The following is a 60948-nucleotide window of genomic DNA, read 5'->3' as shown; positions in this document are numbered from 1 at the left end:
AATTAAAACACCGATTATGGAAGCGGCCTTGGCAATAATGTACAGCTGGCAACACATGAACCTGGGGCAGCATCATTACGTAGCAGAGGCCTAGCACCTGGTACACCTGACAACCCTGACATAAATCACACGTCTGTTGGTGGCACTGGCATGAATGAACGAAGGTGTCAAACATTACTCGAACTGACCAAGTAACTGTGATTCATGAACGTCAGAAATTACAACTAGGTCTCCACACACTGTCCAAGGCTGATAAGTGGCCATCTGTACAATCTGAACACATGTAGGATAAAGTTAATCATGAAAGACTATGCAAGGGAGAGGTGATTCTGACGTGCCATGATCTCGTGGCATTAGGAAAGTTTCTGGCATCTCTTCCTTTGACATTCATTTTACGTGTTACGGCTTAATATTCTGTGTTGTTTATGCCTTCCTGGTATCAACATTTACTGCAAAAATATCACAAGAGAATATTAACACCCTGGCCCTTATGACTTATTCTCGGCTCAACATTAGCGTCCAACGTTACCTGGAATTAAATACTGTAATGTAGTTGTCCTTATCAGATCTACCTTCATAAAGACATTTCACTGCCCCAAATAATTTTCTTGAATATGTTGCGCACCAAATGTTTAAGGATGGACCTGATGAGATTTGGTAGGATTATGATATGGCTATGAAGTATACTTGATTTAAGATAACATTTCCAAGGTAGTATAACTGACTGTGTAAATGAAAGGTATATACTGGTGACTATCGTACCTCTCACTCTCTTATACCTCACTCAGGTTAAAAAGTCTAACGTTAGCCGAAAGAAAACCAGCATACATAGAAATTAACTGACAGGAAAGAGGTGCCATAGAAACGCATTTGAAGCTGGTCCTATTAAGGAAAGAAACCACATGTAAAAAATAAACTAATAAACTGCTAAAAAAAAAAAAAAATCGTGCAATTCAATAAAGTACTACAGTTGTCCCTCATGCGCACTGACGTATCATTTTTGTAGATAAGATCTGATAAGGAGGATGCGCTAACCAGCCTTTCACGCCAACAAGAATACGTCCCAAGGTCACACATGGACCAAAAAGTCGTATTCACAGTGCCATGGAAGGCTTCGTTGCACCTCCTCCTTGTGATTTACTCTTCACAGTACACCTTAACACTCTCTTGTACGCTATTTATATCGTTTTAATATCTACATATTTTGCACTAATAACATACACGAGGACATAAGGTGCAATGTGCTGTATAAATATTACGGTGTACTATGCAAAAAAAAAAAAAAATCACTACGGAAGAGAGGTATAACAAATCTCCAAAGGCACTTAGAATATGACCTAAGTTCACTCCACTTGAGGCAGAACAGGGTCAGGTGCCTTGAGTGCCAGCCCATGACGCCTGAGGGCAGCCAGTATATCAGCGTAGACGCCAGGGTTCTCGATGGTGGGGGGTACTATGACAGATTTGTCCTTGGCCAGGTCTGCGATGGTTTTCCTGGCGGTCTTGCCGGAGCGGGTGCGAGGTAGGCCCGAGATCATCACGGTGAGGCGAAAGGCTGCCACCGGCCCCACCTGTCGCCGCACCAGGACTGTTAACTCTTTGCTTATTTGCTCCTCAGTAACGTTACTGCCTTCCTGCACCTTGTACAGTCCCAGTGGCACCTCGCCCTTCAGTGAGTCCGGCACCCCCACCACGGCAGCATCCACCACCAGCGGGTGCTCCAGCATGGCCTCCTCCAGCGCCAGGGTGCTCAGCCGGTGTCCCGCCACGTTGATCACGTCGTCATCTCGTGCCCTCACACCGATGTATCCCTGCGCGTCCACCACACCGGCGTCCATGGTGTCGTAGTGTCCTGGGTACTTGCTAAAGTATATCTCCGTGAAGCGGTCGAAGGTACGGTATAGAGTGTTCATACAGCCTGGTGGCAGTGGCAGGCGACACACGATGCGTCCCAGCTCACCAGGCAGTGCATCTTGACCATCCTCTCTTAGCACCCGTATATCGAATCCCATGAAAGGTTTACCAGTGGCACCACGAGGTGGGTGCAACGGCATGCCCAGTCCGGCACAGTGGGCAGTGATGGCAAACCCAGTCTCTGTCTGCCACCAGTTGTCCAGAACAGGTACACCAAAAACATCCTCGGACCACTCCCTGGTCTCGTGGTCCAGGGGTTCGCCGGCCACGAAGAGGTACTTGAGACGGTCCATTTTGTACTGACGGCCTTGTGTGACATCTGGGTCCTGGTGCATGATGGATCGCAGTGCCGTGGGTGCTGTGAACATGCCTGACACGCCGTGCTGTGCCGCCACACGGAAAAACTGTCCAGAGTCCGGGGTGCCCACTGGCTTGCCCTCGTACACTATGGTGGTGGTACCAGACAGCAGAGGGGCGTAACAAATATACGAATGGCCAACAATCCACCCCAGGTCTGAGGCCGCCCACCATACATCCCCCGGCGCCATACCATAGATGGCACCCATGGTCCATGTTAGAACTGCTGCATGGCCACCTGTGGGCCGCACCACACCTTTGGGCTGGCCCGTGGTGCCAGAGGTATACAGCACGTAGCAAGGGTGATCTGAGGGCACTGGCACAGGATCATGGCGGGGGGCCCTGGCCACCTCTTCCTCCCAATCGAGGTCACGGCCAGGCTGGAGTTGAGCAGTGGGCAGGCTGGGTCGTTGCAGCACCACACAGTGGCGGGGTTTGTGTGTGGACAGGTGGATGGCCTGGTCTAGGATGGGTTTGTACTCCACCACGCGGGTGGGTTCCACGCCACACGAGGCCGTCAGTACAACACTCGGGGTGAGGTGGGACATGCGTGTGGCCAGCTCGGGTGCCGCAAACCCACCGAACACCAGGGAGTGGAAGGCCCCCAGCCGCACCGTGGCCAACATAGCCACCACTGCCTCGGCCATCATGGGCATGTAGATGAGCACACTGTCGCCACGGCCCACACCCAGTCGTGCCAGAGCCCCTGCCAGCCGCGACACGGCCTCCTGCAGCTGGTGATAGGTGAGGCTGTTCAGGCTCTGGGTGACGGGGGAGTCATGGATGATCGCCACCTGGTCGCCACGTCCTGCCGCCACGTGCCGATCCACCGCGTTATGGCACGTGTTCATCTCCCCGCCCACGTACCAGCGAGGGGCGTGCAGCGTGGATGCATCCAGTACCTGCGTGTACGGCTTACTCCACTCCACTCCGCCACCCACCTCGTCCCAGAAGGCCTCCCTGTCGTTAATGGAGCGCCGGTAGAGATGATCGTAGTTACCAGTGGGTCCTGAGGCAGCTCTGGTATGCTGCCACGCTGCCCTCACGCCCACCTTGCCACATGGCCCTGCCCTCCCGCCCACCAGCTTCGCCAAGCCAGCCCGACAACACAACATAATTATCACCACCTAGACTACAACTCTGGGACTGGGAGCCTAGCCTAGTCAGTGACAGACACCCGCCTTGTCGACAGTGGAGTTGTCACATGCTACCAAAGACATGTGCTATCACTGTTCATTCATACACTGACTGTCTCACCCTCACCGCCATCTTCCTATACATTACACTTCACAAATACGTGCTTCAGTACTTGTAATAACACGGACACCATGTCTTACAGTCTTACGTGTTCATCTTGCGTCTGGCAAGTACACGCCAAATAATTCGTTCAAGGCCGCCCAGAGGAACTTTTTCAGAAGCAGCTCTGCAAAGGCTCCCACAAAGGATAAAACCTGGCATTTTCCATATACAGTTCAAAAGGCTCGCTTCTCAAATTAAAATTATAATGGTTTGTTTCTAAAAGCAACACCCTGCAAAACAAGAAGAAAAACAATCTCAGGTCTACCTAGCATCACGATTAGCCTACATATGCTCTAAAGATGAACAAGACTGTCTAACTGTGGCAGAAAAAAAAAAAAAAAGTAAATACGACGACGACTTTTAATTCCTTCTCGTTACCTCCATATGATTTCATAAACCACTTCAGCCCGAGCACGTAGTCTTTGAGAGCACCATAGTAATGATGTGGCGAAGGAAGACTTGCAGACTCCTCCAGAGAAAAAAAAAAATCTTTAAAAACTGTCTCCAAACGAGAATGAAACAAGAACACATCACAGGACTGAAGGGGTTAATCGAGATTGTGTCTAGCCGCCCGTCTCAACGAAAAGTCTTCACCCACCATCCACCCCACCCCAAAAAAACTTGGTTGCAAGAATGCATTTTAAATACATGGCACAACTGGAATTTTACAGGAGAATGCTTCTAGGTTTTCTCCCCCACAGCGGGTGATATTTGTCTCGCATTGTTCCCCACATCATTTACGCCCACAAATACGGCTGTTGGTGCTTGCTTAGTCTGCTTTACTTAAACCTCTTCACAACAAGAACGTCGTTTCTACGTTACCTCTGCCAAGGAAGTTGGACAAAAATTATGTATTCGCCCGTGTCTGTACCGTATATCTACTTCTGTACAAGATATCTCAGAAAGCTGTTGCCGAATTTCAATTTTAATTTTGTGGACAGGTAGGCAGTAGGTCAAGGAAGAGGAGTTATATTTACTGGCGTTACGGACGTACGCGTATACAATATATGCGTATATTTGCGTAACAGTAGAATTTAATGACTAGCTACCACCAGACGATTTTGTTCGACTTAGGGAAGGAGATCTTGAATAGTGAAGGCATTAATGAAGGCTAAGTTTAATCCCTCCAGCTCGAAAACTCTCCTACTCGTTACAGAGAAAAAAAAATGTGAAGCGGTAGTTACAAAAGACCTGCTTAATTTTTCACTTTCATACGGCTGTCATATAACTTCAACATGATTTCAGTCAACTCGTACACGACTTCTCTTACCACAAGTACAAAAATTGCTCGCACACATTTTTTTTTTTTTTTTTTTTTTTTTACTTTTTTCTTGATAACTTTTATTCAGTTTCGCACTTATCATTCTTGCTCAAAAACTGATCAAACAGTCGTTTCATAAAAACTTCCGTTCCATTTTTCTTTTCTTTTTTTTTTGCCTATTTTTAGTTCCTGAGGTTACAAAAATTCTCACTGCAATATAATCAATAAATTCATATACCAATAACATAAAAGTCATCGCCGTACTGAAAGGGTTCATTACATCCTGCTTGATATCTGTATTCTTGCCTGGTGACACACATAATGGTACTTGAATTTGTACACATTGTTCACTTTCCCTGTTTCTACGCCAGACTACTAGAGGCTAGCAACGCCCACCACATCGCACTCTTCCTGGCACTTGGCCGTCTCGCTCGCTCGCTGGCGCGCGCACACACACACACACACACACACACACAAAACGTGCAAATATATAAAAGAATAATTGTAAATAGGAATATTCATTCATTCATTCATCTAATCTGTGTTCCCATGACAAGCGTAGGAGCTCGGGGCTATGCAAGTTGGTCCTGACATTTATGAAGAGAGTGACCAGCTTCAGTCATCCCCGTGAAGCATTACGTGAGTAATAAACCCCAACCACCCCTTGAATATAAACCTGCACTGGCTCAATCCAACTGGAGGTCCCTAATTATATGCCCACTAAACCACCTGGCACCATAATTTGGTTATATGGTTACCACCCAATGTAGTATATGGTTTCCTGGTGTACAGGAAACCATTTGGTTTGTCATTCAGTGCAGAGTCACCCGTAGACAGAAGGAAGAGGAAAGAGTGAAGGAAAGAAAGCCAGATGAGGAAGGATGGAAAGAAGGAAGAAAGGAAAGGGCAGGAACTCAAGTGCAGCACTACATCAAGTGAGTGGATGGCGAGTGACCTCACCTACCGCAAAGTAAACAGAACAGTGCCCTCACCTCTATATATATTATATATATATATATATATATATATATATATATATATACACAGTATAATCACGCACATTCTCTCTCTCTCTCTCTCCAACACAATTCTGTGCAAAGTTAATACTGCTTTGATGTCAACCAGTATGGCTAAGCCAAATACAGTACTCAATTATGAGAACAGTTATAGTACAACTCACCGACTTATTTTACAACTGGACTCAATCTGTTCATGGATTGCCGAATGCCAATGTATAGTACAGTAAGTCCCTATAACGGTAACCTTTCCTGACATTTTTAGTATTAAATCCCCAGGAAATAACATGAAACTGCCTATTAAATTACATTACTTCTTATATATCTAATGTGCTCCTTCTTCCAATCTACAGTAATTTCATGGAAAAAGTTACGTCATTTTGGCACTTAAGATGGTCCTATTATGTGCATACAGTCTGCCATACATAAGCTATGATGTGTGGTGGGGTGGAAGGGTGACCTAGATTCTTGAATATCAATTAAATATGCCTTTACCTACTACGTGTGTGAAGCTCAATGCCCAAAGGTAGCTGGATCACTGAGAACTGTGGGGTGTAGATGATTGCAACTCCTAAAATTAAAAGGAATTCCCTTTACACCTACCCATATTGTGTGTATATAGATGCAGAACCAGAGGTGGCCTGGTTACTGCAATACATAATCCACAAACCATGGTACAGCAAGAGGGTGGTGAGAGAGGGTTGGAAAAATGCTAATACAGTTTTGATGTGCAGATATGATAAATACTGGCACAGGGTGGTAATAAAAAGGGGTTGACTTTCATGTTTCCCCCTCCCTCCTTAACACACCATTTTCATGACATACCCATCTGTTATCCTTTTACCACAGGCTTATTGTGTGTGCAGGGTTACACAACAAAAGGTAGTCTGAGGTACAGTATGCAGCCACCCACTAACTGTGATATGCTGTGGGGGAGGGGGGGTTGGAAACAGAACCTTGAAAATTAATAAGCTACACCTCATCCACTGTCCTACTATCTGCAGAAATTAACGCAACCAAAGGGAGCCTGTCTACTGATACGGCATCAGCAACCTACTACGTGCTAGAGAACTCAGTGGTACTCTTAGAACTTTGAAAATCAACAGGTTTTACCGTAATCATTGAACTTCTTTGGAAACAATAGTGGTTTTATGATAAAGATATGGCATCTACAAACTGTGATGCATGATAATGGTGTGGGGGAAGGAGGATAGACTTTGCTTTTTACCATAAGCCTACTGTGTGTGTGTTGTTGGTGGTGCTTTTTTTTTGGTGATCAACAAACCTGCAAAACAAAAGGTACCCCAGTTACTAAAGCACAGCATCCACAAACAGTGACACACTATGGGAATATGTAGCACAGGATTCTTCCCTGTCCTCTTTGGGAAGTAGTAGGCCACAGTATTTATGAATGCCTAGTATATTACGTACAGTACTTGAAAACTTTTACTCTGCACCAAAGTAACTCTCACTGATAAGCCACAATCTACACCAAAAAGCTATTGTACTCTCCCATCCATTAATTCTGGTATTTGTAAATGGAAGGTTAAGAGAGTGGAATACTGAGAGCTTGAGAAGTAGGTTAAGAATTTGTTGGAGGGATGAGGAGTGTAAGTAATAGGAAAGGTGGTGTATTGAAGCAGAGGGATTGTTACTGAGTTGTAACAGAAGTGCAGTGCCCGGAGGTCTTGCTGTTCAGACCAAACTTGCATGATGCAGAGTCAGTGTGTGGACAGTTATCAATGAAACCTTGAAAGATTCCTTCTTTTTGCCATCATCAATGTATAAGAAAATAATTAAAAAAAAAAAAAAATGCCATACACTTACCTTTGAAAACCTATCTGTTTTTACTATAAAAGGATACGCTATGAGATATCTCTGCAATGTTCTGGCAGGGTCCAAACTTTCTGGGAGATATACACTTACCCCAACAAAGATGTCTGGTAAGGGCTGAGGAAAGAAAAGAAGGAAAACTATTAATCTTTAATGGCAATGAGCAGAGAATAACATACATATACTAAAAAATATATACCATGCTACAGCTGTTGTTGTTGCTGTGGCCCCAGGTTCATCAGGAAACAAGCCCAATACTCTACAGGCTAAGGCTGCCCTATTCCTGCAGTCCTCTGTTCTCCTTTAGGGAATACAAATGGAGCTGAGAAACATTTGTAACTCCCACCCCACTCTCCAGTACCTTCCAATTCCATAAGCGCTTTCTCTTACAGTCCTCAGAACATGACCACATTTGATCAATATGTGACTGACATGATGAAATGAAGCAAATGAGTTTGTTCTATTGTGCTATCAAAGTCTGAACCCTGAAGAACCCTGAGTCTCATTTTTTCCTCATAACAATCACGTTTCAGACAAAACTGTCCATGCCCTTACATGTTTCTCCACAATCTGCCACACTGTTAATACTTGATCCACATTTCTCCCACATACAAAAAGGATGCACTGCACAGTATGGATACATACTTAGTATACTAACTCCTTCAGTAACATGATGTACTGTTCCCTTTTTTTTTTTTTCTTTTTTTTTTTTTATAATACCTCCAGATTATCTTATTTTTAGGAGAGGTTTTTCAAAGCAGAGGGGTTAGATACAGCCTTCAATAACCTCTCCCATACCAAAGGTCCTCCCTAAGTTGCATAAAAATCATCTATACAGTAGCCCGAATAAAGGAGATGAGATGCCATCATAGTGAATGGCCTACAACATGACAATGAGAGACTTACATTTACAGTGGGTGCCTTGAGTGTGGTCCTGGAGGGGTGGTCGTACAGTAGCTGGTGAGCTTCATTGGTGTTGCTGCACTTCTCACCAAACCTGCACACCTGGTAAATAAATCTCATAATACTACCTTTGATGTGTAGGGGCCCATGGCTAGGCTATCATATTCCAGTACAGTTATAGACAGATGATCAACCTACTTCCCTCAACGGTATTTACATGGCTGAAAAATCTTCAGTCACCTCTTGAAGACTGAACCTACACACGTTAAGGATGCCACTCTCGCTGGGAGGTTCTTACCACAGGAAAAACAGCCACCTCAATATATGAAACACTGTAAATTTTCACCTGACTAAGTAATGCTGATGTGTAAGTTGCCATTTTTTATGTTCCTTCTTCCTATGAAGTTCACAGTAAATAAAGCTTCATTGTTACCTCATTATCTGATTTGCCAGTTTCTCCCAATTTACATAACCAATTATACGGAAAAAGTTGTGATACTCGAGAACAAACGACTTACACAAAGAATGCTCAACAGAGGAGAATTCAACGAGTTTTCTTAGCAAAATAATACATGCTGTACACCATTTGTGCTAACAAGAAACCTGCTATGAAATGTTGTTACTTTCTGAGCTATGAAATGTCAGTTCATCTTGGAATCAGTAACAAATGTTAATGAACCACTCCCACATTACCTTCTTCTTGGGAACAGGACTATCATCTTCCATCTCTGGTTGCTTCCTCTTTAGACTGCTGTCTCCTTTATTCTCCTGCTGGAAAAAAGAATATCAGTGTTGTGTTCAACTGCTGTAGGGTTAAGGGAAAAAAAACAAAAAAACTAAAATGGCAACATCCTGTCTATAATGCTTGATGGATGCAGGAGGCTACGACTAGGGTTCTGTAGTTTGGAACATTTAATTTCATGGTGAATACAGAAAAATTGCTCATAGAAGTTCCACTTACTTTACACAACCTATCAGTCAGAGTGAGGTTTCTCAGTAAAATAATTCGTAATGTTCTGTACTGTCCATCTACTCCAGCCATGAAATGCTGCTACTTTTTGAGGTATGAAATGTCAGCTCATCACAGAATCTGTTACAAATACAGTATATCCTTGATTACACTAACTCAGACAGTACCCTATGAACTAAACTGAATATTCTGATAAACTGGAAGGATCCCTATTCTACCCACTTTTTGAAGCTAAACTGCAAACAGGACAACATGAGATAATGGAACAGCCTCCTCTAAACAACATTATTTCACTATAATCATATTTTGTACATATTATGTACATTTACGGAGAGGTAATGTAACAAATTAAATAACTGAAAGAAATGAAGGCGTTCAATGCATACATATTGTGATTTGACAAAATTTACCCATTTTTGGTACTATATCAGGCAGTGATAAGGGAAAAGATATTATGTGCTACATCGGAGGCTTGTTAGATTGAAGTGCATTAAACAGGGAATTTACTATATAAACAAGCTGCTCGAAAATCACCTTCTTCTTCGGAAGAGGACTATCATCTTCTGTCTCTGGTTTCTTCCTCCTGAGGCTGTTGTCACCTTTGTTTTCCTTCTAGAAAAAATGTTAGTGTTGTATTCAACTGCTGTAGGAAAAAAAATAAAATAAAATAAAAGGTTAAGAAAATGGTGACATCCTTTCTCTATTACCTCTTGGTTGACGTAGGGGGCCAAAACTATGCATCTGTAGTTTGGAATATTTAAGCAGAGAAAGACAATCTAGGTGGCAAAACCAAAAAATTAATGATACATAAACAATGGACACAGTGCAATACTGTGGGAAAATTAACATTACAATAAACACTACAATGTAACCAATACCTTAGGCTTTTCCTTGTTTGGTGTGCTATCACTACTGGCTGCCAATTTCCCTCGATGACCCTTGTTTGGAGAAGGAGAATCTCTCCCGCCACCACTACCATCACCCAACCTCTCCCCATTGCTGTTACCACTGCTGTTGCTGTTTGTATCTCCCTCAAGGCCAACAAAGTCTGCATGTTCTTGGGATTTCTTGAAGAGTTCCTGGAAAAGAAACATTTCCCTATGCTGATAAATTGCTATGTCTGTGTCCTACATATGATGGAAAAATAAGTACTGTATTAATGAGCTGTGCTTAATCTCTCACACACATCACTGTTTCAATCCACAGCCTGTTTAATCATTTTTCTTTTTTTTTCTTAATGGAAGTGAGGCTGGAACATATCTTTTTCTTCCTGTGGACCACTGCGTATACAACCAATATACTCAATCTGTAAATACTGTACCACAATTTACATAATACAGCATCAGTAACATCATGGATCATGCACCTTTTCTCATATGGATGGGATGAGGCAGGCAGAAAAAGGAATACAAAAGTACAAAAGCTATAACAAATTCTTTAATCGACAACTCATCTTAATCCAAGACCCACCTGGAGCTCTGGCAGGCTGGTGGCTTCCTTCCAAGTTTTATCGTCCCTGACACAGGTGACACGAGGGAAGCGTATAGAGATCCCATCTGCCGTGTGGACCTGGTGCTTGGTAAATTCTGCTCCCGTGATTTCCCACACCGGCGATTTCTGATGATAAACAAAGCTTTGTTGGGAAAGAACAGTATCAAATTATTAACTAAAGTAATTCCCCATTATGAGTAAGTTTTTATTTATTTATTTATTCATTTATTTGTTTTCATTTAATACTCAGCCTCAGCCAGATGCATCCTGTGTACACTATACCCAACTGAACACAAATTCCACAACAAACTATCCCAGAGAAGTGTAGAGATTTGAATCCTATACTCACAACACACTCCTCAGGGTTTTAACTTGCCTAACTACAGTGTTATCATCATAAACAAACTATGAAACAGCTCAAATTTCAGAGCTGTAATGCTGCAAGCAATGCCAATTTTGCCCTTCATGTAAACCAAAGTTCACGCAGATATGTATTTGTGAGGCTCAGAGTGCTAAGTTCACAATACATCATTGAAAGACTGCCACTCTAAGTTCCACTGTTACCTTTAAATATAATCTGCCAGTTTCCCTATTTATAGTACAAACTGCATGGAAAAATCTCATATTCTGAAACATATCCCATCATACACAGAACTTCCCATATTCGAACAGTATTAACAATAATTCTGCTCTTTTCACATTTGCTTGCTATACTGTCATCCTCACCATAACCATACTATCCACTAAAAATACTGGAGGGGGGGAGGGGGGCTGCATCCAGAGACAAAAAAAGGAAGGCATACAAGCAGAACTATCAACAGTATTCAGTGAGACAGGTCACACATCTGTTCCCTTCAAACGGGCCTTCAAAATTCCAAGTTTAATCTCACATGCAAAACCATGCACATTTTAAACAATGCAATTCATAAATACCTTTGACATAAAACCATTTCATTACTTGCTAAGTGGAGTGGGGGAGGGGGGAGGTGCAATTCTTGTCATGTTAATCTTTATATGTATTTCATCAACCCATTTCTATCCTTTGTCAGTTCTTCTGCTTCCCCAGTGTCCTTACTTTGCTTTCTCACATATTCACTCGGTGTTCCATCTCTCCTTCAACTCTCAAACTAACTCAAACTGCTATACTCTATTTACAACAGTTTCCATATACATTATATGATCATTCCATTTAAGCTCTCCCTTCAACCCACCAATCAAGACATCCACAGAACCTTCATGAATCATTGTTTTTTGTCCCATCAAATCTATGCAACCCACATAAATTCTTTAACAGTCCTCTTTCCACTCATGCCACATTAGAATCCCAAACTCATCTACTGTACAGTTAAATAAGCTATTCTGTCAATCCTCTACAAATATTAGAATGGCAGATAAACAACACGAATACCACAGCATCTCAAATTTTAGCTGGCTTCTACTCAGCCATTCTGGTACCTATGTAGATTTTAACACAACCCACAAAGAATAAATAAAGAACCTTAACAGCTAATCACAGTAACTGTATGTAGGTACTGTAGTGAAAATGAATGAGTCCCACCTACTGCCTTCACCTGGCTTACCCACTAATCCAACCCAGGCAAAGCACCCAAACCCAACCTTAGGGTCCGTGGCCACAAAATCTGGTATCATAGTCTTGGTACACTTGAGCCAGGATGGGACTCTATCAGGATCCTGGCTGATCTTGGTCATATCTAGTGTTTCCTGTAGCCGCTCCAGTGCAGCGTCATCATGGCCGGTGTGCACCTGTACAAGACAAACTCCATTCAGTAAAATCCACAACAACCAATCCCATATTACTCATTTTCAAATGCAGGGGCCTTGGGCTAGGTTACAGCTGTCTAGTACTGTGCATATAGGGTACCTGATTAGCTTACCACCCTTGGTGGCATTATGTCATTTTCTAAAATAGTCAACTTTGGGGGTTAACACTTATGCACATAACAAGGCTGCCACTCCAATCCAATATCTATCTATCTACCTGTAACTATCTATCTATCTATATCTATTTATCTATCTATAAACAGTATATATATATATATATATATATATATATATATATATATATATATATATATACTGTTTGGACATGTGGAGAGAATGGAGAATGAAAGATTCACTAAGAGGGTGTATGTAGGTGAGGTGGAGGGAGGGAGAGGGAGGGGTAGACCGAGGATGAGGTGGAGGGATGGAGTTGAGAGATATATGAGGGAGAGGGGGGTGAGTTGGGGGGAGGGTAGTCAAATGGTGGGTGACAGAGTGACTTGGAGGCGTTTTGTCTGCGGCCACCCTTTGCGGGATTAGGGCGTCGGGCTATAGATAGATAGATAGATATATATATACTGCAGTGCTCACTCTTTATCCAAATGACTTTTTACATCCATCTGATATATTAAACAACAAATTGAGAGTAGATACATGTGGCACAAAAGAATTTTGTAAAAATATCCACAGTAATAAATATTTAAGGGTAGCACTTTTCTATAATGCATTCAACTCTGGGCACAGCTAAACGGTTTGTTCCTCGGGATCCGGCAATCCTCCAAAACACAAACAGATGATGCAAACACCCTTACCTGCCACCACTTGGACAATAATATAAAATTATCTATGAAGAAATATGCCGGGGCCATCTCACTCAAGACTGTGTGATGGAATTAGAGGGGATGCTTTGATGTCAAGATGGTGGGTCTTGTCTAAGATCAGTTGTTGCTGTTATTGTTAATCAACCCAAGTCTGTCTGGCTGAGCAGACCTATCAACTGCGGGCAAGCAACTGCCCCTGCAGAGCCATCCCATGCAGTGAACTGATGTTTCCTGGCAGATGACACTACCTTGCCACAGCAAAAGCGTGGGAAATAGTGTGGAGGCTTGGTTCCCAGGTGGACACCGCACCAGTGTCTGTCCACCTTATTAACAGGGACACCACAGCAGGCTCTCCTCTTGCAATTCAGGTCAGTAATAACAGATGTGATATAAACAAAATCCTCAAACTGTTTCTTCCACAGTCAGGATCAACTTTATAAACATGTCACCAGCAGTCCTCTCTTCTATTGTTTGATCACCACCTCTTCTGTTCAACACGTATGCAAGTACACTAATAAAATATACAGTATACATTAATATAAAAAAATTAATTAATTAAAAATAATAATAATAATACTCCATCCATCCATCAATAATTATAAAAATAATAAAAATTACAGCCCTGTACCATTAGGTCTACTGCATCCAAAGTTACCTGGACAATCATTACTCTAGTTTCTAAACCCACACAGTATAGAACAGACAACTGGCAATCACACACAAAAAAAAGTACAAACATGCTGCTCTCATTCACTCTGTGTGTTGAACATGTAAAAATAAAACAATTACAGAACCTCTCATTTGGTAGCCATAAGAAAAGCAAACGATAAAAAAAATATCGGTGCACATTTGGCCCAAAACAATATGATGCCACGGACGATGGATTCTAGATGCGTTTGATGATTTTTCCTCCTTGTTGTCAAAACATGCTTACATAAAATGTCATAGATATATTTCACATGACAATTTACGGTTGATATTGTTACTGGAGGCATATTCAGATGACAATCGATTAATCTTCCCAGTACTACACAAACTGTATTGATCATTTCGGATATCACTGTACCCCTCCTGCGCGATACTTTTTTTTTCCCTTTGTATACCAATAGAAATAAACTACCCCAGCTACTTCGTAAAACTTACATACACAGTGCCACTGATGTTCAGAAGCATTCATAAGTAAAGGAAAAAATCAAAATTTGATTTGAAAATTAATAAACATCACCTAGCAACCAAAAATCTACTTATACCAACACAGCCTATATGCAATACAGTACAAGACAGAGAGAGAGAGAGAGAGAAAAAAAAAAAAAAATTCATGAATTACCTTAGTCACGGTACAAAACTTGTTTATCCTGGGATCATAACAACCCATAAGGAACACAGACATCATCCCTCCTGTAGAAAGAAAAAAAAAAAAAATGGTAAACAGCACCCAAGAAAATAATTTAAATATAGCACAGTATGCACTGTAAATACATTCACTACTACAAGTTTCTGAAGCATCGAAATACACAAGATGGTTTTCTTATCACAACTTTATACACACATACAGAGTTCCATACGTGCTTGGGTTGGCTTTTCTCTCTTAAAATATTATCACTTCAAAAGGTCAGAGGAAATTATAGGATGTTTCTATGTCTGCACTAATCAAACTTCTTACATCATCCCAAACAATACCCTCACTTATGAGGTGATATGGGATCCAGAAACATGTAAACACAGAGTAGAACAGCAGAGTACCTAATAACAATATGGCCAGTACAATGGGTTACAAATACTTACCGTACTTCCTGCATGATAAGATGCTACAAGTGCTAAGATGTACCCTATAATACGCTAGGTATTTCTGGGGAAAAAAAATATTTGAGGATTTAATAGCTTACCATACTAGCAAGTCTATGGCACCAACTCTACGGTGTCATTTTTCTTTCTGTCACAGCAACTCATCACATATTGGATCTATTATCAAATATTTGTGGTTATTATTAATTAGATGTACCTAGTTCAGCACAATGTCATACTTATTCACATCAAAAAGCCAGTGAAGATTTATATCCAAGGGGTGGTTGGGGTTGATTGCTCATGTATTGCCACTCAGGGATGAGTGAGGCTGGTCACTCTCATCTTAAATGTCGGGACCAACTGCCTAGCCCTGGGCTCCTACGCTCCTCATGGGGCAATGTAGGATTGGATGATGGATGGATATATATATATATATATATATATATATATATATATATATATATATGTCTAACTCAACCTATATCTGTCCTACTAAACTCACTTTAACTTCACCAGCCTGAGGGCAGCTTTTCTAAACTGAATAAAATTATCCAGCATCATCCAAATAAAGCAAATGCTGTCTTCAGGCTAACAGAGTCAACTGTATCAGTTCTAACAGCCAAGTTAACTTATTTCAGTCTATCACATTAAATTCTACCTAGTATAATATAACCTTTTCTGCTGGACTCTTGTTTGCACTATTATATATGCCTACTGCACATCTCTCTGTTTCAGCTCTAGCATCAATGCCAACCAAATTTTCCCACATTCACTGCACTTTACCCAAACTAACCTTTCTTGCCAGTACCATACCAAGCCCCAAGCACCACTAGGTCAGCTGTGTCTGCCATTGCCCCATCATTCAGATAGTCCTTCTTCACTTTCAACCAGTGACGCTTACCGGGTTCGTAGATACTCTGGTGGCAAAAAAATTTCCGTTATGGGTACAGGTAATCCCATTTTATCCTCTTTCATGAGTTCATGCTTGAGTACAGGGTAATTTCAATTAGCTAGGAAGAAACTAGCTGCTGAGAACTTTCTGAACTCAGGTCATTTTACATTAAAGGCATCTTTCATTAATCCATTTACTACAAAGGACCCTCTCAAGTTTAATAATATCACCAGATGGCAGCATGACTAACTAAATAAAGATATCATCAGAGAGAAGGGGTCAATAACACTCATGTACAAACTACATTGGACCTAACACCCTATACACTAACATTAATATCCTTCAGCACAAGACCCTCCAGCCCCTGCTTCAACACAGTGTCGATCATTTCCTTCAGGTCACTCTTCTGCCGGATGAGCCGCTGTTCCGACAATTGTACATGATGCTTGATTTCTGTTATGGTCTCTTCTAGGATCTCACGTCGCTTACTCATTGGCCTGGTGGGGAGGAGGAGGGGGGTGGATGTTAAATGAATTTTAAATATATACTGTACACTCTCTTTCCCTCTTTATTTATTTTATCATTATCATCCTAATCTTAATTTCTACCTATGAGATTGAGTAAGGAAAGAGCCAGAAAGTGAAAGCACAAAAGTATTAGAACTATCAGCAATATGCCAAACAATCATTCACACCAAATTCAAACCTTTGATATCTTAGCTCCATTAAAAAAAAAAAAAAAAAAAAAAAAAAAAAATCATCCATAAAGTCTTTTAATTTTTATATTCATGTGTTGTTCACAGATACCAGTGGGACTATTAATCCAGTGACAACCAAATTCAAAAAAGGATTGCTACCCTTGTCATGGACATACTATACATACCTCATCCATCCATTCTGATCAACTGTCAGTTCCTTTGCATTCTCAACTTCCATACATAATTTTCAAACACACTAACTTACCACAGCCATCCAATTTCTTGGCATTCAATGCTTCCTCACAGACTCACTTACATAAACCCTTTACTCAAATAATTCTCACATCTATTCCCCCTTACGGGGGATAGAGAGGGAGTTAAGGGATATTAGTATAACTGAGCATCAGAGCTGCCTAGTTATAGTGGCACCACCGCAGGAAGGTGTCCAAACTGTCCACCCCAGCACCCAATTTACAACAAAAAACAAGGCAGTAGAAGACAGTGTCAGCAATTTCATAATTCTGTATCAGCAAATGTAAAGTCCTTGTATATCTACAATTCCTATAAGATTAAGATTTTACATCTTAGTTTAAGTTTTATGATTCTGCTACAATAATTTGTAAATGTGTACTATACTCACATACACTATTATATATGTTCAACCTATACTTAATATACCAGTATATTGCATACTTTATATACTTACTGGTATACATTATATCTTAACAGTACATAGACACCTGTATATGCAACTAGATAATCACATTACAGTACTAACTTGCTCATCAGGTCCTCTCCATTATAGTGAAGGCAGTCAAATATAAACAAACAAACAGTAGCATCTTTGAATGCTGCTTTCTGAAAGAGAAATAAAATAAATTACATACTGTATGAAAAACATACTTCAGTTATTATTGATGACAGGACATGACTACCACCTAACTATTTCCCAACCTTGGCTGGTGAAAGCTAATCTTTCCTTTCACAGCATAGCCATCACCAGTAAGTTCAATAGCAAGGACTCTGTGAGTGTGGTAGTTTTAACTGCTTACTGCAAGATAAAACTAATCAAAATTTAACACAATATATTTAATTCAGTCTATGTAATCTAACACAAGCTACACCACTGTAGATTAGATACAATTTAACTGATCTAAACTGTACCAGATTTTTTTAGTTTACTTAACCTAAGCTGTATTACACTCACTGTACCTACAATTTATATCTACTGTACCTGTTAACAAGTGTAACTGTGAGTCAATTAAAGCTATATATAATCTTATTTAACTCAAGCTAACCTACACTTCTATCAATCTAACAGTATCATGACAAACCTGCAACCTCTTACAATATTATTCTATATTATGTAATAAAAAAATCAACCCAAGATAGTCCCCAAATCTACTCAATCTCCCTGTAATACATCCTTCCCAGATTTTGCTCAATCTACGTATAATTCAACTTAGATAAACTCAAACTCAAGCTAACCTTATGAACTCCTAGTGTGCCAAATGGCAGAGGGACACTAGTTTTGGTATCAATCATGAGGACCTCAGAGTCCAGTATCATGTCTCGGCCATGGGGGAAGGCTTCGGGTAAATAGTCCTTAAAGTGCGACACCTGGAGATAGGGAGAAGAAACCACAATTATTAAACAAAATGTGAAAAATTCTGATACAGTGAAACCCAGAACAATAAAGTCTTACTATAATACATGGAAAATAATTAAGCAAATGATGGATACAACAACATCAGCAGATACTGTTAACTTACCTTGTGTGGCAAGACAGGCTTGAGTGAACGAGAGAAGTATTTGAAATTTCCTCCCTCTTTGTGGACCTGGACCCGTTCACCATCGTACTTGATCTCTGCAAACATAGCTCCACTTGGACACTTTTTGAATGCATAATCCACTGACTTGCATGCTTCTGCCTGCAAACCAAAGATTTTTTTGGTCTAAACGTGACAGCACATAAAACTATCTGACAAAATTTAAAACATGCATTAACTTCTTCAGTCTAATAGAGTATTTTATATCTTACTGTTATTGTCACATTTTATTAAACACTGGAGTGATTTTTTGAAGTGGAAGAGTTTGATACCATATAGCTTTCATTATTTAGTTTACTTCAAAGGTGCTCTTCTCCTATGCCACATAAAATGGTCAGGTAACAGCAGGCTAAAAAAAAAAAAAAAAAAAAAAAAAAAAAAAAAAAAAAAAAAATGGACTGAAAGGGTTTGAATCTACTTTAACCAGTTCATATATTAATAAGGTAAATCATCGCACAACAGCACTTTGTCCCTGGTGACAAGGAAGAAATACCACCCATGTCGTCCCTGCATGGGAGGGAGAGGGAAACTGGCTATTACATATATTACTTCTACTGCTTAGCCCCAGGTCAACCTTGACAAGGTGTACCACCTGTTAGCCCACCAAAACGGCAGTAGATGGGTGGCCACCATTGCCCTAGGATGTACTACCATGGGAGTGACTTGCACAACACCCCCAGGTGGGGAGCTCGACCACATTTACCAAGTAGTCAAGTCCAGGCTAAGGCTAGACATGCAAATCTCCTATATACAGCTAATCTTTTCGGGGCCATGTTTTCTTTTTCCCTGTAACTTGCCGTGTGAAAGAACCCTGTTCTGACCCTGGTGAGGTGCTGTCTGCCACAAGAGGGCAGCTGCTTGCTTATGGTGGATGGGTCTGCTCAGCTAGACAGACTGGCATACAGCAACAACAATTACTGCCACTGAAATGCACAGGGTTCTTAATTTTTATTACTTTGGTGAGTCTCTTGTAACCAAATAAAAACACAGCTCTTCCCTATAAAGGTGACAGCCAGACTTAGCAAAATAAACCTCAGATCCCACAAAATACCAGAATGGTCATTCTAGGCACATCCTACAAATAACTGAAACTGGCAAAAACAAAACTGCAAGAAATGAGACACCTGTATTGGCATAAAGAAGATTCAAAATTTTCCCCAAGTAAATTATCATGATCCAGACCTTTTTTCCACCTATGGATGGGGTGATGTAAACAAAACTTTTAAAAAAGGACAAAAAGCTGCAGTAATCCTCATAGCTGGAGAACTGACCAACATGGGCAGAACTGGTGTCATCAGCTGTGCAGTCATCTTGAGGCTGACATCTGACCCCCCAGCTTCAATGACCTTGTCTAGCACTGCATCAATATTGCGGGTCGTTTGGAAGGCTTCATACGCATCACTGTGGACTGCATCGAGACTGTAGAGAAAGGGGGTAAATAATAGTAACAGCCAATCCCAATTTACCTCATTTAAGGTGTAAGGACCCTTGGCTAGACTACCACAGTCCAGTACATGTAAGGGTGGATGACCAGCCTATTCCCATTTGTGGTATAACAAGACAATGAAACTTGTGGATCAACCCTGTGCAATGCTGTCATTATAAAAAGCGAGTCAAAAATCTGGAAATGTAATGATGGACATTACAGCGAGGCTGTACTCTGATTTGCCCTTTCCTCTGTGTTTCCAGACTTTTGACTCACCCTAGCTGTCATTAACATCTCTGAAAATATCATAACATTTTTTTCATCATTAATGTCGTTGAAAATATCACAACTTTCTTCCTCACACAACACCTGGCACAATTTAAAAAAAAAAATAAAAAATAAAAAAATAAAACAAAAAAAATGACAAATTAACATTGATGTACATGATACAAGGATTCATTGTAACTTTATCTGTCATATACCCTCCAATACACTCATGTGTTATCATTTATCTTGCCATCTCCAAATAACTTTAATCAACTTTGTATATATAGATTTTTTTACAAGGAGGGCTTATATATACAGCCTTAGTCAACTCCTTCCATACTCTGGTTGAATAAAACTGTTTGGAGGTAGTATGACGAAATGAACATGATCTTATCATACCAAAGGACTCAGTGCAATTAAAGGGGAACACAGGACTTAAATAAAAAAAAAACTTATTTCTCTACAACACTATGCCTCAGGATCTTTGGGTTATTGTTAAAGAAAATTAAATCTGTAATCTACCTATGACAATACTTAATCATTACATATCAAATCTGCACTCAATATGACACTCCTTATTTTTAGTTAATAACACCCCTAAAAAAAGAAAGAAAAAAAGAAAAAAACAATATAGTAAATACACCTTGCATCAGCATGGGCATCTACAGAACAACAAACAATACTGCTTGAAATCAGAACACAATATACTTCATAAACTCTTCATATGCCCAGAGTACAGGCAACATGGTTGCCTTAAGTGTTCAATTATCTGAATATTCCAGCAAACCCCACTCTCTCGCTTGCTACTACTCACATGTGTTTGGCTCCAGCATTGATGCGCAGATCTCCTTTGATTAGTCTTACAACCATCTTGAGGTCATTCCCTGTGCACCTGAGATATATAAATTCATAAATATATGGTACATGAATTGACACAAACATGAAGCAACCCACCACCCAGCACTTATGTTACAGACTGCCTTGTGTCTGCTACAATATGGGAAGGAAGAATATTATACTTGGGTTTTCCTTTTCATCTGATTCATGTTCCATCAACAGATGAATCATCTACACTTTGGATCTTCCCATCCTAAGTACTGTAAATGTGGGAAATGAGTTTGGACAAAGAAAATAACAACATTGGTGCTGTTGTTGTGGCCCCAAGCTCATCTGGACATGAACTCATTGGACTGCAAGCTGAAGCTGCCATTTTCCTGCATTTTGCCATTCTCCTTTCAAGGCTTAGGGTGGGAATTAAGGGGCACTTGTATAACTTGGTAATACACCTGCCAGTTATATACATCAGTGCCACCATGTGAAGGTGCCCCTCACCAGAATTCCTTTACCAACCTCATTTCCTAGTGGGAATTAGGTTTTGAACAATGATGATACAGTAATGATATGTAAAAATACATGATTATATGACAAGTGCTGCACATTTTCTAAAACTCTGGGATGGAAGAAAGAATTCTGAAGTTTGATTAATGAGCGAACTATGTCAATGGGAACTCAAACTTGAATTACGATGATGATAAATCCCTTCAGATGATAGTGCCAAGTATATCAACGAGTGACAGAACTCCACACCAATTACCTTCAGTCTGCAGACATCATTTTTATTTTGTTCTTGCTACAATCAAAATAAATTTACTGTACTTGTTTTCGGGCAGACATTTTTAACTAGAAGGGTTAGACACAGACCACAACTTCTTCACTACCAGAATGGTCTCCTAAACTTAACAAAGTAATCTAGCAGCAAAAACAGCAAAACTACAAAAGGATATCATCATGCTGCAAGGGTTAAATATGAACTGCAACATGCACTCCACTAACTTTTTTGATATTCTCTTCAGCATGATTGATTGTTCCTCTTCCTTGGTCATGCCAGTCAACTCCTCCAAGTACTCATCAACATCTTGAATTGAAAGCACACTCTTCTTGATGGGAGGAAGCACACTGGATTCCTCAAAAAATTTGCGTATTGTCTCTGCCACATCTCCCAGTTCTAGGTCCTCAATCATTAGCTCCTGGTTTGTGTTGAAGATCTGGGGATTAAAAAATAACATAACACTGAGTCTTCATTATATGCTTCTTTCTTTTTGGTCCTTTTGTGCAACTGAGTTCTCTGCAAATAAGAAAAAAGCTATATAATAAGGCTGATTTACCAGTTTTCCTTAAATCAAAATACCATTTGTATGAGATGAAAAAAGCTGTGATATTTCGGAATATACTTGACATATGACAAGAAACTGCTCTATATACCTGGAGTAATAACAACTTTCTGCAATACATAATACGGTATGCAGCAAATTTCCTCCAAGATGAGGGTAATGTAAATTTTCTGCACGCATTAACTTACTTTTGCACTGGATAAACACTGGTTACTTAAACGTACATGGTAACCCCCTGAGCCCAAGTACATACAGCACATAAACCTTGTTTTACTCTTCCTACTACCATACAAGTTTGTAAAACTTACACAAGCTCCTTCGTAGTAAATGGGTTATGAAGGTTACACATAATCCCTTCGGGGTTAATAATCCCAAGCTGAACAAAACTGCCAAGCAGTAGCAAGAGTAAAATAAACACAGTGTATATACCACTCCAGGCTACAATGAGTTACCAGTTACTAAGTAGTATACTCTTATCACTTTCACTTGACTCAGATTTTCACACTTTAGCAGCTTATTTCACACTGCTGAAGGCAGAAAAAGACAATGCTATGGCTCTACATACTTTCAGTAGCACCATTATATGACTGGCATCATATTTTAATGTTAATAAATCATTTCAACTCAACATTCAAGGAGAGATGGCAGCTTTAGAGTTAAATGGGTATAGAAACTTAACACAAATGTTACCTTTAACTGTATATTACCTATTCAATAAGCCTAGAAATATGGAATGACAGACTCTATTACAGTTAATGGGCATACAAGCCAGCCCCTTACCTGACAACAGGAAACCTAAGCAATGATAATATACATAATATTTTTCATACCAACTCTAAACAAGCATATTTAATCCTTTTTCAGCTTATGCATTATTACAGTGGGCATAGATGACGATCATATTCAATAAAAGCACTGAATAAAAGTGAAGTTTATCAGTACTTTCAACCCAAACTGTGTAAATTCTGTGTGCTAATGAACTTCCTGTTGAGGTATGTACAGTCTCTGATAGGTTAATGAGACATATGTGGGCAGGGCTTATCTCACCTCTGAATAATAAATAGGTAGTATATGACATAATATAAAATTCCATGCATTCTCATGCTTCTATCTATCTATTGCCAGACGCCTCAATTCTGTTTGGGGTGGCCACAAACAAATTGCCTCCAAGTCGCCCTGTCCCCCGCCATTTCACTGCCCTGCTCCCAACTCATACCCCCCTCTCTCATATACCTCTCCACCCCATCCCTCCATCTCATCCTCGGCCTCCCCCTCCCTCTTCCCCCCTCCACCTCACTCACATACACTCTCCATTCTCTCCACATGGCCAAACCACCTCAGTGTGTTCCTCATAACGCTTCCTATCACATCCACATCCACACCATATGCTTACTGTGTGTAAAAGAATATACCAAAAATAAAGCAGTTTTCTTAATGTCACATGCCTCAATGCATCTCTTTCAATTTAAGGTGGTGGAATAATGAATTCATGTCTGAAGAGGGATATTTCAGAAAAAAAACAATGATAAGGATGATATACACAATCTAATATATATATATATATTAAGAAAGAAGTCACTCTTTCACCCAATACTTAGGTATAGATGATGATGATTATAATGAATGATGCAAAAATATACTTCTGATGGCTACACTGTGTGTTAGTACTACCTGTATGAATATTACACACATACTGTACAGTATACATAGTATACATATCAATTAATAATGCCACTTATATCTACATGAACCATCATACAGCTCAGTAAACACAGAATGGATTATGGAATACTATACTATTATTGTCCCTCTTCCAAGCAGCTCCTGTGCTGCCTACGTTCTCTATCAACTACAACAAACCTACCTGAGAGAAAAGTTTAACCAGCTGCTTGGACTGAAGGTTGTACACTCTCTTGATAACCCCTGGCAGCAGCAACTTCACCCATAACCGAAGATCTCCCTGGAATTTATCTGTTGTGGGAAAAGTTGGACATTAAATGGAATTTACTCCCAGAAGTCACTGCAACAGTACTAACCATCCCTTCTCACTCTATTACCCCACTGTATAAGAGGTTAACCTTTTCTAACACCACATTCCAAGAATTCAACTATGAAGACAATTATTAAGTCATTTTGGATCACTGAAAGTCTGCTAACCTTAAGAGTCATCCAAAAAATTTTGATTTTTTTTCTTTTTATTGTTTTCTACTCCTCATTCTAGCATTACCTTACCCTCTAATGCTCCTCATGACAACCAAATCTATGGACTGATTCACCACGGCTAAATAGAGCCAATCCAATTTATTCATACAAACCAGTACCGGGTACCTTCTGACTCATCAACTTTTCACACATTTACTCAAACCACAGTAATACTTCCAAAACAGTGCTCTTCACCCTCAGCCACCTATCATAACTAATTTTTGAGTAGTAACATTCATACATTCTGCTCATTCATCCTTTTTCACAGACCTGTATCTCTATTTATCTGTCTGTCTGTCTGTCTGTCTGTCTGTCTGTCTCTGTCTGTCTGTCTGTCTGTCTCTGTCTCTGTCTCTCTCTCTCTCTCTTATCTACCAGTCACTTTACCCATCCATCCATCCAATCCTTTCTGTCCCATCAGGAGTGTAAGGGCCTGGAGCTGGGCTACTCAGTCCTGGCATTTAATGCAAGAATGACCAGCCTCACTCACACACTTATATAACAATATCCTATCAACATTTCTAGTAACTCTATCAGTCTGGAGGGCATCTTTCTTTAGCTCAGTACATGTAAAACTATCACATAGAAGCAAGAATGAAACACGGGTTAATGAACATTATTTCCAACCCATTTACTATGAGTTTCCCCAAAGGTGAATAATACTATTAGGCAGAATCAACAAAAAAATTTTAAAAGATCGTACTGAGGGGGTTACTGCCCTTGCATTTTCAAAGTAAACCCATCACATACCTTTGCTAGTGCCATACTTGAAGAAATTGGACACTATTTCAGTTTTCCCAGTGTAGCTCGGTTCATCAGCCACAAGAGCACATATCCGCCGGAATTCTCGGAAGGAATTGTCCTTGTGGTTGCGATCAATACTGGGGTCTACTGGCCGTGAGGGACGTGATGTGTCACCTGTTGAAAAGACATACTGATATACAATACTCAGTTCACTTTAACTAAGCACACAATTGTCATCCCTTGATCAGAATGCTGAGCTATGACATGATACTGACACTACAAGATAGGGTTAATCATGAAAAAGTGCAGTGGTAAGGATGTGGGGCTGTAGTTTGTGTATTGGTTTACTGTATTCTGATCCTAAGCTACGGAAAATTGGCCGCAAAAGGAAGAAAATCTCTGCCAAGTTAAAATTAATGAACTGCATGTGGTAGAGGTGCAGCAGTGTCCAGGGACTATAGCCCATTGGACTGGCAAGACAGGAAATCTAAGCACGGCCATGGTGTTAACGGTTTGGATGTTGTTCCAGAAAGGCAGAGGTGCGGATTCAAGTCTCACCAGTTGTGGCCTAGGATTTCTCTGAACTGCCATTCCATATAGTTTCCCCTAATATAGTGTAGCTATATGGAAAAGTTCTGATATCTCAAAACATATCTCTGATGTTTACCGAATACTCCCTGTAATACAGCATTTGAGACTTTGATGACAATATCTACTGTGTCAGTAAAGCAAGAAAATTACTTAATTACCAGTATAAGATGCTAAAAAAAAAAAAAAAAAGTTTTGTACTGTATAAACAGATTGAGCCTGTGCAGGCTTCCATATCCATAGGGTGGTTAGGGTTTATTGCTCAGGTACTGCCACTCAGGGATGAGCGAGGCTGGTCACTCTCATCTTAAATGTCAGGACCAACTTGCCTAGCCCTGGGCTCCTATGCTCCTCATAGGGCAACACAGGATTAGAAGATGATGATGATGATGAAATCTGATGTTAGAAATAAAAATAGTACATAAACTACAATGACACAGAGAATAAAAATATGTAAATGTGAACATATCCCTGAGAATATGAAAGGGAGGGCAGTAAGCACATATGTATTTCATTACTCTCAATTATCCAATATTTTGCCTAATCTAATCCACCCTTCCCATAAATAATTATGTCAGGTAATCATTATAAGCAAACTTGATTCAGCTTATGAGAAAGCTACTGTTCACTGTACATATGAGTGCTGCAACTATGGTCAACATGAAAGGGTTAAATCAAGATGCTCTCTCTCTCTCTCTCTCTCTCTCTCTCTGCATGCATGCATATGTGCTTGTGCACAAGAGTGTCAGTGTGTGCAAACTACAGTACCAAAGGTATCAAATGCCCTACTGCTGACCTGGTGGAGATGGAGGGGCAGCATTATTTTTCTTAAAACCAAAGGGCGTGCCTGGAGATTGCTGTGTGGTTTTCTTTTGTGGAGTCTGATTTGTGTCTTTTTTCTGTGGAGTTTGATTTGTGGCTTTCTTCTGAGGTGTCTGTTTCTTGGGAGTGGTCTTCTGTGCAACATTGTTCTGGTATTCTGGAAGAGAAAAACCATAAATGGTGAAATGCAAGGACATAGCCAGGAGGGAGCAGAAGGCACAGCCATCCTAGGGCCAGATTCACAAATGCACTTACAATCAATGGCCTGTCATAACCGTGATTAGTTATTCCAGGTACCACAAGGAGGACAATGCAGAATATCCTTGTGTCTCTAGTTCTTCCTGAAAAATAAATCAAAGCCAAGACAAGGATATGATCGTACATATGTACGAGACTTCCACAACTGAGTACCAGACATACCGTACATACTTATGATAAATGAATGACAACTGAAGTTTTTACTTCATTTTCATCACTTCTCCTTCTTTCTTCCTCAATTCAAGTACTTCTATCTTTTACCTGTCTCTCACTCTTTCACTTCCTTCTTCCCAGAAATCTCAGTTACTTCAGATCAACCCTCCACTCTCCCAATGCCCTCCATCACTTCTTTTCATCTCATCTCCACTCTCCCTCACAACATATATCATTTAGCTGCATTCCCTCCTAATCCTCATTTCCCTAAGGTCTACATTCCTCTCCCCCACTCAAGTCATCTCCTAATCTTCCATGACTATTTCTTTTACAGATGTTGAACAGAGATTACACAGAGCATAGTTGTTGTTGTTCTCCCTCTCCTCTAAAAATTCCATGTTTATTCCTTCTCTCAGGCATTTTTTTTTTTCCTTCCACTTTAACTGGATGGTGTGGTGGATGAGGTACAGTACAGCCTTCCTCTTTTCTGTTTTTTTCTCATACACTCTGATTGGATCTCAGTAGAATTGGCCTTTTTTTTTCCAACATATAACCCTGTCACAGACCACAAGGCTTCATGTTACCTGTGCTTCCTATGTACTCCTTTCCAGGTATTTTAGTATACTGTTTTTAAGAGAAGAGGTTGATTTATTTTAAAACCATGGGATACTTCATTATTACTGCTGTTAATACACATATAATAATCTGATGAACTATTACTCTGAGGAAAATCTAAGCAAGGGATAGGCGAGAGGGGTTGACAAATTCAAAATCTCCCCAGAGCTTGCAACAACTCTGATATGATACATAATTTATACTATGTTGCACTTCTCATAATCTGAACTACTGTCTGTGAGTACAATAAATGATGTTTCATATAACATTCACCTAATATTTCCCATGATGCATTCAATGTACCACAATCAAAATGGAATATGTTGGAGAATGTCTTACCATCAATCAAGTCTCGGATTTTCTGTTTGTCATCTTCTTCCAAAGCTTCCCAGCCCTCTATATCATCAACTGGGTCTTCAATTTTCTTAGTAGTGGCTCGAGCACGCTTGAAAGTTTCAAAAATGCAATCAACATGGTGCCACTGCTTCATCATTCCACCACTATCTGTGAAAGGGTTGTTGACCAGTTTCCCAATACGAAGAACACCTGCAAACAGAAGTAAGGGTCAAACTTCCTCTATTAGGACTTATTTTTTCCAAACACATCTGTATACTGTATTTTCTTACTTCATACTGCAAGCAACAACTTATGTCCCTAATCAGACCAAAACAATTACTGTACTGTATTGTGAGACCTCACTTTAAAGGACCCATTTATATCAAATTTCAGATATAATGGGCCCTCAAACCCTACTGGACAACTTTTGTTATATACCGAACCAAGGTCTGCTATAGGGAGCACAGACAAATCTGTTGAGTACTGAACTCAAGTCTGAGAAGCGCATGCAGGAGCCTACCGAACAGCCAAGTGAGAGGTGGTGGACAACGCATGCACCACATGGGCTGTGAGCCACACAGGGTGAATCACATGATCAACATGTGGGAGGCGGTGGCTCAATCGGTAGAGAGTTGGCCTGCAGTCCTGACGGACCCGGGTTCAAATCCCGCTGAGGCAGGGAACAGTTCAAGGATTTGAATTTCAGAAAAATCAGACTTTACTGATCTACCAGAAGGCCCGCCGACATGTCGTAAAAATACCCCCGCTAATACCAATACACCAGTCCTGTATGAGACAGCCCTAGCATGTATTCAGTATGGACGGTGGGTGTTAGCGCCGAAGTGGTGACATGTAGAGGTGTGCGGTACGTAGGAGGACTACTGGGCCTTGAAAGCAGGCTGTGCAGCCTATGCCCAGAGTCGGTCACATAAAAAAAAAAAAAAAAAAAAAAGGGCACATCCCGGGTCATGCAAATGATATGAATTCACCGTCACTCTCCCCTTTGACAACATCTCTGCCGAGGAATACCGGCCACACCCATACAACACTTATTTCTTGATGTCTTATAACTTGTCCTACATGGGGTACTTAAAAGAACAACTTTTACACATACCGATCCTAGGTCCAGTATAGCAAAACCCTATCGGACATCTCATATAGCCTAACCAACTACGGCACTGGATATACCATCTGTCTTTTCCCCCAATTAATCCGTTATAATTAGGTCTCACTGCATAATACTTAGCAAAAACATGTTTTTACACACAATTTCTTACAGAAACCATGTGAGAATCAAGGGATTAGCTATCTGAGAAATGAAAGTTTATGTTTAGAGACCACTGGCCATGTTAATAAGTGTATGGTGTCTTTTCACTTGAAGGCAGTTGGTGCTGCCACCAACCATTACTGATATGTCAGTTATGGGGCCATAAATCCTTGAAGCTTACCATAAGATCTGAATTCCCAAGCCTAAAACATTGAGATACACAGGAGCAGTGTACCATACCTGATGTTATCACACTACAGTAATTTTAAGTTACTAAAAAATATAACAGTATAAAATCTTTTCCTACCTTTCTCACATTTTTGCTTGCACTTTTTGCACTTGGCTGCCCCCCTCTTGTCATACTCGGCACAAAATGGAAAGGAATCCATTATGGATCTTTGAAGTAAGGTGGCTTGTTCTGTGTGCCTAAGTACAGGTGATCTTTGTCTTAAAATCCAGTGCAGTCTATTAAGTTCATCTAACTGATGAGCTGAAACACTGCTGCCAACAGAAACTGTCCAGATGAACCGAGAAACTTGTGAACTACAAACAGAAACTGAGAGTGATTTTGTAGCCGTAGGCAAGATCTTCCCCCACCAGAACAAAATTGCTCCTCCTCTCCTCATGCAGTGAGTGGTGACTCTGCAAAGATACAATAAAAAAGGTAACAACCAATCCCACAATACCCACCTCCGGGTCATATGAGCCCAGGGTGGAGCTTGTGTAGTTCAGAATACTGTTTGTAAGGGCAAAATACTAACACATCCTGGTTACATTTATAAGGTATGACTGGAAAACTGTCAGTCAGTTCCAGGATATTCAATCTATTACATGTGAAAATAGATGCCAATCTACTGAGCAAATTTATGTGTGGAATATCTTGACACAGTAGAATCTGGAAAAATATTCTCAATGTCAGTAATTTTCTATATAATATTCTTAACATATTTGTCTAGCTATATTTTAATGGCAGAGGGCAAAACAACTCATAATAATGAATTACTGTCATTTTTGCATGGAAATCTCAATATTACTGAGCCTGGCAATGCAAAATTTAAGACATACTGAATATATTTTTGTTCAAGGCATAAATACGGCCATCCCTTATGGGATTACGGCATCTGGCAATAGACGGATATATCTATCTAACTATCTATCCATCTATTGCCTGATGCAATAATCCCGTAAGCGGTGGCCATCTGACTTTGAGTTAAATAATTTTCTGAACTATATTTAAGGGGGAGTGAGTTGGGGAAGGGCAGTCAAATGGTGTGTGGCAGAGCGACTTGGAGGCGTTTTGACTGTGGCCACCCTTTGCGTGATTAGGGCGTTGGGCTATAGATAGATAGACAGATAGATATTTAAGATTCATTTGTCAAGCTTAAATTCACCCATTTTTACCTAGTGCCATTCATGGAACAGTACGTGGGAACATATCCACTCAACCGATAGTGTTCCCTTTGGATGACTATAAACTGAAAAACCAAATGGCTTATTGTAATACATGATCCCATTTCCTATGTTGGGTGGTAACCACACCTTCTAGTCTTGTAGGTTAAGGCACTCCGACAGGATGGGGCCAATAAGGTTTTGCACACAAGGGGTAGTTGGGGTTATTTATTCACATACTGCCACTCAGAGGCAAATGAAACTGGTCACCCTCACTTTAAATGTCAGGACTCAGCAGCCTGGCCCTGGGGACGACCCATGCTTATATTTTACAACTGTTTCTCGAAAAAAAAAAAACCAACAACTTTTCAAAAATATTTTTTAACTATATTCATTCATTCATTCATTGCCAGACGCCATGTATCCCAGACGGGGTGGCCAAGGGCTTAGAGTTAATTGTTTTACAGGGAGGGGCACTAATCCTCCACCAACCCCACTTGACATAGGGATGCCAACAGCATCTGGTGTTCCCAGGCGGTCACCCATCCAAGTACTAACCAGACCCAACGTTGCTTAACTTCGCTGATCGAACGGGAAGCGGTGTACTCAGCGTTTGCAGAATTCACAATTTCTTAGTTCTTAATGACACAATCAAGTCACTCTAACATGCACACACCAACTCAATGTACCGAAGGGCTTTCAGGATGATGCGGTTCCAATGACAATTCCGTCCCAGCAATTTTGTCCCTACTAATCTAACCTAACCAACAGTAATTTAATCTAAACATGACGACCTGGAGATAGATCGGTTTGGGGGCTAAATCAATGTGTACCGGTAACCACCTTCATGACGCCGCTTCCACTGTAAACATGCCTATCCTTAGTGCTCTTCCTGTAACATTACCATAGATATTTCTGGAGAGCGTGGGTGTCAAAAACAAATTACACAACTAGAAAACTTCACTCATAAAAATTTCAACATCTACTAATGAGAGCTCCCAGACTCCAACTATCTGAACTTCGAGAATGGCACTGCAAATGTTTAAAAATAAAATCAGTTATACTGCATTCATCACATATTTGTTAATTCCTGAAACTGACCCTTCCAACCACCACAAATTTAATCTTTCCAATCATTAATATGCTGGTTACACCACATTATTTATTAGTTAATATACAGATGAGTTAAAAAGAGGAAAGAAATTCACCATTGGCAACACTTACCACTACTGCAGGGAAGTGTTCTGTAAGCTAGGCATCTGAGAGAGTGGGTGTAAGTTGGAGAATGGGCAGCCACATGGCAAAGCACAGGGTGGAATGGAGGCAATTCATTTGTAGCATCCCCTTAAGGGACTATGGCGTCTGGTGACTGACAGATAAGCTGACAGACAGACAGACAAAATCGACTGACAGAACACCTAACTCGTAACTTCAAGCACCTTTGAAACCCCAAGTTACCATATTGGAATGTAATGCAATATCAGCACAGACCCTCCAAACTGAAATAACTACACATAGCTTACCACACTGGTTGTCCCAGCTCGAACACTTGACATGAACCCTTATCAGAAGACCTGTAGGTCTTTTAAATCCCAGAAACACTCCTTCATATAATGCAACCTAACATGTGAGCGCCCGCACTCTCGCGTTAGCTTCATTGCTTGACGTATGATTAATTCACATAACATGTGAAAGTTTCATTTGAAAAAAAAATCACTTGCACCTTACAAATGTAATGCAGTACTGTATATGAATTACCAAATTAGGATAAGATATAAACTTAAGGCACACATTTACTTTAAGCTTGGGTAAGACATGTTTTACGTCTCTGTGGCAACTAAACAATAAGTTCGTTTCACTGTGTTCTGACTTAACTTATAATAATAAATAATAACCTTAAAATTTTCAAATGAAAAGTGTAAATAAACACAAGTTGGAGTGGTGATAAGGAAATGTAAAGTGTCAGTACTCTCTTTGCTTTCTACAATGCAATACTACCAGGAATGAGACATTTTAAGCGTCTCCCATAGAAACTGCATCTGTTGTTAAAGGGAAACATTGGTTTTTAAATTGAATCTCTTTAAATGAGAAATTTAACATCGATAGACAAAAGCACATGGACTGTGTGGTAAAGGAAGTGATGAAGGGCAGGAAAACAGAAGTAAAAAAGGAAGGAATACTGACAAAAAGGAGGAAAAGGGGGGGGGGACCCCTGGCTCGTGGTCGTTGCATAGATGGTGTTTATTGTAATATTAACTGTTTACTGTTGTGACCGATCGCTTCGTTACTGTTTTACTCTCGTTACTGTGACCGTCCTGGCAGGCGGAGGACAAATTGCTTGACCCCAGCAGACAAATCTCCCCCTCCCATTCAGCTACAAACAAAACTGAAAGGTAATGCAAGATAAAGGTTCGTGGGGGAGTTTTCTACACATTGAAAGGCAGGAAGCTGGTGAACAGGGCGAGCTAGAGGGAAGGTGTTGAATCTCTGGTAGAAATCCAGAGTATTAATCAATATAACATCGATGAATGAGTTAGGGGTTTAGGAAAGAGAAGGTAAATGGTCTTCGACCGTTAATTTATACTTCGAGAATAGTTCTGACAAAGTAGCCTACCTCCCGTCAGATACCTGTCAGTTTTTGTCCGATTTAAACTAAATTTGGTGGAAGGGTTGAGGGTGATTCAATGAGGCAATATATATATATATATATATATATATATATATATATATATATATATATATATATTTTTTTTTTTTTTTTTTTCAGAGAACATGCCAAAGGTCAAGGCCACAGGAGTAGGTCAAACGCCGACAAAGAAAATAACTTCAAGTAGTTTGTATCCTTTTTTTTTTTTTTTACCAAATTTGGGGAAGGGATTTTGAGTAAAGTAAAAATGAAGTGGGTCAATACTGAGAACAGCCAGTCAAAACGTTAAGTTCATGGAGCAAGGACAGTTTTCGACCCCCTCGCCCGCATGTGTGTGTGTGTGTGTGTGTGTGTGTGTGTGTGTGTGGTTCGAAATGACACGATAAAAATATGGAAATTAATCCCAGTTTTGTATCGTACTCAACCTGAATGCAGGTAAGCTGCCAATGAAAGTGTTTGTTGACCTTGCAACTCATTTTTACCCATATATAGCTACTTATCTTTATCAATGACACCTTCGGAAAGAGCATAGTCATATATGGAATTAGGGAATAATAAAAATCGAGTAGTGTCCCCACTTCAAACATGCAAGTACAAAACGTTTTCTATATTCATCTTGACGGTAGTCAAAATTATTTTTCACATGTTTTTATTCTCTGGGTACTTTCAGTTCAAGACATACACATGTATATGATTAAAGAATCTGATTTTACTCAAACAGTTAGACTTTCTAACAGACTAATGTCATATATTAAACTGTGATATTGGACAGGTTTGCATGGAGTAAGAAAGAATATATGTCCATAATTTAGCACTTTCTTTGCTCATCTAGCAAGATATTTTGCTAGTTGAAATAAAAATAAATAGTAACGCATGTTTCTTTTCAAAAACTTCAATTTTGTTTGTAATATATATAAGCGGATTTTAAGTTTCTGCATAAATATTTTGGGCTAAGTTGAAGTTGGCAGTAAGACAGGGTCAGGTTTTGTCAGTTGGCTTCGTCAGGCATGATCATACTTCATAGGATCAGTTCTATAGTATGACTGCTGGGTGTTCTTACCCGAACATCTCGCCGACCACACCACGATGAGGATTCTTAGTGCGAGCCCCTGAACGGGAAGCGGCACTGAGACTTCGTCCTGTGCATTGATGACCGTTCCTGCTCCTTCGGGGGTTTGGAGGGGGCTCGCACAGGCTGAGTGGTGTGGGTAGTCATACAGGAATTGTCTTTTTTGAACCACTCCCAGTTTGGCCTGGGAGTAATAATACCACCATACGTATATATACGTGATCATAATGCCATATCTAGTCTTTTGGAGTAAAAAATACTGCGACACAAACATTTACACAAATACGGTTTCATCCTGAGGAGACACCAGCGCAGACTGAATGGCTGGGTCATACATAAAGTTCCTCTCTAAAATCTTACATAATTCTCTCTATCGACTGAGTTCGTCAAGCGCAGTGATACATCATAATGCCAAGAATTGCACCAGTTTTATGAATTTACCACTATAGTCCACTTATATCAATCACGTCCATATCATTACCGTATATTACCTGGATTTTCATCATAATGTGCACTCAAAGGCTTGTGATAAAAACCACTCGGTTTACTTTTGCCTTGGACTCGGTATGAAAACAGTGTTATAAGGTAATTTTTGGCTGCATAGAATATTATTTGCCAATGAATTTCCTTCATTTGGCGCAGGTTGACATCGCCCACATCACTGGTGGAAGAAATTCAAGGACAGAGAGAGAGAGAGAGAGAGAGAGAGACTACTGTACTTTACGCTATCTTCCACTACACCCTAACCTAACCTTCCATTCCTACCTCACCTTTCCCTGACACACACACACACACACACACACACACACACACCGCCCTCCTGACATTTTAGGGAACTGATTGCTGACTCGACCCAAAGACCTTCATTGTATACTGCCACACGGACGACCTCGCTGCTGTTGGGGAGAGAGAGAGAGTTACGTAGATACATGGTCCACACAGACATTACGGCCTCTACCATACTGTCATGCCTTATCGCTAATACGTACTTATGCTCTAGTCGCAGACGTGGACGAGAAGGATAGTACAGCAGAAAGCTCCCCCTCCCCCTCCAAACACACTGGAATTTGTTGTTCAGGAAAAACGTGAGAAGCAGCACATGACAGTTAAAAGACCTGAGGGAAGTTTCGTAGGATCGGCAGTAGTGGCAGAATGACAATTGAAAAGCTAAACATACAGCCACATATTAATACTAGTCTTGTTTTATGAATGCACCTTTTTTTTTATTCTTTTTTATTTTAAGGGCTGAGTAGGAAAGGTGATTCCCAGCTCATTTTTAAGTTAATTGCAGTTGATATGTACTTTACATACAAACGTACTGTGCAGGCGAACAGTAAGTTACACTTTTTATTGCTGTATGTATGTATGTACTGTATCTCTCTCTCTCTCTCTCTCTCTCTCTCTCTCTCTCTCTCTCTCTATTTATATATATATATATATATATATATATATATATATATATATATAGATATATATATAAATTTATCTATATATATAAATATATATATATATATATATATTACGTTAAGGAGAGGCGTATGAAGCATGATTGCAAGTTGGCCCTACATTGTCTCATGCCCCAAGGGAAGAGACAAGGATAAGGACAAGAGAGAGAGAGAGAGAGAGAGAGAGAGATACCAAGAAGCAGAGGCCAGCAAAAACAGTGGCAGTGAAGGAAACTTGAGCAACCTGAAGCAATGTTAACTGTTCCTCATACACCCCTTAGGACACACACACACACACACACACACACACACACACTAAACATCTCATCTCATCACACTGCCACCTTAGCTTCACCTCACTACACACTACCACACACTCTACCACTCCCCTATCACATTTCGTCACACCCTACCTCAACTCGCCATTCCTTGCCCCCACTGCCGTACCCTATTCTCTACCGCGCTGTACCACACTTTATCGCATCCTGGCACATCTTTCCACTCTCTTCCACACCCTGTCGCACACTACCACTTACTTTTATACTCTACCACATCCTATTACTCCCTACCACACTCTTTTACTCTCAACCACACTTTATCACACCTTAACATCCCCTAGCACACTTCACCTCGCACTACCATTCCCTGCATCACTCTACCATGCTCTTCTCCCCACAACCACGCTGCTTCTAACCCCACCCCACCGTACCACACTACTCCACGCCACATTCCTCAGCTTACCACTCCATACCACACCCTACCCCACTCTACTACGCTACACCACACCACACTCCACACCCAACCACACCATACCACACCACACCACACTGCATCACACACTACCACACCACACTCCACACCACACCACACCACATTGCATCACACACTACCACAGCACACCACACCACACTGCACCCCACCCCATCCCACCAGCTCACCCTGAACTACTTCCCTCTGTCTTCAATATGTCCACCTTGTCCCACTCAAGTTCGACCTGGCTTCATATAACCTAACTTAATCTAACTTAATGGATTTTAAATAATTTTCATTCCAGTCTAGTCTTGTGTCACCTGTCCAACCCACACCTAATCTAGCTTTACCAAAATTAAGGGTGTTGGTTTAGGATAAGGGTGTTGGCAGATTAGAATAAGGGTGTTGGCAGACAAGAATCACGTGTATGAGGGATGCTGAGTTGCCAGATGGTAAGTATTGCAAGGTCAGGCGTTGTCTGGAATTTACCACTCCCTCCACAACCATTCACTGACAAGAGACATTATGACAACACACGCAAAAAGAAAAAAAAAAAATGGTCAGTTATGTTTAAATAGTGAGGTACACACACACACACACACACACACACACACACACACACACACACACACACACACACACACACAATTGATGCAGAAATGAAGTTAAATGCGTCTGTCAGTACATCTTAAAACTTCAAAAACTGTGCTGGATATTGCATGAAGAAGTAGGAAGTGCAAATAGCCATGCATACTCGTGTACGTCTGTGAGGAAAATGAAGAAATAATCAGAAAACGTGATGAAACTGATGATGATGATGAGGAGGAGGAGGATGAAGGCTGGGGGGGGGGGGGTGATAGGGAGACAAAGTGAAAATGGATGAGGAAAAAGTGGTGGATCAAGAAACAGGGATTAGAAATAAATTTTTTTGTGCAGCCATTTCATATCTATCTATCTATCAAGAGAGATGTGTGTGTATATCTATCTATCTATCTATAAAGAGAGATGTATGCATGTCTGTCTATCTATCTATCTATCTATCTACATAAATCATATACATATACACATACTGTATATATATACCTGTATATACTGTAAATACAACGGAAAGGCAACCTGGCGTTGGTTTAGGTCATTATAGTCGAAAATATTAAGTATGTAGGACCCAGTCACCACCACCACTGAACTCATCTGCAACATACAAGGACGCAAAAAAAGAATTAAAAAAAGGCAGGAAAAAAGTCCCATCTTCCTTCTGACTAGGTATACAAGGTAGGATTTGAAGGTCCTCCTCCGCCTGTGTGTACAATATTTTCATGCTGAATTCCACCTCTCCCCCCCCCTCTCTCTCTCTGTTGATTACTGTGGTAGCACATAACAACAGACAGACGAAATAGGCTGTAATAGTCGCAACAGCAATAACCAGAAAATGAAATAACTGCATCTTATAACAAAAAGTCGAGAAAAAATAATTTGGTGGTAAGCTTATTTTCTTTTTTTTTTTGTTTTTTCTTTTTTTTTCTTTTTTTGGTCCGGGTACAAGAGGAGCTAGCGGGTATTTCAAACACCGGACACGAAGGCTGTGGGGGCAAAAAGTGGGTGTAGGCATCTCTCTCTCTCTCTCTCTCTCTCTCTCTCTCTCTCTCTCTCTCTCTCTCTCTCTCCAAACATTAAACTCATTAATTTCATCCTGCAGTGCACTGGGTTCACATGCAGATAAGCTTGGGGTTGCAGCTCATACTACTACTCCCTATAGCCTCTTTCTACCATTATTATAACAGCTACCAAATACTTCAAAGCCAAACTTGTGGAAATTTTAAAGTGACAGAATTCGACTAACAAAACTAATTCCCCCGTCCCGCCTCCCCCCAAAAAAAAGTTGATAATATTTTGACTACTTCCGTGGGAGATGAAATGGTTTGTTTATCTTGTTAGGTGAGGCGGGATAGTGACCTCGTCTATTTTAATCCAATCAGGTGAAGCTGGCTGGTGACGTCATATGCGTTTGTCCAGTCAGGTGAGGGCCCGCTGATGACGTCATGAGTGTTTCTCCAATCAGGTGGAGACCCGTAGTTGACGTCATGTGAGTTTAGCCAATCAGGGACAAGGTGAATCTCTACATCACACCTAACTGTTCCTGGCCTCAGCATCCATCACTTAACACGCCATTATAATTCAGTGAAGGTGTTCTGGATTGGTCAGCGCACTTTTTTTTTTTTTTTTTTTTTTTAGGTTAGTAAATGGACAGAAATAAACATTCTCCTTTTTCCTTGATCCTTTCAGTTCGATGTATAAATATTTTTTACATCTAGGTGATTTTAGTCCGAATGTGGAAGTGGCGGTATGTATCCTCCTCTTCGTCCTCCTCCTCCTCCTCCTCCTCTTCTTCCAATGTTTCTCAACCCGGCTCTACTCAACCTTCGCCATTCATAGGCCAAATCTAATTCTAACGGACTACTTCACAAATACAGTAACAAGGCCCTATGGAACGGTACTGTGCAGAGGTCGATGCAGTAGAAATAAAAAAGAAAGAAAAAGAAACGAAGATGGAGAAAAAAAGGAAGAAAAAAGGTAAAAAGAGAAAGAAGAAAATAGAAGAGAATAAAGAAAAAAACTAAATATCGTCATCTTTTTAGGTGGTCATGGCAGCAAGTTAAGGTCACATCCTCACCGAAAGCTTGCTGGTGCGGGTGGCTGAGGGCGGGAATTTTGCATAGTGACCGACCGATGGGCCGTCTGGACGCGGGCGGGTGCGGTCGAGAATTTCTTTGGATTACGGTGAGACAGAACTGTCGCGTATGGTATGGACGAGACCGTAGAAATTTTGACGGGGCAGGCAAAGATAGACTTGCAGTGGTGAAGGACTGGTAGGGGGTAGAATTGTCAAGGTGAGGTTTAATTCAAAGTTTTTTGTTTTTTTCCAAGAAGTAGAATAAGAAGAAAAGGAAGAGGAAGGTGATGATGACGGTGATTATGATGAAGAAAAGAAGAATAAGGTGACGATGATGGTGATTATGATGAGGTAGAAAGAGAAGAAGAATGAGATGATGATGATGAAGGAATGAAGAAGAAGAAGAATGAGATGATGATGATGATGATGATGAAGGAATGAAGAAGAAGAATGAGATGATGATGATGATGATGAAGGAATGAAGAAGAAGAAGAATGAGATGATGATGATGAAGGAATGAAGAAGAAGAAGAATGAGATGATGATGATGATGAAGCAGAAGAGATTAAGTACACGTTACTCTCGTACACTTGCAGGAAAAAAAAGAAAACACATCAAAATCGCCAACTAGCATATTACAGTATTTTGTTATTACTCCGTGCTTTGAGACGATTCGGTAACATGGTGTAAATGGCGACTGACTAGGAGAGTATACGCGAGTGGGAGGGCAGGAATAAGGTGCAGTAGGTCAAGGAGAAGGCGGAGGGGCACGGCAAAAGAGTACATGAGGGCGGGTGATGTGCAGTGGTCTTGGTGGGGGTGGTCGTGGATTAGGAATGTGGTGTGTCGGGGGTGGAGAGGGTCGTCGATGAGTAATGACTTAAAATGCTCCAAGCCCCATCTGTCGAGGCCACACCTACCACGCTGCGGCATTACTCGTAGACAGCAGGCACGCATAAACAGAGTTACATAGAGTTACAAACCACGAGCACCTCACAGCCTTTCCTTGGAGTCTTGATTTTAATATTAATAAACTTACTATCCAGCTGCAAAAGTTAAAGACTTAGAGAAGGTCCAGATATCACTTCTGCATCTCTTTTGTTTATATTATCCATTTCAGTTCATTTGAATTTTTCACTTATTTTGATATTTCAATACGCTAGATTAATTATCGTGTCCTTTGGCCTTCGGTTTGTTTTGGATACTTTTTTTATTTGCTTTATAATGTTGTTCATTATACAAATAGATAGATAGATAGATAGTATTTATACATTTTGCAATCGAGAGTCCCATCCAATAGAGGTGTCCATCATGGTGTTCTTGACCTTCGGAGGCAGTAGGGAAAAAGCTGCGTAGTACCCAGGATCGAGAAAGTAACTCTAGGAAGCTAATTTCCAATGTGCTATTCTCTCTCTCTCTCTCTACCTGTTTGTCTATCTAAGACGGCGTTAGATAAATTCCTCCAGCCACTTAATACGGTAACAGAGGAATGAAAATGAAAACCGGTTGCTTGACATTTGATATTTCCAGAAGGGGTGGGGTCTGGGTGGTGAGGAAAGCAGGGTGGGGAAATACGTGAGAGAGAGAGAGAGAGAGAGAGAGAGAGAGAGAGAGAGAGAGAGGGGGGGGGACTGACTGAATGAAAGAGCTTAATTAAACATGAAAGAAAATGTTAATAAGACAGCTTGAGCAAGTAATTAAACTGCAAGGCAAACTAAACTATTCCTCACCAATTCTAGCCTTACACAGCATTGCACAAAGCTCATCATAAAAACTCGACACATTATGCTAATCGAAAAATAAATAGTAATTCCTAAATAAGAAAACGCCTTGCAGGCTTAAATATCACGAAGGCTTAAAGAAAACGGATCTCAGTCCCTCCCCCATGTTCTATAGGCTTCAGGGGTGACTTCGCAGCACCTTTTTTATTTATTTGTATTTATTTATTTATTTTTTCCGTTCTGTTTATGATTCCTAGTGGTCTATTGGGTTAAGATGCTCCTACTTGAAAAGGCATGTAGAGATTTAACTTCGAGAGGTGACTGATGTTTGTTGTTCACTGACTGCAGCTCAAGAAAGAGTGAGGCTGGTCATCCTAAGCTTTGATGTCGGGAATGCACAACCTAGCCCCGGACCTTACACTTCTTATAAAAAAAAAAAAATGATGGAGGGAGGGCTGGCACAGTTGTAATATGTCTGAGAATTTATGCAGAAGGAAGTCTGTTTTGCTGTTGCTCTTTCATTTCTCTTTTTCTCCTTTTTTTGGCCTTTCTCATTTCTCATTTTTCTTTTTCCAATTTTTTCTTTTCTGTTTATATTATTTTCTTTTTATTTAGGAGAGGTTTTTTGAACTGGAGTGATGGAATATAGGCCTGTAGTATCCCTGGTTTAGGAGGCTCCCTAACACCTCTTCCTAAGCGATTTATTTCTTGATGTGGCTGGTTAATATCCTTGGGCAGTATGGCGATGTTTGAAGGATTTACGAGTGTATAAAACAGAATAGGACAGTAAGGTGTAATAAAGAATATAAATCGCTTAGGAAAAGGTGTTAGGGAGCTTCAGTAACCGACAAGAATACAAAGAATAGTCTCCATTAACCGCTTCAGTACTAGAGGAGTTTTATAAATTGAGGGAAAATGGTTTTAATATATCAAAAATAAACTAAACTAACGGATCATTGTAGTGAAGGGGATAATAATAGTCTGCACTGAGGTAGTTTTTTATTGTGGAAAAAAAAAATCGCCGAGGAAGAGGCATTGAGAAATCACCAAAATCAGAATAAAAGCTCTTCGTAACGCCATTCCTTTAGTGGTTTATTTTGCACACCATGACGCCTTGATATGACGTCTGGCGATGGATAGACAGACAAACAGGGAGACAGATAGATAGCCAGATAAGGAGGAAGACAGATAGATAGATAACAGAGATTAAGGATTTTTACACACACACACACACACACACACACACACACACACACACACACACACACACACACACACACACACACCTACAGAGAGAGAGAGAGAGAGAGAGAGAGAGAGAGTTTGACAGAAAGATATGGAGACACGGAAGCACAAGGGTGTGATAGGTCAGTGGTACACCTAGAAGAGGGTCAGGGAGATGCACACACACACACACACACACACACACACACACACACACACACACACACACACACACACACACACACACACACACACACACACACCTTTCATTCTTTCACTTTCTGCTGTCTGTTCTCTGTTGTTTTCTATTTGTTTTCTATGTGTCTATCTTTCTGTCTGTCTGTCTGTCAGTGTGTTGATCAGTCTAGTAATAATGCAGTCTGTCTATCAATAAATCGGACCGTCAATGAGTCAGTCTATCTGTCTATCTATTTATCATCTTGCTAGGTAACCCTCTGCTCGTCTTTTTGTTTGTCAGTATGTATGTATGTATGTGTGTATGTACTTGTGAACATGTATGTATGTATGTGTGTACTCGTAAGCATGTATGTATGTATGTATGTACTCTTATGTATGTATGTATGTGTGTATGTGTCTTATAAGCCGGCTTGCATGTGTGGGCATCTTTGGTTTGGTCCTTTAGGGTAGAGCTGTTTTGATGGGGGATTGACCCGCCCCCACCCATGCTTAGGACAAAGGTATCAGTGAGGGGAAACTTGCAATATAGAGTGTTGTGTTGGAGTGGCAGAAGTTGTGAGTGAGAGGAGTAATGTGTCATCCAGGTATCGTGGACAGGTAAATGAGAACACATGTAAGGACATACTGCTCTCCACCTGTTAATTGCCGCCCTCACCTGGGATTCAACTCACTTCCAAATTAGTCTCAGTCAAGTTATTTAAGTCCATTGATTATCTACCGGAACTTGTTGAACTACCATTCGTACCCCCCCTCCTCTCTCTCTCTCTCTCTCTCTCCACCCGTCTAAACTAGGTCAGGTCACTAGACACGCCTTGACCCCTACTCCACTGACCTGTCCTCCACACTCCCCCCTTCCCGTCCGTACTCTGGTGCTTCCGTCTTTATTATTTATTTTCAGAAATTATTTTCTTCCTCTCCTCTCCCACTCCCTTCCGCCACTCAGTCATCCTCTCTCTCTCTCTCTCTCTCTCTCTCTCTCTCTCTCTCTCTCTCTCTCTCTCTCTCTCTCGTGTATAATTTCATTCATACATTTTTATAATAATTAATACCTATAATCATAACAATTATTTCTGCACCTACAACCTTGGCAGCTTTATTGTGTATTACGATGCAATCCTTCATCAATATTACTCATTTTTATCTTTTCCTGAAATTCCTTTAACTAATTTGGTTTATTCTTTCACAACTTTAATTTCACTTTCACCCTTGGCTTTATAATCGTGGCACTGATGTCTTGATTTTGTGGGGAAACAACTATTTATTTTTGCGTAGTCACAAGGTAAGAATCATCATCATCATCATCATAACCATCACCATCATCATCATCATCATCATCATTAACATCATCATCAGTGTTATCATCATTGTCATTGTGTTAATTATTGCCATCCTTATCTTTTTTTTTTTATCGTTAGTATTCTAACCCCATTCCCAGTAATACATGGGGGGAAAAGGGGAAAAGAAAAACCAGAAATAGAAGACTGCAGTGATTCTTCTGATTTGACGAAGCTCCTTAACCCCTTTTAGCTCAATTGATGGCCAGATGTAGTCAGATGGGAGGGTTGATTTGACTAGTAACCAAGGAGACTAGTTTTTCCCTCATAATTAAGGCTCATCCAGCTTCACACAACCACTACTTTGGCCCTATCTTCTTCGGGTAAGGACATTCCCTAACATCTCTCTCTAAGCAGTTTATTTTGTTTATTACTCCTTACTGTTCTCTTCTTTGTCATTTAAATAATTGAAATACCGCCATACTCAGCACAGATAACACAGATTGATATTAACCAGCCGTATTAAAAATAAATCGCTAAGAAAGAGATGCTAGGGAGCTTCCTTAACTGACGAGAATACGGGCCTCCGTATTCTAGTTATGGAAGTGGCCCAGTTCCATCTGAAAAAATAAAAATGAAAATAAACAGATATTCCAAAAGTGCAAGACGAAACTGACCACACATTCTTTTAAACTGTCGGTTCCATCCTCGCAAAATAAATCAAGAGCTACGAAGCATTCAGAGAGCGCATACCTCCGTCAACGCAAGTAAAGTGTACCGTTGTAATTCCTCTTTCCTACCAGACGAATGCTTTTACCATCTCACACACACTGTTAATTCTACGGTCTAAGTCTGCCCTGTTTTGCACAATCTCAGACAGCATATTTCTGCCAATCCCACAAAAATTTACGATTTATTCTCTCATACTAATCTAGACCCACCTCAAAATCTAGTCAACTCATCCTTGACCCTCTGCCCACCTATCCACCAAGTATCATTGAATTCCGATAAGAACTTTTGAAATATCGTGTACATAAACAGAAACAGATGAATACATAACCCCCGTCCAACGTCGCTAGCACAGGGAATAAAATAAATAAATAAATAAATGTTTCACTGTACTAATTTAAACTCTGATTTTTATACCCCCAATCCAACCCTGTCCAGAGACCACAGACTGTCTCTAGATGGCCTGAATTGCCTTTGCGTCACTGGAGAAAATGCGGCATGGTGAACAGGGCGGTAGTGATTGCCTTGTACTTGTAAGGTCTGATGTTCCAGCCTCTGCAAAGTTACCCATACCATAGGTAGATAAATAGATAGACAGATAGATTAATTAGATAGGTAGATGGTGGGATAGATAAAGTATGTGCATACAGAGAGAGAGAGAGAGAGAGAGAGAGAGAGAGAGAGCAAGGTGTATTTTGTGTGTGCGTAAGGTCAGCAGGTACTGAGTGTGTGTAGACCGCCAGCATCTCAGGCAATAAAGGTCAAAGGGCGAGGTCAGTGGTCACCTGTCTGCATTTTACTCTCCTTAGCCCACTATTTATTTTTTTTACATGTGCTTTGGTTTATTGTCTATGTTTATTATTGATTTATTGATGCACTCACTCACTCTCTCTCTCTCTCTCTCTCTCTCTCTCTCTCTCTCTCTCTCTCCCTCTCTCATTCTCATCTTACCTGCTCTGTGTTCGTTTCAGTCTGTGTATCTGTCTGTCTGTCGGTTGAAAAAAAAAGAAATGGAGACAGACGGAACTGCTCGAAATTTTGAACGACTGAAAATTATTAAAACAAATAATCAGATTTTAGGTCAAAAATGTCAAAGATCAAGGTCACAGAGCAAGGTCAAACGTTTAGTCTCTTCATTGATTTATTCCTGTGTTAAATATGTAGAGTGTGGATGTTGCACTCTGAGTATTTTGTTATTGAATTTATTTTGTTATTAATTTTATTTTGGATTTTTCGTTTCTAAACTCCAATTGATTTCCACTCTATTTTTTATACATATATTACTGGAGAGACTGGATATTAACCGGAACTACAGCATCAGTAATTATACCGGATTATAAGGACTTTCCTGTATGCCGAATGAAATTGGTAAGTAGCTAGAGTGCAGTAGAGATGGCGTCGTCGTACTGAGAGGGTTAAGATTACATGTTCTCTGACAATTCGGAAATAAGTAAATGAATATCCATAAACAAAAATGGGTCAGTGCCATTGCGTCCTTCATCAGTGCCATTGTGTCCCTCCTCTTTACTACCCCTCTCCTCTTCCTAACTGCTCCCCCCTTCCCCCTTCTCTCCCGTTTGTAATATGAATACAGTATAAAACGATTGAATGGTTTATATTTCAATATTTCAAAGAGAGAGAGAGAGAGAGAGAGAGAGAGAGAGAGAGAGAGAGAGAGAGAGTTATATACATGATGGATTACAGAGAAAACATGAAAGAAAAAGTGAATCACAATCATTTCACACATGTAAACCGAACATTATATCTCTGAACGACAAAAATAGGCTTCATAATGATGATTCGATGTATAATACCTATGAAGCAGGTATGTAACTTTAAAGTTGGAGCACTTTTACTTTGCCCCTTTATGCAAAAATATCCTACTGGTATGAACATCTTTCGAGAAAAAATTAGCTTGGCCTTGGTGAATAATTGTTTGGAGAGGAAGATAGGATGGAAGAAATTTCAGATAATATTTTGTGAATTCAAGAAGAAAAAATATGGGAAAAGCAAATCTCAGTCAAGCAAAAAAAAAAAAAAAAAAAAAAAAGGTAGATGGAGTTTTGAAAAATGCAATACCGTTGACTATGAGTCGGTGGCGGAGTGTGTTTACGGACAGTGTGTTGTGGTGCGATTAATTCCATGTTTCGTGGATATTTGTTGTCTCTGGATTACCGTGGTGTGACATGTGTGACAGTAATACCTAAAAGGAGGCTGGAATATATGAGACTGGTTAACTGTGCTAAAATGTCTGTGGGCAGATGAAACACTAACTTAAACTTCAGTGTAGACTCGAAGAACACATGGGGAACTTTGTCATTTGCGAACAAACTCAAAATTACGTACCGTAGGAAACTCACATGTGATACTAAAGAGCAAGTGGTGGATAATTGTGGAGTGAGTGAAAAGTATTTGTGTGACTTGATATCAGTGCAAGTTGTTTTTTGAGGTACTATAAACGTTAATTGCCCAGCACAATTTATTTTTATTCTGATCACAGCCAACTAAATTAAGCTGTACAGTCTGTGCTTATCCTGAAAGACAGCTGGCAAGTTCAAGGACAGGACTGGCCAGGAGATCCATGGAAATTGCTGCATCCAGTGAAGGTAAGTAACTGTTGTGAATGTATTTTGCTGCTGGTGCACCCTAACGTATAATGGTAAATTTTGAGTAGCGTAGGCAATTGAGAAGAATCCTAATACCACACTGTTTTTTAGAGAAGTTGAATTTTGGGTAACCATTGACACAACCTGGCCGCACTATGGGGTGGTACTACTACTCTGCGGCCAGGTTGTGTTAGGAAGAATACTGCCACCGTATTCCCTGCGTGTCGTAAAAGGCGACTAAAAGGGGCGGGGTGAGGGGACTAGGGACCCCCTCCTCTGTTTTGTAGTTCCTAAAAAGAGACAGGCCAGAGAAAGGGATGGGGGATGGAGTTATCCCCGTACCCTGAAGATTGGGTCTGTGAATGTGCGTGGATGTAGTACGATTGAGGCTAAAAGGGAGGAGATTGGGAGAATGTTTGTGAGAAGAAAGTTGGATGTGTTAGCTTTGAGTGAAACGAAGATGAAAGGGAAGGGGGAATCTATGTTTGGAAGTGTGAATGGAAGATTGTCAGGTGTTGATAGAGGAAGGGCAAGAGAAGGTGTGGCCTTGTTAGTGAGTCCGGAAGTTCAGCAATGTGTGATTGAATGGAAGGAGGTGTCATCGAGACTGATGTGGGTGAAAGCGAAATTTGAACGTGAGTTGTGGGTGTTTGTGAGTGCATATGGGCCTGGTAGTGAAAGGGATGAACAAGAGAGGGAGTCTTTCTGGAATGATGTTGATGAGTGTCTGCAGAGTTTTGAAGCGAATGTGAATGTGGTAATGATGGGAGATCTGAATGCTAGAGTGGGAAATGTAGCAGTTGAAGGCGTAGTTGGTATGCATGGTGTGCCTGGAAGAAATGAAAATGGGGAACGAATGATAGCGATGTGTGTTGAGCGAGAGATGGTGATTGGGAATACGCTGTTTGAGAAGAAAGATATTTATAAGTATACATGGGTGAGACAGGAGGGTGGAAGGGTTGTTGATAGAGCCTTGATGGACTATGTGGTTGTGTCTAGGAATGTAATAGGAAGATTGTTGGATGTGAGAGTTCTGAGAGGGGAGGGTGGAGGTATGTCTGACCACTACCTGGTGGAGGGAAAGTTAAGAGTAGGTAAGAGATGGATGAGAGCTAGGAGGGTTAGGTGTGGCAGGGAGGTTTTGAAAGTGAGTGAGTTGGATAAAAGAGAGAAAAAGATAGAGTATCAGGAGAAATTGAAAGATGAGTGGAACGCAGTGAAAGATCGGGAAAATGGCAGCGTGGAGGAGGAATGGCAGTTGTTTAAGAGTGCTGTGGTGGGGCATGCAGAAGAGGTGTGTGGTGTGAGACGTGTGGGTGGTGGTGTAAGAAAAGGAAGTGAATGGTGGTGCGAGGAAGTAAGTATGGCTGTCGCTGAGAAGAGACGTGCATATGAAGTGTGGCTGCAGAGGAAGGATGAGATGTCATATGAAAGGTATAAGGAGAAGAGGAATAGAGCGAGAAGGGCTGTGCGTGATGCTAAAGTGGCAGCAGATGAGAGGTGGGGTAGGCGGCTGACAGAGAATTTTCAGCAGAATAAGAAAATGTTTTGGAAGGAGGTGAAAAGGGTGTGAAAGGGAGAGTCTGGGAAGGAAGAACGAGTAAAAGCAGAGGATGGAAGGATGTTAATTGAGATGGATGCAGTAAGGAAGAGATGGGCAGAGTATTTTGAAAGATTTTTAAATGTAGAGGAGGAAAGGGTGGCTGAGATTGTGGCGGATGGAAGGGTGCAAGGAATAAATGTGTTGGGAGAGTTGAATGATTCTTTGATCACGAAGGAGGAAGTGGAGAAGGCAGTAAAGGAGATGAAAGCAGGGAACTGCAGGTATGGATGGGTGTGCTGTGGAATGCCTGAAGGGTGGTGGAGTGACTATTGTTGACTGGTTAGTAAGATTGTTGAATGTGTGCTTTGAGAAAGGTATGGTGCCAATTGACTGGGCAAGTGCTTGTGTGGTCCCGTTGTATAAAGGCAAGGGTGATAAGTATGAATGTACTAGCTTTAGGGGTATAAGTCTGTTGAGTGTTGTAGGTAAGGTGTATGGTAGAGTGTTAATTATGAGAGTTAGAGAGGGTACAGAGGGAGTAATTAGTGATGAGCAGTGTGGCTTTAGGAGAGGGAGGGGATGCGTTGATCAGGTGTTTGCTGTGAGACAAGTGTGTGAAAAGTATTTAGCGAAAGGCAAGGATGTGTTTTGGGCATTTATGGATTTAGAGAAAGTGTATGATAGAATTGATAGGGAGGCTTTGTGGACTGTTTTAAGATTGTATGGACTTGATGGTAGGTTACTAAAAGGGGTGAAAAGTTTTTATGTAAATAGTAGAGCGTGTGTAAGAGTGGGAAATGCTGTGAGTGATTGGTTTCCCGTGAGAGTGGGGCTGCGACAGGGATGTGTGATGTCGCCTTGGTTGTTTAATATTTACATGGATGGTGTTGTAAGGGAGGTGAATGCAAGAGTTTTAGGTGGTCTGAGTCTGGTAAATGTTGATGGAGGAGAGTGGAATCTGAAGCAGCTGCTGTTTGCAGATGATACTGCACTGGTGACTGATTCAGAGGAGAGATTGAGAGAGTTGGTAGAGGAGTTTGGAAGGGTGTGTGAAAGGAGGAAATTGAAAGTAAATGAGAATAAGAGTAAAGTGATGAAGTGTACGAGGTTGATAGATGGTAGGGGGATGAATATAGTTTTGAATGGTGAGTTGCTTGAGGAGGTAGATTGTTTTAAATATCTAGGGTCACATGTTGCTGTGGATGGAAGAATAGATGCAGAAGTGAAGTTTAGAATAAATGAAGTAGGAAAGGTGCTGGGAGGAATGAAAAAAGTGTTTAAATGTCGTTCGCTTAGAATGGATGTAAAGAGAAGGCTGTATGAGGGTGTTGTGGTACCGACTGCATTATATGGGTCTGAAACATGGAATATGGGTGTAGCAGAGAGGAAAAGTTTGAATGTAATGGAGATGAGATGTCTGAGGAGTATGTGTGGAGTGACGCGTATGGATCGGGTGCGAAATGATGAAGTGCGAAGGAGAACTGGAGTTGTTCGGGAGATGGCTGGTAGAGTTGAGCAGAGGGTGTTGCAATGGTTTGGGCATATGGAGAGAATGGATAATGAGCGATTGGTGAAAAAGATAACTAGATCTGATGTGAGAGGTGTAAGGCTGAGAGGAAGACCACGAATAGGATGGATGGACAGTGTGAAGAGAGCGCTGGATGCGAGAGGGATGTCTGTTGAGCAAGGAAGAGTGGCTGTGCGTGACAGAAATAAATGGAGAGAAATTGTGAATGAATAAGTGATGACGCAGCCCTGAGGGGATATTCTCCCGCATTTGGTCTGATCAGCTAGTCAGGTCAGGTGCGGGTAAGGGGATGGGTCTGTTATGATGTGGCAGGGGTAAACCAGTTCTGCTGTCGGGCCCTGCTGCGGATGTCACTGATTGCATTGCCCAGTTGACCCTTGTGCGGTGTGGTGCGGTGAGGATCTGTCCGTTCTCCCCTTTGGGGCTAAGATGCGAATGAATGTGTTTGAATGGATGAGTAAATGGAGAGTGAGTCGTCCTGTCTCGGCTACCTCCCTTTCCTTGGGGGAAGCAGCCTAGGTATATAGATAGATAGATAGATGTATTGGAGAATGACTATTTTACTTTAGATAAGTGACATTAAATTACGGTGCACGTAGAATCCTAACCAACCAAGTCAAATAGCGAAACCATCCCTCTGCCGAAACCTTGGCATCCATGAGGCTGCTGTCATCTCTGTCGAGTTGAGAATGGTCATGTTTCAGATATGCGGTAACCTGAGCAAGTTTCTTCAGTATTCATATCAAGTAATGGCAATGAAAGTCGTAAATATGAAAAGGTCTGGTAAATAAAATTGGTAAAGAATAGGAAGGTATAATTTTATTCAGTTTATATGAATTATAATGCAGAGATAGCCTTCACAGCCATTGCACAACCCAGAGCATTGTTGCACAGATTAGACCTGTGAAGAATAGTGAAAAATCATTAAACCTAAGCATTGTCCCAACTAATGAATATTTTATAGTTTGAAAACGTATCATGTAAATATTGCTTTTATGATGGTCTTCCCCTCAGGTTTATCATTTCTCAAGTGCCACAAGTGTACTGACATACTATATATATACATCACGAAACACACTGTGGGTGCAGTTTCATTTTCATGGTTATTATCCAAGCTGGGGCTCATGAGACCAAGTTGCGTAAGTGAATCGTGTTACCAGTATCCTTGGGTTCTAACTGTGGCATCCCTTAACTCAAACCTTGGTAATCCTGGGTTGAGATGTAAGGGGGAGATGGATAAAAAGCAGCAGAAAGTAATAAAGTGCCGTTACCTAGTTATTTCTCAACGGAACTCACGAAATAATGTATCAGGAACAGGTGGTTGTAAGATTCTTCTCAATTAGTCTACAGGAGTGATATTTCTTCGTTTATTACCGTTATTAATCCTGAAGTTCATTTCCGCCATTGATAACTCGAGCTTTAATTCAGGTAAGTTACTCGGAATGAAGCTCGGCGCTACTCCGTGGTTAAAAAAAAAAAAAAAAAAAAAAAAAAAAAAAAAATTGCTGGTGTCCTTAGGTGACCGGAATACGGACAGTGTGGACAGTGCATGGAAAGTAGGCTATTTACCAAGGATACCATGTTTTACGAAAAATGAATATCCATGAGAATTGCGATTTTTTGTCGTATTTCTTCTGCTGTCTGCTCGTTCTTTTATGGTTTGGTACCTGTGTAAATATACAGGTGTCGCCTCGGTTGCCCGAAACTTACGATCGACAAAATTAAACGAAGCACGGGGTTAGAACCACTACATTATCCACGTCTGAACGTTTCCTCTTGTCTATTACATGTGTGGAGCAACCTTAGCCGCACCATAAGTAAGATAAAAGTACGAATATTGTCCCCTAAACACAACTCAGGCTCGAGAAAGTTTGTGAATAAGGCACCATGACTGATACATAAGCACGAGAAACTTTGTGAATAGGGTACCCTGACTGATACTGGGGACAGGAAAGTTGGGGCAGCTACTGGACACCCTTGCACACCATACTCTCGAAATTGGGTTAACGACCAGTGGCTTAGATTAGGGCACTGGAAGACTGGGAGACTGGCGATATATAGATGGAGGTTTGTGGGCGTGAATGTATATCTAGAAGATTGAGAGAGAGAGAGAGAGAGAGAGAGAGAGAGAGAGAGAGAGAGAGAGAGAGAGAGAGAGAGAGAGAGAGAGAGAGAGAATACGGGTATTGGTTACTTAAGAAATGTTGTCTTAGGCCTAAATGTATACGCCCGCTAATTACATTCAAATGCCGTAACATACATGCATACATACATACATACGTGTACAGTGGTGTTAGTGTTGCCAATATCTCTTCAGACAACACTCTTACTTGGCTCCTTGATAACACACGCACACCAGCACGTAAAAGTAAAATTGGTAACATTGACAGATTCTCTCTCTCTCTCTCTCTCTCTCTCTCTCTCTCTCTCTCTCTCTCTCTCTCTCTCTCTCTCTCTCTCTCTCTCTCAAATCCTGTTTAGAGTACCGTACAGTACATCTGGTCATTTGGTGTAAAACTAATGAAAGGTCAGGGGCATAGGTAGTTTCCTTTAGATAGATAGATAGATATAGAGAGAGAGAGAGAGAGAGAGAGAGAGAGAGAGAGAGAGAGAGAGAGAGAGGCGTGATGTGACAAGCGGTAACTGTGATGCGGAGATGATAGGGGAAAAGAGAAAGGGAGCAAGGGGGGAACTTAAGGAGGGAAGGAGGGAGCAAAGAAAGGAAGGAAGGAAGGAGCGAGGGAGGAGGGAGGAAGAGAAGGAAAGAAGGAAGGAATGAGCGAGGGAGGAGGGAGGAAGGGAAAGAGAAAGAAAGGGAGGACAGGAGGAAGGAGGGATAAAGGGAAACGAGGAGCAAGGGATGGAAGGAAGGAAGGAAAGTAAAGGGTAAAAGGGGAGATGGGAAAAATATTGAAGAAAGAGGATGAGGAAAGAAGGAAGGAAAGGAGTGAAGAGAAACGAAAAAAGGTAAGGTGAGAAGGAGTAGGGAGGAATGCAAGGAGGAAATAAAGGAAGAAAGGTAGGAATGAAGGCTGGTAAGGAAGGAGAATCAGGAGGGGGAGGAAGCAAGAAAGGGAAGAAGGTAGGAAAGTAGAAAAGAAGAAGGAAGGGAGGAAAAAGCAGAGATAATATAAAGAAGGGAAGAAAGTAGGAGAAAAAAGAAGCAAGGCAAGAAAGGAGGGAAAAGATGAAAGGAATGTACGGAAGGGGAAGAAGAAAGGGAAGAAGAAGGCAGGGAAGCAGGAAAGGGGGAGGAAGAAGGTAAGGATAGGAGGGAGGGAAGTTAGAAAAAAGAAGAAAGGGAGGGAAAAACGGAAGGGGAAGAAGAAAGTAAAGGAAGAAGGAAGGGAGGGGAGCCATACCAGGATAGAGGAGGGCCGGATGCAGAGAAACGAGGTCGAGGAAAGGAAAAGGGAGCAAAAAGTGGATGTGTGGGGGGAGGAGGAGGGAGAAGGAGAGGGAAGAAAGGACAAAGAGAAGGAGGGGATGATGATGGAGGAAGTAATTGTGGATGGAAAATGTAATTATTAGTATTATCATCATTATCTTCTTTTTTCATCACAATCATCTTCTCTTTTTTCATCATAATCTCCTCCTCTTGCTGCAACCTAACGGCCCAACCGACATAAAAACTCCAACCGTCTTCAGCTGATATTTAAATCTGAGTGTTCGGGAAGATTTTGGCCTCGACCTCTGATCTTCCCTCATGTTTAGCCTCTGAACCCAAGAGTTGTGGAGATCATTCGTTTATTATAGGCCTAACTGATTTTAATGCATAATTTGGATCAACTTTTCTGCAGGGTTGACATGATTAAACTGCAGCCTTTTTAATCAAATGATTTTAATGGAGTATAATAAAAGAAATTAAAATCACAGATAATAGCTAATCAAAGCTTGTTTTGCCCTTAAATATCTTAAAAACTAACAATGTATTACACAGTTTTCTATACTCTGACACCGTTTACCATTTTAGGCCTCTAAATAAATACAGGTGCGGGAGACAGTCACAGCACAGACAGTAGTTCAAGACTTGTTTCTGCCCCTTGACAGTTGAGACATTTAACTTGCACGGTTATACAAGAGTCTGATAATTATATATAATCAGTGAAGAATATCATCGTCGTATTTTTTTTATTTTTTTGTCTTACCTTGTTCATGAATAACTTAGAAGGCTCAGCCTCATTATTCGTTCTATCATCGTCTGATTATAAAATCATTATAGGCTAATAAAAAATATTTTAATTAGAATCGATTTTTTAAAATTTGGAACCCAAAATTTTTTTCCGAACTGCTTCTCATTAAGTTGATGTTCCTTCTTATTTTGTAATTACTACCACCAGACGGTGTATTGTCTGGGAGAGCACTAGTAGTGAGGGAGGTAGTGAAGGATGCATGTCTTTTAATTCGCAAAAAAAAAAAAAAAATGTTGGTTATTATATGTAAGGGTCGGAAGATGGGATGAAGGGAGGAAATACGATTCTTAATGACAGAAAAATTGTCCATATCTCTTTGTCGGCTATGCCGTACTGGATAAAAACAGGTTCGGTACGGTACCTGTCGTTTATCAGGCGTATGATGACAGGGGAAAGCCTTGCCGAAGCCACCCACACGGTGTAGGGAGGCGCCACCACCCATCTCATTACTTTATGTGGATAATAATAATAATAATAATAATAATAATAATAATAATAATAATGATAATAGAAATAAAAATAATAATCAGACTTAGATGAATCCCTATGGACTGTACAAGGGTCGTTAGAACAGTTAGGTATGGTAATGTATTCAAGTCTAGGTCTTCCCCTTGAACACGACCCACAAGAGTCAGCGTTATATCCAGATCCCCAGTTATCTTTCTCGTTGAACAGGAACAGTGGGGATACAAATTGCACCCGACAGTCTGACCGGCGCGAGAAACAACGAGGAAGTAGAAGTGCGGGCGGAGGGGAGAGGAGGAGGGAGGGGTCCGATCGTGACTTGTTTTCACCCCCTCTTCCCTTCCTTCTGCCCCCTCCTCCTCCCCCTTCCCCTACCCCCGTACCTCCCCTCCCTCTCCTTCCCCCTTCCCCCCAGCTTCTCTGTTTACTCCACCCTATTTTTTTCTCACATCTGTTCTCTTCCTAGGATGTTTGCTTAGGTCTCTCTCTCTCTCTCTCTCTCTCTCTCTCTCTCTCATTTTTGAATACCTTAAGATTTGAAGAATGAAAAGTCGAAGTACAAGTGACATTTTCTTCATTATTAAGCTCCATTAATTCATCTACTTAAACAGTTATCTCATTCACAATTAATTATTCAGCTCTTGGTAGTTATTCATTTCTTTTACACTTTTAGGGCGATGACGTTTTATTCATTTTTTCATGGGTATTTTTAGACGATTTTATTGAACTTAATGAAGGGAGTTAATTATGACTATAATAGTTCTAGAGTTTGAAAAGTCTTAATCTGAATAAAACCGCATGACTGGAACAATAAATGAAATCAAAAGGGCGTCCTCTAAGTGAAAGGGTTACCGTAATCACCCCACCCCCCTCCCAAGAAACAAAAACGATCAGCTCTACACGATACATCCTTGAAAACATCCCACCACCATCACCACCCCCGACACTACACATTATTATCATCACCATCACTACACTACACATTATTATCAGCATCACCCCCAGCACTACAGCACACATCATTATCATCACCATCAGTGTTACCTGGTTATGTCATTGGCACCACATGAAGTCGTCTCTCTAGCATCTTTTCGCACCAAAAGATACGTTAACACACTATACACCGCCACTACTTTCACCCAAAATCTTCAATCAGACAGCCTCCATCGTGAGCCTTCTCTTTGATATTTACTTCACAAAAACTGTCCTTACAAGAGACGCACGATTTCACCTTGCCGGAGTATGATGCGACCGTCACCCCTCTTTTCTTCAGGACCAACACAAAATACAAAGCACAGGTGATCCACTCTGCCCTCATTTGTACAGCCCCATCACCACTCAACACACTCATTCACCTCATGCCCCTCATTCTCACAACACACTCTGCCGTCAGTGTAATGCAACCTCTTATACAAGAACACTTTTAGCCTACTTCATGCTCCTCACTCAAACAACACACTCTGCCCTCACGCTTATACACCCCCTCACACCACAACACACTCACTCACCTCATGCACCTCACTGTCACGGCACACACTGCCCTCACTCTAATACACACCCTCACAAGACCGAGGATGAGATGGAGGGATGGGGTGGAGAGGTATATGAGAGAGGGGGGTGTGAGTTGGGAGCAGGGCAGTGAAATGGCGGGGGACAGGGCGACTTGGAGGCGATTTGTTTGTGGCCACCCCAAACGGGATTGAGGCGTCTGGCAATAGATAGATAGATAGATAGACCTCATCCTCAAAACACAGGACTTCGGCTAAAGATTACAGAATAGGCTATCGTATATACGGTACTTTATGTCAATCCCGACTCACTTACTCGCTCAATCTGTCTGTCGGTGTGTCTCTGTCACTCTGTCTCTGTCTCTGTCTCTAGTGCCAAAAATCTTTTAATATTCCACAGTCGTGACCTAATTGTTTGTTTGGCCTTAGCTCGTGCCTTCATTTTTGGAGCGGGTGTGAGATCATCCCTAATTACAGGTAGGCGAGTTTTCGTCAAGGTGAGAGCGGTTCCGTTTAACCCTTCACCGCTCTACCATGCCCCATTTGCCTCCCTTCCCTTCCCTTCCCTTCACCTCCCAGTTTCACACCATTATTTTCCCTCCCCCCCTCTCCACTCTCACTTCCCTTCTTCTACCTCCTCTCCCATTTCCCTTCCCTCTCGTTACCTTCCCTTCATCTACACGCGCCCCCTGCCTCTCTCATCCCTTCCTTCCATCCCTCCCCTCTCTACTGTTTCCCTTTGATACCATATTCCTAATTTGCATTCAAGCGCTCACCCAGAATTCTCTTGATAAAACAGATTCGCAAGCAGTTCGTGTATCCTTGTTACTGTCAGTGTTTTCTGTCCTCGTAGGCTATATTTCTGTCTCTTTTTGCTTGATGGATTGATTGATGGGTGAACAGGAATGTGTGTGACTGTCCATTCTCGCTTGCAGTATCATTTGAACTCTCCTTCACTATGATCACGCCTTATTTTGCTCTTGCTACTGTCAGACGATGCTATTTATTCATCTTCGGAGAGTCTTTTCGAATCGGAGGAGTTAGATATAGCCTTCATTAACCTCTTCAGAAGTACGGGTCGTTCCTAAACCGAATGTAATCGCGTGGAGATAGAAAGGATAAATTAGAATAATCGTATTGAAGGAATTAAACCTCTACGATACCCTCTCATACACTCCTTGTCTTCCCATGTCTTTTGTCTCCCATTTTTTCTGACTGTATGGGCACGGGGCTTGAAAAACAACACAATGGCACACACCTGACTGACCCTGGGCGCCCTATGGGATGTCTCCCTTGATAGTACCTTTCCCTGCCTCTCACTTGACCTTTGCCTCCACTCTTAGGTTGTGCCTCTAGCTCGTTTTTTTAATGTTTTTCCCTCTCCAACTAAGCCCTCTCTCTCCAGCCACTACCCCACTTTGCCCCCATGCCCCCACCCTTTACACCGTTGCATCCACTCAATTAACCGTTGCTTCCACCCCTCCACATCAGGAAGCAGCACAGACAGTATTTGTCAGGCATAGACCCATATAATACACAACAGCCCCGGGATACAGTATTTTGCCAGTCTCAGTTCAGGGTCGGTCACTTATATTGCCCACCCCAGTTTAGGGTCGCGTTTACAATTCACCTGCAGATATAATAGAGACGAGAGCCATGTTCTCGTCCATTTAGGAGGCTGTCTAATATCTATTCGTAACTCGCGTATTTCTGTTTAGTTTGATTTATTGATGCAGATTAAGTCGATTTGAAGATGGTGTGGTTAAAACGCAAGAAAATATACGCCTGAAATGACCGAATGTATTCTCTCCAAGTGTGTCGATGGGAGAGTGATAGTGGTACCGGCGTGTAAGACATATCGTTGAAAATGGTTAAGGAAGCTTCCTGACACCTCTTCTTAAGCGATTTATTTTGCATATTTCATCTTGCCGTCCTCTTCTGTGTTACATGAGTCATTTAAATATCAACATACTCTTCATATATAACGGACAAAATATTAGCAGCAATATCCAAAAATAAATCGCTAAGGAAGAGGTGTTGGGGAGCTTCCTTAACCGACTAGAATACGAAGCTACAAGTTAGAAGTACTCAAACAACGCAGCAGTGCCAATAGTACAGTGCTAGAGAGTCACTATGTAGCACCAACTATATATAGGCCTACGTGTGTTGTGTTTCCCCTCTTCTTTCAACAGATTGCGCCTAAAGAACTCAGAAGCAAGGCACCAGAAGGGCATTGCACAAAGAGTTAAATGTTTGGGAAGGACAAAGAGGCAGGCGGGCTAACTAGGGCACAGCGTGAAGTGACTTTAATGAATACATGTTTTTAGGAGACTGGCCCTCTTGATTGTGTTTAGGTCACCATCATCATCATCATCATCATCATCAGGAGCAGCAGCATTGTCGTCGTCGTCATCATCATTGTTTTTGTCGTTACCAATATCATCATTGGACTCTAATCCTCTTAATAGTGTTTCGCCTGTCCGTCATCATCATCATCATCCATCCTAACCTTTATATTTTCGTCTGTGGAAGCAGTTATATATAAGTCCGTATTCTCCTCGATAAGCTCCCTAACACTTTTTCCAGAGCTGTTTATTATGTTTATTGCACCTTATTGTCCTATTCTCTGTTAACATTAATCTCTCCAGTATCGCCATACTATGCATAAATAACGTACAAAAGGATGTTAACTAACCATATCTTGAAATAAATCGCTACGGAAGAGGTGTTAGGGAAGTTCCTTAACTGGTGATAATAGGGGTGCTTGAAGATATGATAGCTAGATAGATAAATGGTCAGATGCCGATAGATAACGTCGATAGATAGAAAGGAATAGAACGACAGGCGTAAATTTCTCAAGTTGAACTAACCCAAAGCCTATATGCAAATCTACCTCTGTTCAAATCTTGTTCAGGATTCTAGGTGTTTATATTAGATAGATGATGTTGTTTTTATTAATTTTATTTTTATTTTTGTAACACCTGAGCAAATAGGATTATAAATACTGGGTTTGTGGGTTTGTAGGCCATGGTTAGGAGTACTTAGATCTTAGGAAGTGTACTTGTCTTTGTGCTTGGAGGAAAAAACTGCGTAGGAACAACTTCAGAGAGAGAGAGAGAGAGAGAGAGAGAGAGTCTGTATGTGTGTTTATATGTGTGTGTGTGTCAGAGAGAGAGAGAGAGAGAGAGAGAGAGAGAGAGAGAGAGAGAGAGAGAGAGAGAGAGAGAGAGAGAGCAGGCAGGTGGGTGAAAATGAAAGTAAAGAGTGTGATCTTGACCTTAAGACGGGATGAGGGTAGACAGCTTCTCTCTCTCTCTCTCTCTTTCTCTCTCTCTGTTGCCCACTGAACTGTAACAGCGAGAGAGAGAGAGAGAGAGAGAGAGAGAGAGAGAGAGAGAGAGCAAAATTACATTGTGATAACACCAAAACTGTTTAAATGTGTGTGTGTGTGTGTGTGTGTGTGTGTGTGTGTGTAAATATGGGTAGCCTTCCTAGCCTACAGTATGTGTACATTTGTGTGTCTAAGTATTTTGTGCTTGTGTGCATATCCATTCATATGTGCACGCACCTCCCTGTATATCTGAATGTGATTTGCATGTGGATGTGTTTGTGTATGTTTTTGTGCTTCAGTTTGCTTGTTTGTGGTTAGGGTTGTGTGTTTTGTCTGATATATTTATGCCACGAGAAGGAAATGATAGATCACTCATTTTGTCACTTTCTAGTAAAGTTAAAAAAGTAAAATAAACAAAGTATATATTCATTACGAGATGCCCAGACTCATTGCATTTAAAGACTGGTGGTCGTGGGCAGAGGGAATGATAAACTAAGGAAAACGTTCCGAAGGTGTTCAGTTGTTTATATAAAATAAATAATAAATAAATAAGTAGGCTACGGCACAAGCCTGTGGAGGGACGCCTTCGTGTGATGGCAAGCAAACAAACGGACGCTCCACTGCCCGGTGGTACAAGCTTCCCCCAGGTCTCTCTCCCTCTAAAGGAGGGTGGTGGAATGCAGAAAAAGGGAAACTTCAGCCTTTAGTCCACTGGGTCCACAACAGCTAAAGTATGGCACCGGTAAACATTTTCATTGGAGAGTTGGATAGTGAGTATGAAGGCATGAAGAGTGAGTTCAGAACAACAGTGTGAAGTGATAAATCGATAGTAATGTGATAGATGCATCATTAGAGCTTAGAGAAGGAGATTGATGGCAGAGGGTGAGAGGAGAGGTGTTAAAGAGGGGAAAAAAAATTAACCCCACCCTGGCCTGATGAGGTATTTATGGCTACCACAA

The 60948-nt window shown here is 41.0% G+C and overlaps 2 protein-coding genes, 1 non-coding gene and 1 pseudogene across 3 annotated transcripts; 1 reads left to right on the top strand and 3 right to left on the bottom strand.

The window, feature by feature from the left end:
• Window positions 1-1283: 1283 nt before the first annotated feature.
• On the bottom strand, window positions 1284-3386 carry LOC145398484 (acyl-CoA synthetase short-chain family member 3, mitochondrial). The gene has a single exon (XM_080271392.1). It carries the CDS (start codon window positions 3384-3386, stop codon window positions 1344-1346), a length of 2043 nt encoding a protein of 680 aa, XP_080127518.1. The 3' UTR covers window positions 1284-1343.
• A 3737-nt stretch (window positions 3387-7123) lies between these two features.
• On the bottom strand, window positions 7124-30088 carry DNAlig3 (DNA ligase 3). Its single transcript, XM_080271318.1, has 22 exons — window positions 30007-30088; window positions 28436-28642; window positions 28266-28276; window positions 27045-27219; window positions 25667-25807; window positions 24579-24685; window positions 22377-22588; window positions 21358-21435; window positions 20122-20269; window positions 18794-18952; window positions 18510-18641; window positions 17800-17879; window positions 16656-16821; window positions 16226-16349; window positions 14975-15045; window positions 12662-12808; window positions 11024-11170; window positions 10432-10632; window positions 9277-9351; window positions 8587-8685; window positions 7675-7797; window positions 7124-7132 (listed from the first exon to the last, which is right to left on the bottom strand). Exons 1-22 carry the CDS (start codon window positions 30086-30088, stop codon window positions 7124-7126), a joined length of 2694 nt encoding a protein of 897 aa, XP_080127444.1.
• A 1509-nt stretch (window positions 30089-31597) lies between these two features.
• LOC145417887 (5S ribosomal RNA) lies at window positions 31598-31720 on the bottom strand (annotated as a pseudogene).
• A 3022-nt stretch (window positions 31721-34742) lies between these two features.
• LOC145419189 (small nucleolar RNA U3) lies at window positions 34743-34939 on the top strand. Its single transcript, XR_013895470.1, has one exon. It is a non-coding gene; the product is annotated as a small nucleolar RNA U3 (small nucleolar RNA).
• The last annotated feature ends 26009 nt before the right edge of the window (window positions 34940-60948 follow it).

This window comes from Coenobita brevimanus, chromosome 1 (assembly GCF_032717465.1).
Source record: "Coenobita brevimanus isolate Jiangsu-jjx chromosome 1, ASM3271746v2, whole genome shotgun sequence".
Lineage (NCBI taxonomy): Eukaryota > Metazoa > Arthropoda > Malacostraca > Decapoda > Coenobitidae > Coenobita > Coenobita brevimanus.
Note: the sequence above shows the minus strand (reverse complement) of the source record. Positions and strands in the feature narration are given on the sequence as shown.

What these genes read in the sequence shown, in the direction of transcription:
- DNAlig3 (XM_080271318.1), bottom strand. Translation starts at nt 30,088, where the DNA reads ATGGATTCCTTTCCATTTTGTGCCGAGTATGACAAGAGGGGGGCAGCC. An exon ending in TGGTTAAACTTTTCTCTCAG is followed by an intron (nt 22,589 to 24,578) that starts GTAGGTTTGTTG and finishes TTTAATCCCCAG; the next exon opens with ATCTTCAACACAAACCAGGA. An exon ending in TTGTGGCCACGGACCCTAAG is followed by an intron (nt 11,171 to 12,661) that starts GTTGGGTTTGGG and finishes GTTTATCATCAG; the next exon opens with AAATCGCCGGTGTGGGAAAT.
- LOC145398484 (XM_080271392.1), bottom strand. Translation starts at nt 3,386, where the DNA reads ATGTTGTGTTGTCGGGCTGGCTTGGCGAAGCTGGTGGGCGGGAGGGCA.